The sequence below is a fragment of the Daucus carota genome, chromosome 1, assembly GCF_001625215.2.
Source record: "Daucus carota subsp. sativus chromosome 1, DH1 v3.0, whole genome shotgun sequence".
Lineage (NCBI taxonomy): Eukaryota > Viridiplantae > Streptophyta > Magnoliopsida > Apiales > Apiaceae > Daucus > Daucus carota.
The window spans coordinates 39359835-39431923 of NC_030381.2; the positions used below are offsets into that span (position 1 = coordinate 39359835).

At 36.1% G+C, this 72089-nt stretch overlaps 7 protein-coding genes across 8 annotated transcripts; 5 read left to right on the plus strand and 2 right to left on the minus strand.

Moving 5' to 3' along the window:
• The first annotated feature begins 7261 nt into the window (after positions 1–7261).
• Positions 7262–9186, plus strand: LOC135148400 (tetrahydroberberine oxidase-like). Its single transcript, XM_064083535.1, has one exon. It carries the CDS (start codon positions 7337–7339, stop codon positions 8930–8932), a length of 1596 nt encoding a protein of 531 aa, XP_063939605.1. The 5' UTR covers positions 7262–7336; the 3' UTR covers positions 8933–9186.
• A 4137-nt stretch (positions 9187–13323) lies between these two features.
• Positions 13324–16035, minus strand: LOC135150243 (uncharacterized). Its single transcript, XM_064086395.1, has one exon. The coding sequence runs from the start codon at positions 16033–16035 to the stop codon at positions 13324–13326; it is 2712 nt and encodes a 903-aa protein (XP_063942465.1).
• Positions 16036–21683: 5648 nt separating this feature from the next.
• Positions 21684–23279, plus strand: LOC108209668 (tetrahydroberberine oxidase). The gene has a single exon (XM_017380708.2). The coding sequence runs from the start codon at positions 21684–21686 to the stop codon at positions 23277–23279; it is 1596 nt and encodes a 531-aa protein (XP_017236197.1).
• A 2120-nt stretch (positions 23280–25399) lies between these two features.
• Positions 25400–26995, plus strand: LOC108222493 (tetrahydroberberine oxidase). Its single transcript, XM_017396414.1, has one exon. The coding sequence runs from the start codon at positions 25400–25402 to the stop codon at positions 26993–26995; it is 1596 nt and encodes a 531-aa protein (XP_017251903.1).
• A 1910-nt stretch (positions 26996–28905) lies between these two features.
• LOC108204505 (DUF724 domain-containing protein 7) lies at positions 28906–38915 on the minus strand. 2 transcript variants are annotated; one of them, XM_064083538.1, is made up of 10 exons: positions 38483–38584; positions 35633–35709; positions 34400–34811; positions 33629–34069; positions 31888–32005; positions 31698–31799; positions 31391–31599; positions 30696–31146; positions 29980–30129; positions 28906–29906 (listed from the first exon to the last, which is right to left on the minus strand). In XM_064083538.1, exons 1-10 carry the CDS (start codon positions 38483–38485, stop codon positions 29236–29238), a joined length of 2634 nt encoding a protein of 877 aa, XP_063939608.1. In that variant the 5' UTR covers positions 38486–38584; the 3' UTR covers positions 28906–29235. The 2 variants fall into 2 exon arrangements, with proteins under 2 accessions (XP_063939608.1, XP_017229469.1); XM_017373980.2 differs by lacking the exon at positions 35633–35709 and having other exon boundaries at positions 38483–38915.
• Positions 38916–39506: 591 nt separating this feature from the next.
• On the plus strand, positions 39507–45657 carry LOC108205382 (nifU-like protein 1, chloroplastic). The gene is made up of 3 exons (XM_017375325.2): positions 39507–39883; positions 43896–44032; positions 45293–45657. Exons 1-3 carry the CDS (start codon positions 39559–39561, stop codon positions 45479–45481), a joined length of 651 nt encoding a protein of 216 aa, XP_017230814.1. The 5' UTR covers positions 39507–39558; the 3' UTR covers positions 45482–45657.
• Positions 45658–47345: 1688 nt separating this feature from the next.
• On the plus strand, positions 47346–49569 carry LOC108195451 (gibberellin 2-beta-dioxygenase 2). The gene is made up of 3 exons (XM_064083543.1): positions 47346–47824; positions 48834–49170; positions 49238–49569. Exons 1-3 carry the CDS (start codon positions 47445–47447, stop codon positions 49481–49483), a joined length of 963 nt encoding a protein of 320 aa, XP_063939613.1. The 5' UTR covers positions 47346–47444; the 3' UTR covers positions 49484–49569.
• The last annotated feature ends 22520 nt before the right edge of the window (positions 49570–72089 follow it).

A 72089-nucleotide genomic window follows, 5' to 3' on the forward strand; every position in this document is an offset into this window, starting at 1 on the left:
CAGGTTTTTTTTATAATTTATATATGTTATTGAACTCAGAATTCAACATATAATTAATATATATATATATATATATATATATATTTTAGTGATGTAACCAAAATTTCGGAAAATAATAATTTTATATGGTTTGCTATTTTAACAGTCAAGTAGAAGGTTAACTACTACCGCTAACTAGTGTTTAATCCTAATTTAGTGTTTCAATATTTTAAAAAATATTTCTCACCGATCCAATCGTATGGATGTTAACATATATACATTTCAGTGATATAAACAAAGTTTCAAAAAAAATTAAAATTATTTGGTTAGCTATTTTAAGAGTTAACTAGCGGTTTGTCCTTATTTTTTTCTGGCTCGGCTCGACTCGACTCGACTCGGCTCGGCTTGTATTTGTTCGCGAACAAGCTCGTGTTCGGCTCGTTAGTTAACGAGCCGAGCTTGAACACAATTTTTGTTCGATAAAAAAGCTCGGCCCGGCTCGGCTCGTCAGAAAAAAAATTAAAGCTCGGCTCGGTTCGGTCAAAACTCGGCTCGGCTCGGTTCGTGAACAGCCCTAGCTGAAAGATTTGACAAATGCATCTAGAGTCAAGACTTTATTTCATTTTTTTAGCGAAATAATCGTTTAGAACAAATTTGATCTGTCAATTTCTGGCTTTTATTATGATTTCCATGTTTTTAACGAATAATTTTTAACAATTATTCGTCTGAAGTATGTTGCAGAGATTTATTAAAACTCATGTGTGTTTCGCACATGGGCTCGATCAAATTCTAAAATCAGACCATTTTGATTTTAGCATGAAACCATAGACTTTGGGCAACATGGATTTGCACGTACGTACTGCTTCATACTACTTTTTTACCATGCAAGTATGCAACTACTCAATTATATAGACACGTGAACCCGACTGAAATAATTTTTTTTAAATTATAATTTAATCCGATTAATCATAATTAAATTTCAGTTTGATTCGATTTTAAATAAAAAATCAATATGAACCGCATTGAACAAATTATGTATATTATTTATTTATATTAAGAATGTCTCTACGGTCTAAAGCTACCGTCGGAAATATAAATTTTAATGGAACTGATCTTGAACCATCATTCAAGTATGAATATTTTTGTTTAATAGTTCTCTCATACAAATATCTTAAGTAACGAAGTCATGTAATCTTATATTTTTGATAATCAAACAATATGTATATTAACATTTAATAATTTTATTGATATATGAAAATTATTAATTGTTTATAACCTATCATCCGAAAAAAATTTATAACCCCATCTTAGAAATCTTCTAAAAATACATAACATTTGGGAATGTATTTGAAATAATTATTTATATAATATAATAAGTATCTGAATACAAAGAGCCAAAAGAAATGTGTATGGGAGCACTTGGATTTTGAAATGCAATATTCGTATTTGGTTGGAGTTGACAGAATTTTTTTTTGTAAACAAAACAATATAAATTGCAAATGTGTATTAAATTTGAATAAAAAACATTATTTCTTCAATATATCGAATTTATCTAAACTTTTAAGAAGCTTTTGTTTTTTTAAATTTGAACATTCTCCCTTCCCATAAGAAATTTTTATTAACAAATTAAAACAAAATTGAATATTGTAATATCCTTTTTTTTAGTGCAAATATTGTAATATCCTAATATTTTTAGTGACAATTTTAAAAGTATGGATTAATATAACATCACCAATATTTGACAAAAAGTATATTTATAACGAGATATCCGGAATAAAGTTTCATACTCACTCGATTAACATTTAACACAAACACACTGACGCTGTATTTTGGGATAAGCTTGATCCAACCCTTATCCAAATAATTTTTTTTGGCCCATTCTAGATAGGCCCATTCAAATTAGAACTTAAATATATGGCACATGATGGGCTATTCATTTGGACCGAATAAAACCAGATGGTAAGAATAATAGAATTTTAACATTTGTTTGGTGGAGAAAACAAAGTAAAATTTAAACTAATTAGAATTAGAATTTACATGTTTCTTAAAAAATTTCATTTTTCTTATCATTTTTTTAAATACTCATCATAAATTTTAGAATCTCTCATTTGTTTATTATTTATAATTCTCATTTTATATTTTCACCTGCTGCATTCTCAGCACATGAAGTGGAATTCCTCTTAAAAAAAGAAAGAAAAATTGAGCAAGATGACGTTAATAGATAGCGATCGTATATACACAGCTTCGTAAGGTCGGTCTGGCCGAAATTTTCGAACTCCGCATTAAGGTATTTTACTTCATGCCCGTATAGCAGCATATTATTTCCTCATTTCAATTTAAATGAGTTATTTGCTCATTTCACACAAATCAAAATTGTAAATTTTGATCCATAAGAAATCACATTTAAAAGAATGGATTTGATTTGGTTTCTAATATCACATTTCTCACAAAATATGGATGTAATTATATCTGTGCCTCACTTTTAAGATTTTTTTATTACTCTTCACCAGTGTTGTAAAAAGCGGGAATCGGACTTAGTCGGTGAGTGCACCGTCCAGCGATTAATCGGATAATCGGAGATTAATCGGAGTGATTAATCGGATCATTAATCGTAATCAATTTAATATTATTTTTAAATTATATATATATATATTTATAAAATTATATATAGTATAAATTTATAATCATATAAAATCAAAAGAGTAATGATTTTTTATAACCCAAAACATGCCTTTATATACATATACAAACCTAGTCATCTCATATATTTGATTCAATCTGCTAAGAAATATATATTGCAAATTTAAGTAATTAGAGTTTGGAAGTTAATATTAAAAGAGTGAAACGTAATAAAAACAAATTTAAAATTTATGTGTTTTGTCTTTCTGTGCCTTTTATTTTATTTAAAATTAAATTTAAAATTTTAAAAAATTTTCAATTTTTTTAAATTCACCGATTTTTGACCGATTTTTTCCGATTAATCCCGACTTTTGACCGATTAATCCCGATTTTCAGAAAAAACGATTTTTTCACCGATTAACGCTTAATCGAGACGGTGGCCGACCGAACAGCGATTAATCGGCGATTAATCCCGATTAATCGCCGACTTTTAGAACACTGCTCTTCACACACTATTATATTCTTTTTGTTTTCTTTGGAACTTATGCCTTTAAAGAAGCCAAGAGCTTCAACCATGTATCAACTCACACCCACCCAAACACTATTATTGTTATATTTACTATTTATTATATTGTTGGTATTAATTTTTGTTCATTATATAATACTTATTTCTACTTATAAAACTAGTTTAATTCAAACTAAACTCATAACCACATTTATTAATATATGGTTTGGAAATGGTTTTGGTTCATTTATCGAAACCAAATCTATTTTATGATAATCAAAATCAAACCAATCACATTTTACCACGTCTAATTGGAATGATAAATAAAAAGGATAAAAATAAAAAATTGTTGATAAATGTGTATTGGAAAAAGAGAAACTCAACTATTATTTTCAAAAAAAAAAGAAAAGAACTCAATTATTTTAGGATAAATTTTTTTCTCAAAACTATCATATAATCTGGGATGAGAAGTAAAACATCTGCACACACATTTTATAACTTCCTACGATAAAAATGAATACTAAAATCTCTAAGTTTTGATTTCACGAAAATCCGCTTGACTGATTCATATAGTCCGATAACATAAGTTTTCTGTCCCACCAGTTCTTTGAAATATAGGGAAAAAACTTTCTTTGAAATATAAAAAGCCAAAATTCCCACGTCTTTGACTCTGAAAACTTTTTTGTGTTTATAATATAATTTTTCCAATATTGCCTTTTTATGAGAAAAAGTTTTTCATCAGAGAACAATGTGAACAGTGACCTTATTCCTCCAGCAGAATATGAAAAAAAAAAAAAAAATGCCGATTAGGAAAATTTATGTTGGCGCTTGTGTCTAATTTCACCCAAAATAAAATATCGATTTTTCTAAAAATACGGGAAAGAATTAACGAAGAATGTGTATGAAGACATGGCATGTAGCACACGCAACAAAAGAGTGGCTCGTAGTCTTCCACTTCCCCATTTCGAGTTTTGTGATTACCAGCGCACAATACGTTGAATCCTAATTTAAACTCGACTACTGAATCATTTCCAGGAAACTTACCCAATAATTGGCCAGTGAGGAAGACCTGCTCAAAGTGCAAGAATGATGGTGATTTTACCTTTTATGTCAACGTCAGGCCGTGTTGTTAGAAGAAAATATTTATACTGTTGGTGCTTTATAATTTTATACTAAGACGTAATAATTAAGTTATAAAAAAGACATGCTTCTACGTTTTATTTTTCAGTTTTTTATCTGAAAATAAAAATATAGATGTTAAATTTTTATTTAAAATGAATTGAAAAATAATATGTTGAAATATTTTTTTTTACACCTCAAATTAAGTTAAAAAGTCAAAAAGACTCGGGAAAGAGGGAATATTGCACAAACATTTTATATGTTTTTTCTGAACAAAAGTTTTAGTTATTTTTCTTTAAACAAATGTTGTAGAATTGGTTAAAAACAAAACTTGCATTACAGTGCTATTTTTTTTTTTTATATTATACTAATGGTTCGTCCGGTCTTCAAATTTAATAAGCATTATATTTCTTTTATGTATCTACATTGTACTTACAAGAATCATATTTTTGTAATTACATATTTGTTATATTTTATTATACTAATATAATTCTAGTTGGAAAAAAGAATTGTAATTATTTCACGAATATTTTGTTTTTTATAAAATACTAATTTTTAGGTTTGTGAAAATAATTCTATTCCTTTTACGGTCGGCCAACTCCAACTAGAGATCCAAATTTCGATCACCAAATGATTCAAATTTAGGACGAGATCCAAATCCTATTCCAACTTTGTGATCAAATATAGATCCAAATTCCATCCTCATTATATTCATATACTTTGATTTTAAATATTTTAGAAAATGATTAACTAATTTCATCATTAATTATAATAATACAATTAACGACTAGACAACGATAAATATTATAAAATGATTCGAAAAAATTGAAATGGTACATAAAAATAAATTAAAAGTATTAAAATATTATATTAAAATACTAATTCTCAGAATTAGTATATTTTTCCCACAAATGTCCAATTAGTACATTTCGAAATTCAAGATGGACAATATTTATCTTTGATTTTTCTGCAGTGATTGATAAATGGTTGAAATTTTAATTTATAATTAATCGTTGTTTTAATTATATTCAAATCTTAATTAATCTATCTGTAATAACATTAACAAAATCATCAAATAATAAAAGTAATAATATTTTAATGTTAAAAGATTTGGATCAGTAAATAGTATTGATCCAAATTTGGACCAGTACTATTCACTGATCCAAATTTGGATCAATTGGTTTGGGGTAGAACTGCCCTAAATTTGGATTTTTGGATCACGGTTGGAGATGTCCTAATAGCAGCTGAAAATAGGAATTATTTTTCTTTTATGATTCTTATTTTTAAATACTAATTATATTGTACTCAAAACTTTAATTTATTTAAGTATATTAATTTCATAAAAACAAAAGAAGAAAAAGGAATCTTTCAAATTTTATTTTCTAAGTTTTGATTCTATCAAATACACTAATTGGACAAATGAATCACAACAATAATGTACGTTTAAACTTGTTAAATAAAAATACTTTATTATTAACCAATCTTTTGAACTGTAACAAATATATTCCTAAGGTTTTTGAATCAATAAGTCTTTTGTGTTTATAACACTTTTGTGTTTTCCTTAAATATTTATAAGATATTTCATTTATAAAAAATAGTTTTTCAGGCATATTTGGAATAAGAATTTTGTTTCTCTTAGAAAATATAAAAAATATAAAAAATTACCCAATAATGTTCACACTTCAAAAATGTGTGTGTGATTCTCCGATGGAGTACTTTGTCTCAGTGTATCTGATTTTTGTTAAAATTAATATGACAAGAATTAAAGAAAATGTGCAGGAAGACATGGCCTGTAAGTTTGTAACACACGTAACAAAAAGTTGCTCAAGTCACCCAATAATTTTGAGTTTTGTGATCACCGATTCGCAATGTGTTGAATCCTGCTTTCAACTTTATCCAGTTACTCAATTATTTTTTCAAGAAACGTGCCCAATATTCGGCCAGCTACGAGACTTGCTCAAAGTCTAACAATATTAATGATATTATCACCTTTGATGTCAACTATAGTTCTTAAAAAACATATTATTAAACATTTTTCTAATAGCAGGACATATAGCCTTTTCTTTGTTAAGCAGCAAATACTCTTCTTATATATATAAAGGAGACATTTTATATTAAAAAAAGACGTTATTTACTGGTGAGAATTAAACTAGTTATGACACCGGACAAGTATATTTAAAATAGGGCGGAAACTTTCATGATATGATATGTAGAAAAGAAAGGCATAAATGAAATAGAGAATTCTTTTAATTATATTTTACAAGAAATCTATTGTTAAAATATTTGCCTAGTCGTTCATGGTACATGCTGTTTTCACCGGACATCTTGAAATCTATATTAACAATACGGTTTTTAACTGAGAAACACGTATTTCTGGCATGCACAATGTTTTCTAGATAGATTTGTGATGACTTTTTAAAAATTCATGGATCAAAATATTTCACACAATATATGAACTATAATACTTAGCAAAAAAAATATATGAACTATAATATCTGTCATCGTATGATATACAATTTTAAATGGATTTATAATTAAGTTAAAATTCTGGACATGATTGAAGTCATGGGACAGTCTAATAAATTAGCGTGTGCAGTGTAAAGAAAAAGTGATACTCCCTCCCTCCGTCCCAAATTAGATGAGTTTGTTGATTTCGGACATGCATTTTAAAGTTCATTGACCGCATAGTTACATTACTTGTTTTTGAAATTTTATTTTTATAAATAAATATTTAAATATGAAATTTTTATTTACAAAAAAAAAATTAAAAAAATAAATTTCAAAATAATACGATCAATGCATCTTAAGTTACGTGACCAAAGTCAACTAGCTCATCAGATGGAGGGAGTAGTTTGGTTTTGCAAGAAACTGTTGCTTGACCTAGCAAAGTAAAACACAAACAAACTGTTGCATGACCTTTTCAAAACTCAAAGATTTATGCAATATTCAATGTCGAAGCTGTCAACGGTCTCCCATTTGTGTATTATTAGTACCACTAGGGCTGAATGAAGCCTATAAATACCATGCAATCTTCATTATTCTATCCATATCCAACACTATCAACATTCAATACCATCAAATTCTTTACAAAGTACACAACCAATATCCAAGATTATGAAGATAGCTGCAATTACTACTTGTTTTCCTTACATTCTACTTTTCTTGTCATTTTCATCAACATTTACATCAGCTCAAGATCCTACACACAACTTCCTTCAGTGCCTTAATCATCACTCTCATGACATCTCCGAATCCGTCTACACCCGAAAGAACACTAATTTCTCCGAAACACTGCTCTACTCCATTAATAATTTGCGTTTTGCAAAGCCTGATACGCCCAAACCTCTGGTCATTATCAGGGCAGTGAGTGAATCCCAGATCCAATCCGTGATTTACTGCTCCAAGAAGCATCATTTGGACATGAGAATTCGGAGCGGTGGCCACAGTTTCGAGGGTCTTTCTTATGTGTCCCCACTCCCATTCGTCATACTTGATCTCGTCAACTTCAAATCATTCAGTGCCGATACTAAAACCAACACTGCATGGATTGGCTCCGGTCTCACCAACGGGGAGCTTTATTACAAGATTGGCGAGACGAGTGGCACACTTGGATTTCCATCTGGTTTATTTGCAAATGTGGGTGTTGGAGGCATTCTAAGCGGAGGGGGTTACGGCATGATGATGCGAAAGCACGGCCTGGCTGCTGACCACGTGATCGATGCTCGCCTCATCGACTCAAACGGAAGAATTCTCGATAGAAAAGCCATGGGAGAAGATTGGTTCTGGGCTATTAGAGGAGGTGGTGGTGGAAGCTTTGGAGTTGTTATTTCCTGGAAAGTTAGATTACTTCCTGTGCCTAAGAAGGTGACCGTTTACAAAGTCTACAGAACAATTGAACAAAATCTCACTAGCATTTTTCATCGCTACCAATCTGTTGTACCCAAGTTCCCGAAAGAGCTTATGATCAAGGCCGATGGACAGAGCATTGTGAGCAATTTGAGTCGTCGAGCGGATAAGAGAACAATGCAATTCTTATTCGAGGCCTTATACCTAGGCAGCGCGGATAAGATGCTCTCCGTGATGCAAGGCCAGTTCCCTGAGCTTGGCGTGGTACGGGAGGACTGTTTTGAAGTCAGCTGGCTCCAGGCCATGGTGTACTTTTCAGGTTTCGACTTGTTTACGCCTCCTGAAATATTGCTCAACCTCACTGTTTTGCCTCGGCCTGCTTTCAAATCAAATAATGACTACACTGAAGTGCCTATTCCGGTACAAGGGCTAGAAGGTCTGTGGGATCTCATGTACAAACTTCCTCCAACAAAAGCAACTTTACAGTTTACACCTTATGGAGGAAGAATGGATGAAATTTCGGAATCTGCACTTCCGTTCCCTTATAGAGCTGGAACCTTGCTAAAGTTCAACAGGTTCGCAGAAACGGATACAGATGAAGCTGAACGCATGGAATGGATCAAGACCTTAGCAAAATATTTGACTCCTTATGTTACAAAGAATCCGAGAAGTGCATATGTTAATTATGTGGACTTGACTATGGGGAGTAATAATCTCAAAGGTGCCACAAGCTACCAGCAGGCGAGTAGATGGGGGAAACGATACTTCAAGAATAATTTTGACAGATTGGTTAAAATCAAATCGGCTGTGGATCCTGATAACTTCTTCAGACATGAACAAAGTATTCCTCCCATCTCGATTTGAAAATATAAGAACTAGCTTGTTAGAATCAACCACAACATGTATGTATTATCTCATTTATTCATTTTTCTGGAGCTCTCATTAATAGAGACAGTGATATGACTATAGCGAAATGTTGACATCCTACACTGTGGTAACCGGTAATTGTTTTAATTTGAAATAATAAGAGATATCATATCTTCATTCCTCTGTATCATATCTCTGATACTGATGTAAATGTTTTAATTTATACTAATTTTTGAATTTTTTTAATTAAATTCTAAATAGAATCTTAATTCACAGTTACTTTTTTATTTCAGAATATATCATGTCATCAAATAAATGATTTAAAATAAGATATACATTTGAAACAAATTTTATTACTCGTCTAATCTCATAAACTACCAAGAAAGTTTAAAATAATTACATACTAATAAGAGAGTAATTTGATTTTGCAAAGATACCGATCAAATAATATAGGTGGAAACCCCCTGATGAGGGATGTCTTAAAGTTAATGTGGATGCCTCGGTGCACCCTGGAGCTTCTTCTTTTACAATTGGTATGTGTTGGAGCCAAAGTTCTGCCGGATGCCGAAGCCTGAAAGTGACCTGAAATATAGAAGAATGCGAGGGATTGTCCCCCCGATTCACCTCCGGCGTGAGAATAAGTTAGTGGCTCTAGGAAGGGGTTTATGGAACTGCAAGCGTAAGTGTGTATGTATGAGAGTGTATGTGAATGTGTTTTACCCCTGGTTTACCTCCTTTATATAGGGGGACGAGGATCCCTGTTGTGTAACGTCCCCGCCCGATGCGGGAGGGAAGTGATGGCGAGTTAATGAGGCGGGATCTCCGCCCTTCGACCGTTGTGGACTAGGAGCGTTGATGGATGTTCAAATAATGGGCTGGGCCTTTCTTGGGCCTTGGCGTATTGGGCCGAGGCTCATACTCCAACATGTCCCCAGGCTTCGGTCGGGTTGTAAACGCGGCCGAAGTCTGAGTTTGCTTCGACTGACCGACCGGAGGAGGCGTTAGGCTGGGAGATCGACAGGTGCTTCGGTGTGATTTCAAAGTGTCTGACCCGAATGGTGCAAGGGGTCGTGTGAGTGGGTTTTGCCTTGATGACGTTACCTCGAGATTCGTGTTGGATCTGGGCCGTGCATTCCAAAGGGTGCCATAAATGAGGCGCGCCTTTTCATAATTTTGTTTATAAATACAAATCATTACTCGGTTTCTTTTCATAGTTCCAACATCTCTTCATTTTCCTTGCAACTCCCCGCTCTCTCAAACTCTTACTCTCCCAGCAACCGGCGGCAGTCCCAGTTCCGGCGTATCTCCACCACCTCTTTCCGTTCTTTCTCCAACAAGTAAGTTCCTCTTCCTTCCTCGTTGATTTCTTTTACTGTCTTTGTAGAATGCTGCTAGATATCGTCGATTCTTTGTATTGTATTTTCCGGTGAAAGTTTTTCGCCGGTTCGTAAATATTTGTCGATCGCCGGTGGTTTTCTTTTGCTGTTTTGTTCATATTGTAATGCTATCTTGTTGAGTTGTCGTAGATTAGAATTGTGGTTGGGGTATTCTGGCGGTTCTCGAGTTTTCAACTCGGGCATTGCCGTTGTCTTTTCCCCCCGCTTGTTGCTTTCTTTGCGTGTTGTCTTGTCGCTTGGGTTGGTTTTCTAGGGTTAGGTTTTGTCTAAGCCCCGTCGGCCCGACCCGATTCGGCCCTCTGTACTCGGGCTCGCCTCTTTTTCATTTCTTCTTTCTTTCCGAGTACATGGCTTATGTTTGCCTTCTCTCGTTTGCAGGCAAATGGATCGGTCGGGTGACGTTGTGGGGACCTCTTACTCGGCTGCGGACCACTTCAGCGATGCGCTGAAGTTTCCAATGGCCAACTTTCCTTCCCTACTGACCGAAGCGGATCTGAAGACGTTTCGGATAAAATATCAGATTCATCGGTCGTGGGATATTTACCCGGCCATAGCGAACGACTGCATATACCAAACTCCTGAGTCGGAGGACGGTCATAAGTGCGTGGGCATCTCCGAGAATGCCTTCAAGTGCGGCTTTCGGCTTCCGATGCTTCCCCTGCTGAAGAAACTCCTGAAGCAGACGGGGATCGCCCTAGGCCAGTTGGACCCGAACGGATTCACGTACATTAACGTTTTCCAGCATCGGTGTCTGATGGCTGGCGTGTCTCCTCGGCCAGCCCTTTTCTGGAATCACCACGATTTTAAGAAAAATGCCAAGAGCAATGGCTTCTACACCATCGGCCGCAAGACCGGCCGACCGAATTGGTGTGAAACCAATTCGAGCAACAAAGGGACCCACGAACGATGGTTCTATCTAGGGGGCCACTCGATCCATAAGTTTTCCACGTGGAGGGAGGTCGACCCCTCAATCATCACCACTCCCCTTCTGGTCGGCAAGGACCTAGAGGACTTTGAGAAATTAAGCAAAGTCCAGGAGCCGAACCGGATCTTGCTATCGACGAGCCGGGAGAAGGAGTGCCTCTTTACTCTTTGGGGTAGTGACGGTAGTCTCCCTGTTTCTCCTAGGCATTTCCTTCGTTATTCAACTGTTTCGTTTATATTTGTGAATTGCTCTGACACTTGTTCTTTTGTGCAGTGTCTTCTCGGACCGAAGCCCTAAAGCGGAAGACGGCGAAGGCCATGGCGGCCAAGAAGGAGGCCGAAGCAAAGGCCCGTGGCGAAACAACAGTTGGTGCCATAGTCCAGGCGGATGTGGCTAGGGAGAAGGCTCCGGAGGTTGGTCGTACGGATGGGGCGACCGAGAAAACCTCCGAGGTCGTGGAGGTTCCGGCCACCGAAGCTTCCAGGAAGAGGAATAGGTCGGACGACTCGTCTGAAGTCCGGCCGTATGTTCCGGAGTGGTCGGTTCTAGTGACCGATTCCATTGCGATCCTGGCTCCGGATCGGATCAAGGATGTCGCAGGCGATCTGTGCCGATCGCAAGTTCTCCCGGCCGACCGGGGGACTTATGATTCAGCCACTGCTCTCCAGGCGTGCGAGCAACTGATGTGCTTCCTCTCCTTGGTAAGTGTCTTCGTTCTTCACTTTTTCGTTTTATAAACCCTGAATGCATCTTTTAACTTGTCTAATTTTGTGCAGGCTTCTCCCTGGGCGGCGGCGGTGACCGATAAGGTCCAGGATATGCAGAAGCAGATGGCTGGGGTCAACGCCCTTACTATCCGAGCCAATCTCGCCGAAGATACCCTGGCGGCCCTAAAGACGGAGCTGGATGCCGCTCATCAGGAGGTGAAGGACCTTCGGGAATCCGAAGGTCGTCTAAAGGGGCAGGTCGACACTCTGAGCAAGAGGGTTCAGCGTCGCAACTTGGCGTTGAAAGCCGCCCGGAAGAAGGAGAAAAAGGCGAAGAAGCTTCTGGAGAAGACCGAAGATCGGTTTCTGGATATAGGCTATGATGAGGCCGTTCGCCGGGCCCACAAGGAAGGGTTGGATCACAAGCTTCTTCTTGACGAAGGGGCTTCGGATCCAGTCGGCCGTGAGGACCCGGACGACCCTATTGTAGTCTCATCCGATCCAGATTCCGATTATTCGGAGTAGTGTAGTTTCAGTAGTTTGTTTGCCTTCGGGCTTGTATAAATATTTTGCCTTCGGGCTTTTAATTAATTTTGCCTTCGGGCTTGCTTTCAATACTTGGTTTATCTCCATACATGTGTCTTTTTCCGATGTACGTCTTCGATAATGTTAATGCATGTCTTTGACTAAATTGTCTCGATGCGAGTTATAAGTGTCGTATGGCGTAGGCCGAGCGATCGGTCTCGACACAGTTTTAGAGTTTATGCATGTCTCCGACCGAAGAGTCTCGATACATGTTTATTTTGAGTTCAAGTTAATGTTATGTATGTCTCCGACCGAAGAGTCTCGATACAAGTTAATGTTATGTATGTCTCCGACCGAAGAGTCTCGATACAAGTTAATGTTATGTATGTCTCCGACCGAAGAGTCTCGATACAAGTTAATGTTATGTATGTCTCCGACCGAAGAGTCTCGATACAAGTTAATGTTATGTATGTCTCCGACCGAAGAGTCTCGATACATGTTATCATAATTTTCAAGTTGTACATCTTTAGCCTCGAAATCGGCTTCAGCACAATGCCTCTGGATTCCCCCAATATTTGGAGATTGTTACTATCTGTAAGTTAGGAATTCGATCGGCCCCATTTAGAGATAGAAACAATCGTGCAAATATTTAGGTTAATCATGGCCACCTCTTTCGGTCCCGTATCTTAATCAGGTTGCCCCGAGTTACGGGATCGAATGGAGTGCTAAACAAGTTATAACTATCCAACATTTGAAATAGGAACTTTTATTCATCATAAGGGAAGGAATTACATAACTGGAACTTTAAAAAGGAAAATATTCGGGCGGGAGGCCTTACTGATAGTATTTCCGGAGTTGGGAAGCATGCCAAGTATTCTTAATGGGGCTTCCATCCAAAGCTGCTAGTTTGTAGGTTCCCGGCCGAATGATCTCGACAACAGTGTAAGGTCCTTCCCAGTTTGGCATAAGCTTGCCTTGCTTTGTTGGCATAGAAGTTGCCAGATCCCGGAGAACCATGTCCCCAACTCTGAAGGAACGCTTTCGGATACCCGAATCATAATACTGAGATGCTTGCTGTTGGTATCGGACATTCCTCTGATGGGCGGCTTCTCTTTCTTCTTCTAGGAGATCCAGGTTGCCTCGGAGGCCATATTCATTAGTATCGGGGTTGAAGACCTGGGTTCGGTAAGATTCCAGGCCAACCTCAACTGGAACAAGTGAGTCGGTCCCATAAGCTAGCCGAAACGGCGTTTCTCCTGTCGAAGAGCGAGGAGTGGTTCGGTATGCCCACAGGACCCAAGGGAGCTCTTCGGCCCACAGTCCCTTAGCTTCTCCAAGGCGCTTCTTGATTCCGTGAAAGATGATCTTGTTAGCTGCCTCGATCGCCCCGTTTCCTTGGGGATGACCGACCGAGCTGAACCTTTGTTGAATGCCGAAGCTGGCCAGGAATTCTTTGAACTTTCTCCCAACAAACTGAGTGCCATTGTCGGAGACACACACCATCGGTATGCCGAACCTCACGATTATTTGCTCCAGGAAGAATTTCTTGGCGGCCTGTTCGGTGATAACTGAGAGTGGTCGGGCTTCGACCCACTTTGTCATGTAGTCAATGGCCACTATGCAGTATTTGGCCTGCCTGGTGCTGGTCGGTAGGATTCCCACTATGTCGATGGCCCACATGGAAAATGGTATTGGGCTGAGGACCGAAGTCATTTCTTCTGGGGGTTGCTTCGGAACATTGCTATGGATTTGACACTGCCGGCATTTCTTTGAATAGTTGGCTGCATCTTCCCTAAGGGTCGGCCAGAAGAAACCCTGTCGGAGTATCTTTAGGGCTAGGGATCTGCCGGCCAGGTGTTCGCCGCAGATTCCTTCATGAACCGTCTCCAGGGCTAGAAGCTGTTCCTCCGGATCCAAGCATCGGAGCAGGGGCTGAGAGACTGATCGTCTAAAGAGTCGGCCCCCGATCAGTGTGTAGCTAGCTGCTCGGTACTTTATCTTTTGAGCTTCCTTCTTCTCTAAAGGCAAGAACCCCTTCTCCAAGTAGGCTCTGATGGGAGTCATCCAATTTATGCCTTGATGAATCTCCAGGCAAGCTTTCTTGTCGACCGAAGGCGCTTTTACCTCCGTCAAGTAGATTGATCCCGTCAAATTTTGTGTTTCGGCCGAGGCCAAGCGAGAGAGAGCATCGGCCCGGCCATTGTCCTCCCGACCGATGGCGCTTAATTCAAATGTTTCAAAGAACTGAGTCTGTTCCCGTACCTTGGCGGCGTAAGCCTTCGTTCGAGGCTCTTTCTGTTCATATTCTCCGGAAAAATGTTTGACGACAAGCATGGAGTCACTAAAAGCCCTCAAATGCCTTACTTCCAGATTTTTTGCCAAACCCATTCCTGCCAGGAGGGCTTCGTATTCAGCCTCATTGTTGGTCAAAGGGAAAGTGAATCGGATGGCTTGACAAATCTCAAATCCATCGGGACTGGAAAGGATCAGTCCGGCTCCACACTTTGACCCGGCCACCGACCCATCTACAAACAGTTTCCACTTTCCTGGAATTCGTATGAGCTGTTCTTTCGGCTCCAAATCCTTCGGCCCCGAAAAAATGCACTCCACCATGAAGTCAACCAAGGCTTGGGCTTTTATGGCTGTTCGGGGAACATATTCTAAGTCATATTCCCCCAATTCTATAGACCAGGCGACGACTCTGCCCGAAGCCTCCGGTCGGCTGAAGATCTTCTTCAAAGGTTGGTCGGTGACCACTTGTATCGTTCGCCCTTGGAAATAGTGTCGCAATTTTCGGGAGGCCATGACCAGCCCATATGCGAACTTCTCGGCATTCGGGTATCGGGTTTCGGCGTCCCTCAACATATGAGACACATAGAAGACCGGATGTTGGTTCTTCTCGTGTTCCTTCACTAAGACCGCACCAAGGGTTCGGTCACTTACTGCCAAGTACAGCTGGAGGGTCTCCTTCGGATCGGGCCTCAGCAGTAGGGGGGCTTTAACCAGATATTCTTTTATTTCTTCGAAGGCCTTTATGCAGTTCGGCCCCCACTCAAAATTTTTTGCTCCTTTCAGAACTTCGAAAAAAGGGAGCGCCTTTTCTGCCGACCGAGAGATGAACCTTCGGAGGGCTGCCAGTCGGCCAGTTAACTTCTGAATGTCCCGAATGGTCTTCGGGGCTTCCATTTCTAACACTGCCTTTATCTTTTCAGGATTTGCTTCGATCCCCCTTGCACTGACCATGTACCCTAGGAACTTGCCACTACAAACCTCGAAGGTGCACTTGGCGGGGTTGATCTTCATGTTGTTCCGTCTTAGGGTCTCAAAGCATTCTTTGAGATCATCGGCATGATCCCGAAACAAGGATTTTACTATCATATCATCGACGTAGCATTCCATGTTTCGGCCTATCTGATCGGCGAAAACTTTGTTCACCATCCTTTGAAAAGTGGCCCCCGCATTTTTCAGACCGAAGGGCATCTTGATGTAAGCATAGGTTCCCTTCGGGGTGATGAATGCTGTCTTGGGAATATCCTCGGCATCCATGGCGATCTGATGATAGCCTGAAAACGCGTCCAAAAAGCTGAGTATTTGATAGCCAGAGGTGGCATCTATCAGCTGATCGGCAGAGGGTAATGATCCTTCGGGCAATTTTTGTTGAGGTCGGTATAATCGACACACATTCTCCATTTGTTGTTTGACTTTTTGACCACCACCACATTTGCCAACCACTCGGGATACTCAATTTCTTCAATAAACTTGGCCTCCAGTAACTTCTCCACTTCGGCCTCAATCACCTTCTGCCTTTCCACAGCGAAGTTCCTCTTTTTCTGCTTAACGGGCACAGCCTGTGGATGAACATTTAGCCTGTGCCGAGCGATCGACTCATCCAACCCCGGCATATCTTCGGGCCCCCAGGCAAAAACATCATGGTACCGACGGACCACATTAATCACCTTTTCCTTCAGTTCTGGTTCCATATCTTTACCGATCCGAACCATTTTTCCCGAGCACCCTGCATATAGTTCCACCTCTTCGGTCTCAGTGCCTGGTTCGGCTATCGGGTTTGAGAGATCATTTCCAAACTTCTCCAATTCAATATGTAGGGCATGGCCGCTGCCCCCAGGACCATCTTTGGGTCGGCGCCGTTTGTTTCCTTCGGCGCCGCCTAGATCCTTGTCCTTCTCCAAGTCTTCCAGCATAATGATCCTAGCAGCCTTCTGATCACCTCTCATCTCTCCCACCCCTTTCTCGGTCGGGAACTTCAACTTGAGATGGGGGATAGAGGCAATGGCTTCGAAAGTAGTGAGAACGGGTCTCCCCAAGATGGCATTGAAAGGACTCTCGACTCGGACCACATAGAATTTGAGCTGTTTTTCCACAGTATAAGGGGATTCACCGAGCAACAAGGGCAAGTGGATCGTACCTTCGATCGGGACGGGCTGATTGCCGAACCCATAGAGAGGTGCCTCATAGCAGGTATCGATCTGCTTGCCTTCCAGGTTCATCTTCTGGTAGGTGTTGTAGTAGAGGACGTTAACAGAACTTCCTCCATCGACCAGGACCTTCCAGATCTTGTTCTGACCGATCACGGGATTAATGACCAATGGATCCTCGTGCGGCAGCATAACGTCTTCATAGTCTTCTTGTGAGAACATTATAGGGTACGACTGTTTGGTGGAGTTGATGCTATAGAGGTTGTAGACCTGTCGGGCGTACCTCTTCTTGGCTGTCTTGCTACTCCGGTCCAGAATTGTTCCTCCAAATATCGTTCGGACCTCGCCTCTGTACCTCTCACCTTCTTCGGGCGCTTTCCCTTTATCTTCTTTGGGACCCAACCGATCCCTCAGATCTTTAACATACTGGTTCAAATCACCAGCCTTGACCATCCTTTCTATCAACCTCTTCAAGTGGTAGCATTCATCGGTATTATGACCGTTGTCCCGATGATAGTCGCAATACTTATCAGAGTTTTTCTTATAATCTGGGATCTTCATCTTCGGTGGCCGAACGAATCCTGGTTTCCCCTTAATCTCGTTCAGAATCTTGGAGACAGATGTATTCAGAGGAGTGAACACAGTGCTGTCTCTATCTCTCCTTCGTTCGGCCCCTCTGTCCAGCTTCTCATCCTTTTCATCTCTTCTGCTTCGGTAGCCATCATTTCTTTTTCCTTTGCCGTCCGAACGGGAACTGTACCGATCATCTTTCCGGTCATTCTTATGTCCCCCGATGGACTCCATTTTCCTTCTGATGCTCTCCCCCCGCAAGTAAATGTCGTTCAACGACTTGGGAGGTATATCGTACAAGGACGACCGGAGCTTCTTACCCTTCACCGGATCCAGACCAGCCGTCAGGAACCCTGCAGCCTTCACCTTATCCAGGTTAGTGACCATCCCAGCTTCTTCCTTGAACCTAGCCAAGTAATCCCCTAGCTCCTCATTAGGCCTCTGTCTGCAATGAATAAGGGCTTCTGTATCCTTCTCTCTTCGGCACAAGTGAGAGTAGTGCCTCAAGAACTTGCGTTTCAGTTGATCATAAGAGCTGACCGACCTTGGCCGCAAGGATCGGTACCACATCGTAGCAGATCCCTTTAGGTAGGTCTTGAACATCTTGCATAGCATGATGTCACAATGCCCCATTCCGGTCATAAGGGATTCGTACTTGTCGCAGTGATCGATCGGGTCACCCTTCCTGTTAAATTCATTCATTTTCGGGAACTGCCACCCTGGGGGTGGTCGATATTGCTCGATCTCTTCGACTATTACTGGCTCATGGGTCAACGTTTTGTCCCCAAACATGGCCTTCTCCATTCGGCGGAGTCGGTCCCTAACGTGGGGGCCTTCCTCCCCTTCGGAATCCGAAGGTGTGACATGCCTGTGACGAGGCCCTCGGGAGTGCGACTCGGAGTCCGAAGACCCGTCTTGGTCTTCCCGATTTCTCTTCTTATTTCCTTCGCCTTCTGGCGCTCGATCTCCTTCGGCCTCCAAGGCCTCTCGGAGGGCTCTCTCTTGGAGCTCAATTTCTTCCCTTTGTAGCTGGAGGGCCTTCAGCCGTAGTTCATCGGCTTCCCTCTTCTTGGCTAATCGGGCAGCTTCTTGCTCTTTGGTCTTGGAAGATTGGGCTTTAGCAGCCTGCTCTTCTCGCCATTTCAACAGCATCTGCTGTTGCTCTTCGGGAGTGGGCAACAGCCCTTCGGGACTGTTGCCAAAGTCAAAACCGGGGTTTGGGTTGGAGGTGTTTCCAGTGGTTTGTTCGGTTGTGTTTGTCATGGTGTTGTTTTACAAGAAATTCTACTTGCAGTTCCCACAGACGGCGCCAATGTTGGAGCCAAAGTTCTGCCGGATGCCGAAGCCTGAAAGTGACCTGAAATAGAGAAGAATGCGAGGGATTGTCCCCCCGATTCATCTCCGGCGTGAGAATAAGTTAGTGGCTCTAGGAAGGGGTTTATGGAACTGCAAGCGTAAGTGTGTATGTATGAGAATGTATGTGAATGTGTTTTACCCCTGGTTTACCTCCTTTATATAGGGGGACGAGGATCCCTGTTGTGTAACGTCCCCGCCCGATGCGGGAGGGAAGTGATGGCGAGTTAATGAGGCGGGATCTCCGCCCTTCGACCGTTGTGGACTAGGAGCGTTGATGGATGTTCAAATAATGGGCTGGGCCTTTCTTGGGCCTTGGCGTATTGGGCCGAGGCTCATACTCCAACAGTATGATTCAACGAGATCATAATGGCTCTTTCATTCAAGGGAAAAATATGTGTTTGCCTAACCCAGGTACTGACCTAGAAGCTGAAGGCTGAAGCTATTGGTATTCAAGAAGCCTTAGCATGGATAAAGAATAGTGAGGCCCAGAGCATAATCATGCACTGAGTCTGACTCCTTGCTGGCGGTTAAAGCTATTCAGGGGAATGTGCACTATCAGATTGAGGTAGGTGATGTTCTGGAAACTTGTCGCAATAGTTTACATGCTAAGTGCGGAACTTCCATTCATTTTGTTCGAAAGCAAGCGAATAATTAAGGTGGCTCATGAAATAGCTAGATTACCTTGTTCATTAGATTGCTTTAATATTTTTACGTCTCCTCCTGTTGCGGTGGAGACCATCTTGTATGACATTTCAAGTTAATGAAACCATTTTCTTTCAAAAATAAATAAATAATAATATATCAGAATGATCACATATCTTATTTAATTTAAATATTTCTTCAAGCACTAACATATATATAATGCAAGTATTGGCATATATATATATATATAAGCACATTTAAAACACATTTTCAAAATTCGGAATAACATAATTTTCATAAACACGTTTTGCAATCTTAATGCAAAAATACTTATTACAATAAGATATATTAATTCGTTTTCACCATGATTAGTTTAAACTGATGAAAATAATTTTAAACTGCTCTACATATAATAATTTCCCGCAAGTCTAAAAATGAAACAAGATTTAACGTAACTAGACCTTTCTGCTATCATCTCTATTGATCAGTCCATTATTGATATTTACATAAAAAAGAAAGTTCATTTATTTATTTGGGATATGTGATATAAATTCCTCAAAAGATTAACAATGAAAACTGAATCAGAATGTGCATGAAGACATAGGTGGTGTTTGGCTACGGCTTTTAAGCCGACTTCTGGGCTTATAAGTTAGAAGCACTTATTTCGTACTGTTTGTGTAATAAGTCAAGAAGCACCTATAAAAAGCTAGGAATGCTAGCTTTTGTTTCAGGACTTCTGCTTATTTGCCAAACACTTTAATCACTTATAAGTCTTGTATGGCTTCTAACTTCTACTCCACTTATTTATTTTAAGCAATAAGCATTTATTTTAAGCTCAGCCAAACGGCCCCATTGTCTGTACCACACGTAACAAAAGAGTTGCTCAAGTCACCCAATTTTGAGTTTTGTGATCACCGGTGCATAATGTGTTGAATCCTGCTTTTAACTTTTTCCAGTTACTCAATTATTTTCAAGAAATGTTCCAATAATCAGCCAGCTACGGACTTGCTCAAAGTCTAACAATAATGATATTATCTTATATGTCAACTATTGCTCTTGAAAAACATATATATTATTATATATTTTTCCTAATAACGGGGAATATAGTCGTTTTCTTAACGAGCATATACTCTTTTATACTCCATTGAAGAAGACATTTGGATGTATTTACGAGGGAGAATGGAACTAGAAACCACGAAGGACAAATAAATACAAAGAATAGTGTGAATAAATGTGCTGAAACGTCTATAATGATGATCTGTAGAAAAGAATTACATAAATAATATAGAGAATTCTTTTGGTTATATTTTGCAAGAAATCTATTGCTAAAAGATATTTGCCTAGTCTTTCGCCGTACATACTGTTTATACCGGGCATCTTCAAATCTTTATAATTAACAATGCTGCTTTTAACTAACACACACATATTTTTGGCTTACCCAATTTCACATATATAAGTTTTTCTGAATAAATTTGTGATGACCTTTGTAAATTCATGGATCAAAATATTTTCTTATAATATATATATATATATATATATATATATATATATATATATATATATGAACTATTATATGTTCCATCTCCTGAGTTGACCTATCATGGAAAATGATATGATATACTCTTTCCGTTTCACTCATTTTTCTACGATTTTTTTACTGATCAACACGTATTTTAATGATCTTAGAAAGTATAATTTGATATTTGATTTTTAGTTTTTTTAAATAAAAATTTAATAGTTAAATTTTTATTAAAAAATTTTAAAAATAAATTATAAAACTATATTTTAGTGAAATATTAATAATTAAGTGCGTGTCGCATCTCAAACTTATTTAATTGAGGTGAACAGTGAAAGTCTAATTATGTTAAAATTTTGGACATAGATTGAAAACATGGTATCTAATAAGTTAGCGTGTGCAGTCTAAAGAAAAGAAATGATAGTTTGGTTTTGCAAGACCTAGCAAAGTAAAACACAAACAAACTGTTGCATGACCTTTTCAAAACTCAAAGATTTATGCAATATTCAATGTCGAAGCTGTCAACGGTCTCCCATTTGTGTATTATTAGTACCACTAGGGCTGAATGAAGCCTATAAATACCATGCAATCTTCATTATTCTATCCATATCCAACACTATCAACATTCAATACCATCAAATTCTTTACAAAGTACACAACCAATATCCAAGATTATGAAGATAGCTGCAATTACTACTTGTTTTCCTTACATTCTACTTTTCTTGTCATTTTCATCAACATTTACATCAGCTCAAGATCCTACACACAACTTCCTTCAGTGCCTTAATCATCACTCTCATGACATCTCCGAATCCGTCTACACCCGAAAGAACACTAATTTCTCCGAAACACTGCTCTACTCCATTAATAATTTGCGTTTTGCAAAGCCTGATACGCCCAAACCTCTGGTCATTATCAGGGCAGTGAGTGAATCCCAGATCCAATCCGTGATTTACTGCTCCAAGAAGCATCATTTGGACATGAGAATTCGGAGCGGTGGCCACAGTTTCGAGGGTCTTTCTTATGTGTCCCCACTCCCATTCGTCATACTTGATCTCGTCAACTTCAAATCATTCAGTGCCGATACTAAAACCAACACTGCATGGATTGGCTCCGGTCTCACCAACGGGGAGCTTTATTACAAGATTGGCGAGACGAGTGGCACACTTGGATTTCCATCTGGTTTATTTGCAAATGTGGGTGTTGGAGGCATTCTAAGCGGAGGGGGTTACGGCATGATGATGCGAAAGCACGGCCTGGCTGCTGACCACGTGATCGATGCTCGCCTCATCGACTCAAACGGAAGAATTCTCGATAGAAAAGCCATGGGAGAAGATTGGTTCTGGGCTATTAGAGGAGGTGGTGGTGGAAGCTTTGGAGTTGTTATTTCCTGGAAAGTTAGATTACTTCCTGTGCCTAAAAAAGTGACCGTTTACAAAGTCTACAGAACAATTGAACAAAATCTCACCAGCATTTTCCATCGCTACCAATCGGTTGCACCCAAGTTCCCGAAAGAGCTCATGATCAAGGCCGATGGACAAAGCATTGTCAGCAACATCAGTCGTCGAGCGGATAAGAGGACAATAATATTCTTGTTCGAGGCCTTATACCTAGGCAGCGCAGATAAGATGCTCTCCGTGATGCAAGGCCAATTCCCTGAGCTTGGCGTGGTAAGAGAGGACTGTTTTGAAGTGAGCTGGCTCCAGGCCATGGTGTACTTCTCAGGTTTCGACTTGTTCACGCCTCCTGAAATATTGCTGAACCTCACTGTGTTGCCTCGGCCGGCTTTCAAATCAAATAATGACTACACTGAAGTGCCTATTCCGGTACAAGGGCTAGAAGGTCTGTGGGATCTGATGTACAAACTTCCTCCAACGAAAGCGACTTTACAGTTTACACCTTATGGCGGAAGAATGGATGAAATTTCAGAATCTGCACTCCCGTTCCCTTATAGAGCTGGAACCTTGCTTAAGTTCAACAGGTACGCAGAAACGGATACAGATGAAGCTGAACGCATGGAATGGATCAAGACTTTAGCAAGATTTTTGACTCCTTATGTTACCAAGAATCCGAGAAGTGCATATGTTAATTATGTGGACTTGACGATGGGGAGTAATAATCTCAAAGGTGCCACAAGCTACCAGCAGGCGAGTAGATGGGGGAAACGATACTTCAAGAATAATTTTGACAGATTGGTTAAAATTAAATCGGCTGTGGATCCTGATAACTTCTTCAGACATGAGCAAAGTATTCCTCCCATCTCGGTTTGAAAATATAAGAACTAGTTAGAATCAACCACAACATGTATGTATGATTTTGTTTTTCTGTAACTTGCATTAATTAAAAAGCAATTATTTTGATGTTATATGTCTCTAATATGACTGCAGCGCGCGAAATTGAAATCTTTTTATGAAATTAAAAAGATTGTGAAATTATGTGAGGGCAATCAGAAGATTGAGACCGACAAAGGGTGACGTTGTTGTCCTCCAAATATATTTTAATTATGTATAGTCAATACTCCTTCCGTCAATTTATGGGTCCCTTTTGAAAAAAACTCGCATATTAAGAAAATAGTTGGTTAAATATAATTTTATCTCATGTATCAATAATTAGTACTATATTGATAAAGGAGAATAGAGTTGAGTTCCAAAAAAATCACAAAAAATATAGAGATTTAGTGCATTGAGAAATGAGAATAATGTTGAGTTTCAAAAAACTCATAATTAATATAGAGAAAATTTGTATTGAAAAAAGAGTGGGACAAGTATTTTGAGACAAATTTTTTTTCTTCAAAAAGGACATATAAATTGAGACGGAGAGAGTAGACTCCAATTTCTGCTACTCAATTGACCTTAATGATGAAAATAGGATAAAAAATCTATTTTAACCTGATGCACGGTCTAGAGCAGCATATAAAGAGTTTGGAGATGTTAAAAGCCTGCCCAAAACAAGAGAAGAATATACTGTAATACTATCGCATTTCAAATGTGTGTTAATTCTCCAAGGACTTTGTCTCAGTGTTTTTGATTTTGTTAAAAAATATGACAAGAATTAAAGGAGAATGTGCATGAAGATGAAGACATGACCTGTACCACACGTAACAAAAGAGTTGCTCAAGTCACTCAGTTTTGAGTTTTGTGATCACCCGTTCACAATGTGTTGAATCGCAGTTACTCAATTATTTTGAAGAAACGCCCAATAATCGGCCAGCTAGCCACAAGAGTCGAGACTTGCTCAAAGTCTAACAATTGATAATGATATTATTACCTTTTATGTCAACGATCGTTCTTGAAAAACATATTCTCATGTCTCTTTCTAATAATTGGGCATATAGCGTCTTTCTTTCACTCTTATATATATAGAAGAGACCATTTATATTTAAAATAGATGCTAGTTACCACGAAGGACAAATATATAAATAAAATAGTTCAGAAACTTTTGATGATGTTTAGAAAAGAAGGGCATAAATAAAATTGATAATTCTTTTTTTTGAAGAAAAATTGATAATTCTTTTGATTACATTTTATAAGAACTCTATTGCTAAAAGATATTTGCCTGGTCTTTCTCGTCGTACATACATTTTTAACAAAACATTTTCAGATTTGTATTAACAACGCTGTTTTTAACTAACAAACACGTATTTTTGGCTTACAAAATTTCATTACAATTTTTTCTAGATAAATTTCTGATGACTTCTCAAAAATCATGAATCAAATTATTTTATTATCATGTGCCTGTTTGGCAAGGCGGGAGAAACATTTCTTTTTCAAAGAAGTTGGCTTCGGCTTTTTGTGACCCCTTGGTGTAAAAACGTATAAGCACTTTTTAGAATTTGCAAATGATAGCTTTTGTCTGAGAGGTTCAATTCTTTTCCAGACAGTTTAATCATTTATAAGCCTTAACTTGTTTTTTAAATTTTACTTCATTTTTTTATATTAATCAAGAAAAATTTATTTTAATCTCATTCAGACGGTCTCAGTATATAAACTATAATTTGTTCAATCACCTGACTTGATCTATCATCGTAGGATATACAATTTTAAATAGATATATAATTAAGTTAAAATTTTGGACATAATTGAAGACATGCTACAGTCTAACAAATTAGCGTGTGCAGTCTGAAGAAAGAAATGATAGTTTGGTTTTGCAAGAAACTGTTGCTTGACCTAGCAAATTAAAAAACAAACAAATTGTTGCATGACCTTTTCAAAACTCAAAGATTTATTATGCATTCAATGTCGAAGCTGTCAACGGTCTCCCATTTGTGTATTATTAGTACCACTAGGGCCGAATGAAGCCTATAAATATCATGCAATCTCATCATTCTATCCATATCCAACACTATCAACATTCAATACCATCAAATTCTTTACAAACAATATCCAAGATTATGAAGATAGCTGAAATCACTACTTGTTTTTCTTACATTCTACTTTTCTTATCATTTTCATCGACTTTTTCATCAGCTCAAGATCCTACACAGAGCTTCCTTCAGTGCCTTAATCATCATTCTCGTGACATCTCCGAGTTTTCCTACACCCTAAAGAATACTAATTTCTCCCAAACACTGCTCTACTCCATTAACAATTTGCGTTTTGCAAAGCCTGATACGCCTAAACCTCTGGTCATCATCAGGGCAGTGAGTGAATCCCACATTCAGTCTGTGATTTACTGCTCCAAGAAGCATAATCTGGACATGAGAATTCGGAGCGGGGGTCACAGTTTCGAGGGTCTTTCTTACGTTTCCCCACTCCCATTCGTCATACTTGATCTCGTCAACTTCAAATCATTCATTGCCGATACTAAAACCAACACTGCATGGATTGGCTCCGGCCTCACCAACGGGGAGCTTTATTACAAGATTGGCGAGACGAGTGGCACTCTTGGATTTCCATCCGGTTTATTCGCAAATGTGGGCGTTGGAGGAATTCTAAGCGGAGGGGGTTACGGCATGATGATGCGAAAACACGGCCTGGCTGCTGATCACGTCATCGATGCTCGCCTCATCGATTCAAACGGAAGAATTCTTGACAGGAAAGCCATGGGAGAAGATTGGTTCTGGGCTATTAGAGGAGGCGGTGGTGGAAGCTTCGGAGTTGTTATATCCTGGAAAGTAAGATTACTTCCAGTTCCTAAGAAAGTGACCGTTTACAAAGTCTACAGAACAATTGAACAAAATCTCACTAGCATTTTCCATCGCTACCAATCGGTTGCACCCAAGTTCCCGAAAGAGCTCATGATCAAGGCCGATGGACAAAGCATTGTCAGCAACATCAGTCGTCGAGCGGATAAGAGGACAATAATATTCTTGTTCGAGGCCTTATACCTAGGCAGCGCGGATAAGATGCTCTCCGTGATGCAAGGCCAATTCCCTGAGCTTGGCGTGGTAAGAGAGGACTGTTTTGAAGTGAGCTGGCTCCAGGCCATGGTGTACTTCTCAGGTTTCGACTTGTTCACGCCTCCTGAAATATTGCTGAACCTCACTGTTTTGCCTCGGCCTGCTTTCAAATCAAATAATGACTACACTGAAGTGCCGATTCCGGTACAAGGGCTAGAAGGTCTGTGGGATCTCATGTACAAACTTCCTCCAACGAAAGCGACTTTACAGTTTACACCTTATGGTGGAAGAATGGATGAGATTTCGGAATCTGCACTCCCGTTCCCTTATAGAGCTGGAACCTTGCTAAAGTTCAACAGGTACGCAGAAACGGATACAGATGAAGCGGAACGCATGGAATGGATCAAGACTTTAGCAAGATTTTTGACTCCTTATGTTACCAAGAATCCAAGAAGTGCATATGTTAATTATGTGGACTTGACTATGGGGAGTAATAATCTCAAAGGTACCACAAGCTATCAGCAGGCAAGTAGATGGGGGAAACGCTACTTCAAGAACAATTTTGACAGGTTGGTTAAAATCAAATCGGCTGTGGATCCTGATAACTTCTTTAGACATGAGCAAAGTATCCCTCCCATCTCGGCTTGAAAATATAAGAACTAGTTAGAATCAACCACAAGATGTATGTATTATTTCATTTATTCATTCTTCTCTGACTTGCATCAATAAAAAAGTAATTATTGTGATGTTATATGTCTCTGATATGACTCTAGCGAGATTTGAAAAGCCTAGACTGTGGTAACCGTTAAATGTTTTAATTCGAAATAGTTATAGATATCATATCTTCGTTACTCTTTGCGGATCATTTATACTAATTTAAATGTTTTAATTTATACTAATTTTTGAACTTCTGAAATTCTAAACAAAATCTTAATTCACAATTACTTCTTCATTTCGGAATAGATCATGTCATCAAATAAATAATTTAGATAAAATTCTTGTTTAAAATAAAATTTATTATTCATATAATCTCATAAACCACATACAAAAATTAAAACAAATTACATACTAACAGAGTTAATTATCATCTGGATCACTTATCATCTGGATCACTTATTCCAGTCCAATATATCATCCGCATCACTGCGAAATTTTTGATCTCACATAAACCACTCATCATACTAGTGGTTGCATGTCGTTAAATCGAATCAAAATATATGTTAAAATTAATTTTTTTTGTTAAGTTCAAGTTAACCATGAAATTTAACATTACTCATTTGCTTGTTCTTTCGAAACCTAAGCATATATGCTTGTCTTTAAATTTTGCAGCTCTTGATTCTTTCAATTCCAGTAAAACTAGAAAGTAAGTAAATCAAATACAAAAAAAAAAGAGATTTTCTATTAATAAAACTAGAAAGTAAATAATTATATACAAAAAAATATGACAAAAGATTTTATATTAATAACACTAGAAAGTAGTATTAAGCTTTTAATTCCAGTACAAGTCTAAAACGCCGGATACACACACTTATATTTACTGGGGAATGAAGTGAAGTGGAATACATAGTTAGCAAAAATAGCTATTATTTTTTCACCTCGGCTGCTACCGTTAGCTTTTTTAATTTGATTTACCGGAATGCAACCGTTAGTTTGATGAGTGGTTTTTATGAGATCAAAAATTTCGCAGTGACGCGGATGATACATTGGGCCAGAATAAGTGATCCAGTTGATAATTAATCCCGTACTAATATAAGTAATATCATGTATCATATGAAAAAGGGATTTGACTTTGCTAAAATAACAATCAATATCTGAATGATTGCATACCCTATTTAATTCAAATATCTCTATAAATACTAACGTATATATAATCATGTTTAAAACACATCTCCGAGATTCATAATAACATAATTATCATAAACACGTTTTGGAATCTTAATGCAAGAATACTTATTACAATAAAAACATATTAATTCGTGAAAACGAAAATTAGTCTAAACAGCTAAATATCATTCACTGTCATTTCTCCAGTCAAGCTAAAGAAACTATGATAAATACTATTTTAAAGGACTACTCTAAATATAAAATTACAATGAAACAAGTTAACGTAATTCAGCGGCTCATTCGATAGCAAGGGTAGCTAGTTCTATGACTGATCGTGAGGAGTGGTTCCAAATTCCCTCCTTTCTTATCGATGTACTGGATCAAGACTTGAGTTATTAATAATATTTGTTTGTTGATTTCAAAAAAAAAAAAAAAAAAAAAACTACACCCTTCTTCTATCATCTCTATTTTAATCCATTATTTATATTTACATTTGATAGTGAATTAAAAGGAAATATCTATTAAAATATATAGAAAAGATAGTTCATTGATTTATTTGGGATATGTGATATAAATCCCCAAAGATTAACAATAAAAGTTGAATCACTAGTACAAAATTAGTTCATAAATTGCAAGTCAAGTCATTAATTTGTTACACAAAATATTCACCATGTACTGGTGTTTATCACTATTTGCAGTCATGATTCTGATTGTTTTTAACTGAAAGAATCCTCTGTAACAAACTTACCAGACAGCACTGTTTTAGCAAAACTGAAATATCCTTCACAGTTTCATTAACTAAGTTGACATACACTAACATGTACGCTGTGAATATTAATCATAATAACATTGCAGGCCTAAATCTGCAGAAATTAATCACCCACACTTGGGGATTAAAAATTAAAGAGAAAGGTCATGATAGAAAAGACGAGACATTCATTGCAGAGATGGGTGCACCTTGGACCAGTAGCTCCCGGTAACTAGAGCAACACACTGACCAGCTTTCACATCACAGCGTAGGTCGACAAGATTCCATTCAAGCTTGCTTTGTAAGCACAATCACTTCATGCCCCTGGCAAAGGGACAGCTACCAAGGCTTCAAACTCCAGGCTCGCATTCTTGATGCTGCTACTTAATTCATTAGATTTTACTTCCAAAGCAGCTATACTTGAATCCTTTTCCCCCTTGGTCGACAAAACCAATGCACGTTCTTCTTGTAGTAAACGTATCTGATTATCTATCTCTTCAATTCTTTCATCAATTTTAATTTTGTCCTGGTTTATCTCCTTGATTTTATCTGTAGTTTCCTTTGAGTTGGCCTGAAGCTCTTCCTGCTTATCCTTGATTAATAACAACCTGAGAAGACGATCCCGTACTACCTTGACATCAAAACCATTTTTTTCCAATTCTGTAAGAGTTTCCAGTTTGTCCTCTATGGTGCTTCTAGGATCATCAATTTTCAAGGTGGATGTCTTCTCAACCACACCAGCAAAGTTGACCATTAATGCTATGGCCAATCCTTCACGAGAACTCTCCTTTCTGGAGCACAAAGATTGAAAATGCGGCCTCTGTGGCAGCTGGAGGAAGACTTCCATAGACTCAATGGACTTCCAAAGTGAGCTGCTCTTTACAAAAGGTAGACTATCATCATCGTTAGATTGAGAGGATAGCATAGCAATATCTTTAGGGCTCCTCTTTGAAGTACCTGGCTCCATATTCATTCCCTGAGAGGCACCTGAAAAGACAGAATTCAATCAAAAACTTGCTTATCCACGTTAACAAGTACAAGCAATATGACACTAGCTTACACGTGGCACTAGTAGCTTTCGAAGATCCCATCCACATTGATAGAGGCTGATCATCAGACAAATTAAAGGTCAATGATGTTTCTGCTTCTTTAATCAACCCATCTTTTGCATTAGCTTCTGCTATTTTTCCTGAACTTGCATCTTTGGGATCTGTAGGAGGCATGGACAAAACGAATAATTGAAAAAATCGTAACAAGCGATCTGTTAAAATTGATTGGTAATTCAGAAAGTTATAATCTGCTGTCATATTTAGTTTGATAGAATTTATGTAGAAATTTTACAGAAAATGTGAAGGTGGTAACAATGATGATCATATTAACAAATTGATGGGATTGAACTACACTTCATATTTCATAACTAAATGGACAAATGTCATGCATCAATAGTTATAAATGTAGTTAAAATTTGTACCTCTCTTATTATTCTGTTCCATTCAACCAAACACACCCAATTTTTTTTTTGAATATTCTAGAAACACAAGTCCAAAGGCTCATAAAACAAACAAAAAGATCCACATGACATCAAAATTCTCAACCCAAGATAATTTCTACTCACATTTGTTTCTGGAAATGAGTTTTTCAAAAAGAAAGATATAAGCTGATAGTTGCAAGTTAAAGTCATATATGAAAGTAAAATAAACCTATAGTTAGGCAAACAGAAGCAAAATGATCCAAGCATATGATCCTTGTCAGTTCTTGAACAGAGAGTTGGTGTACCTTGATTCAGATATTTAGCATTTATGCGTGTAGATCGCCGTGTTGCTCCCTTTGATGAATCCATTTCATGATGTTCCACTTTTTCCAGAGGAGAGACTTCTATATTCGTGATTAATTTGCTTTCCTGATGTGCTGAACCAGTTACGATCTTTTTATCAACACCACGCCTTCCCTTTTTAGATACAGAACCATGCACCTGTGCTGCTTTCAGTCCCACCACTACAGGCAACACTTCTGAAGCCGTGTCTGCTGCAACAACACCCCCACTCTGTCGACTAATTTCAGGGCTTTTTGCCAACTTCTTGCCTGTATGCTGACTAACTTCCGGGCTTTTTGCCAGCTTGTCTACATTCTCCTGACTAACTTCAAGGTTTATTGTAAACTTCCTGGGACGCCTTCCCCTTTTTCTTTTCCCAGTACTTTCTTTGTGCCCTTCTAGTTCGTCAGCCTCCTAAGAGTGTACAAGTCATCAAGGTATTCAAAAAACAATCAACATAACAAAGACAAAAGTCAAAAGTGAACAGGGTACTAAATTCTGCAGGGGTATGGCTGACAAATGGAGCCGATACAACACTACTGAATCTTCCTGCCATTACTCATAAGGCTAACATGACTAATAAGACACAGAGGAAAAATGCCAAGCTTGCACGGAACACGAGAATGGAAATCGTATCCCCCACTTTTAATCATCTTACCTTGGTCGCATTCACTGCTGGATCATGGTATTGCTGCTCCCGGTGTCCAGAAGGTTCTACCATTTCTTCAGGGGGAGTCGGCGGAAGTTTGTCAGACTGGCTGGCTTCTATTACTTCACACTCCAAATTACAAGTCACAGGAACCTCTGTAACACACTCGCGTTCAACAAAATTTTCTTTAGTACATCTAACATCATCATGTGTTTTATCTGCAGGAACATCAACAATTGTCAGCGGGAAAGCTAACCCAATATTTTAGAAGTGCTGAGTGCATGAATCATAGTATTATACTGATTCAGTTAAATACCTTCTAAAATTTTTCTGCCATTTAATTGGGCTATAGGCAGCATTTCGTTGTTCTTCACTAATGGCTCTAGTGAAAGATTGCCTAATTCACCAACAATTTTCTCTGCAAAGATAAGGCATTAAAAATTCATTTGTTAAGAAAATTGTACATATATGATTTGAAGTGTCTGTAAATTACATCAATGAAATACCTCCAGCCAAAGCCTGTGTCTCACTTGTTGGCGATTCTAGTAGTCTTCCCTCATATATTCTCAGAGAATATGTAGTACTTTTTGATTCAACAGGTTTGTAACGTTTAACTTTACTCCTCTGCACAAGTATAAAAAGAAAAACAAATCAGGACAAGTACAAATCAGTTTCCAAAAAAAACAGATGACCATTTCAAGCGAGCATGTGATTCAGAAAAAAGATAATTTAATGTCTATTTGTATCGGATAACATAAAATGTGACCACTAATAATAGCCTTCTGAATCTACAAAGGTACATCAACCAGACAACCACTTAGATGAAACTTTCAGTTAAGCACAACTTTAGGGCTTACAATATTAAGCTATAAGATTCTAGACTTATAGTTCACTACAAACAACTCTAAATGTTAAGTTATATAGCTTGGACTCCTAAGCTATAAGATTCTAGAGTAAAATCTGCCGACTCCATAACTTTAAGGAGACGAGATATATAATGCGTTCTTTTTCGGAAAGAATTTCAGTTCACTATATAGGAACAAGTTCAATGAACATGTCAATGCTTAGACCATCTGGCCTTTATATCAACCATAATCATGTAAAATAATAATACTAACTGCTCAATTTTTCTAGCAGGGACCAAGAAAACATCAAGAGGGAAGAAGCACTAAGATATATCTTTACCCCCTACCGAGGTTATCAATAGAAAGAAGCGACAAAGTAATTGGTTAGTTGGGGCAGACTATGAAAATAGATCAAGGAGTGCATGGTTCATTAACTGACTACTATTGGCTTGATAGTTATAAGATGCACACGTTCATTTTCATCTGTAAGAAGCTGACAAGTACTAGTAAGAGAACAGCTAGAACCTTGACTATTTGCTGAACTTGGTAAAAACAACCAGTAAGAGTTAGAAGTGACAAAAATCAACAAGAAACCTAACAACAAAAAAAAAACGAATTTGGGTCGGAGGCTTTAGTTTGGTGTTTGGGTAACCGTCTTAAAATTAGGAGGGAAAAAAAACAAATCATTTTTGGGTCTACCCAAAATTCTCAAACCCAACCCAAATATCATAATATTATATATGTGACAACACTCTACTCGTAATAATGTAACCACTACTACAGGAGTACAGACCATGAGAGTAAACTGCATCTATAACGTACTAATACTGTTAAAGACCCTCTCTCTTTTTTTTCCAGCCTCATGATCATACATATCTCCACCTCACTCACTAATCTGCCATCACTCAGCCCTTTATTTTCATCCTCACATAATGTTTTCTTCTTAAATTCTCTCCCTCTTCCCCTCCCTTTCATCACCAAGATCAAAAATCGCTACTGGAAATAAGGAATGGAACACATAAAGGCCCACTCTCCTGATTACTTTGCAATGCGGTGGCACAATGATATGTGTTTGATCTCATTTCTCTGGGATTTGATGGATTATTATGCTTCATTTCTTTAATTTTTTTGAAAAGTTCTGTATCACATCAAAAATACAATGAATATGCATGCATGTATGTGTATAGATTTAACTTAAGGGTTTTGTGGAAGATGGTTAACCTCTGTGCATTCTGGTTGTGTTGGGTTATAAAAATTTTCAACAGGATAAAGCTCCGATTTTACATTTTAACACATTCGGAAGTAGTGTTTATTCCAGTTCACCCATATTTGGAACCTTAGTCTTATTATTATGATAATCAAAGTACAAAATATAAAAATTCAATGTACATATTTGACTTACAGCTCTCTTTCTTCGAGTTGTTCGAGAAATTTTATCTGACAGCTGGTCACCCATAGATTGTTCTAAGTTAGTGGTTTTAGCACCCCCATCAGTTCCGGTGGCCCAACCAAAATGTATTTCTTCATCACGGTTACCTACTGAAGATGGCGTCAAATGATTTGTTGACATATGTGAAAGATCAGCCATGTCTGCCTGTTTCATCATTTTATTCTGCTCATCTGTATTAGGACCAAGCAGCTTTGTTTTTTTCCTCTGCGAAAGCGTAGATGGTTCAATATTCGAAGGAGCTAACCACTCATTTCGTATGTCCAGTAAGTTAAAGAAACTAGTTGCTCCCTGTGCAGCATTTTCCTTGAGTGTGGTCAAGCCACCTGGTACAACTAATGCAGTCTGATGGGGATTCTTTGCTGATCCTTGATGATCTGGTGACTGTAAGAGTTCCTAAAATACGACAACACAGACACCATTGGAATAACTAGCTAAGATCTCCAAAAAAAACAGTAGTTCCTACTATATCTTTAATCTATTACTTGAATATTGATGGGTCCCACAATTTACTCACTTTATTCTCGTTTATTAACCTCTGTGCCCAGTCCCATTGTAAACAATCTGACGGGGCGAGGGAGTATAACTTAAAAAAAAAATAAGAAAAAATCACCACCACAACAAAAAACCATCAATCGCACTCCTGACCAATGATACATAATGGGGGACCCAACTCAATTCATAAATGCTCAGCTACAACTTTTAGTGATGAAGTGAACAGTCTACCTGGGATGCACTAAACCAATTCCCCTCTTTCCATTCCATGTGTGCTCTTATTTCTGACTGATTGACTATCCTCTGTTTCTTGGTTTGCTTGAAGAAAATAAGATACTTACTATCAGGTAGTTCTTTGGTTATCACTCCACTCCACCAGCCGAAATCAAGGTAAGCATCTACCTTCTCCAACAGATCATAATTTTTCACAAACTGAGGCGGTGAAGGTCGAATATGAAGAAAATCAACTTTCACTCTTAAAGACTCAGGAACCCCATTTTTCCCAATGCACTGATACTCTACCAGGAAACAGTTGTTCCCAGTCTCTTCTTCTACAACTGCCGGGAACCAAACTTCACAATTCTCTACTTTCTCAAGAGATACTTCTACCCTTTTTCCTTTGCTAAATAGCAAGCTTGTCATTCTCTTTTAAGATATAACAGAAAGAAGAATATCATAACCAGAGTTGAAGTACATTGACTGCACAATGCATATTGACCGGACATAATTCATCTAAACAACATCAATCAAGAAACCTTAAAGGTTGCATTTTCTTTATATATAAAGTACAAACATAAACCAGATTTTTACAAGTTATGACTAAGTAGACATGGAATCAGTATTTTACCTGCACAGAAAATATTAAAAAAAAACAAAATAGAACTGACATTCAGCGAAAAAACAGCTAACAATAAAGCAACATATAAATAGGTCTGACTAAGTGTCCACATATATGTGCCAAAGTTTGCATTTTAAAGGTTTTTCTAATATTCTCTCTGCTTTTATTTACTTTTGTATGTTATTCTCCAGGAAAGAAAATAAAATATTAAACAAAAACAATAGATTATGCCAAGATGAAAGTTCCCAGCTAGCAAAAGCAAAAGCTTTAAACGGTTATTGATTATTCATGAACATAACAAACTCCCATCGTCACATAACAGAATATAAAGATAACAAGCTTGTTGAGATCACTGAACCCTAAACACCATCACTGATTATATCCAATATAATATAAAATATATAATAAGTGTAACATGGAAATTCCCCATCAATATATTAGTTGTTGCCTTGTATTATAAAAGGTCTAGATTTCGATACTTGACAATGATAGGCCAGTTGGAGATTGGTTATTGATGTAGATTGTTAGAGCATCTCCAACCATGTAGAACCCTTAGCTAAAAATCATTAATATATACTATAAATATAAACTTATAAACTTCAGAGAATATGTAAAAAAAACTCAACTCCAATGGTACATTCTCCTTGATTATAAATATAGCCAACCTCCTGATGTTGGCTATATTTGTCGAACCTCTACAGACCTGTGAGAAATTTGTAAGAAGATTTCACATAATTTATTACAATACTGAAGTGATATATTCTATTTATAACAACCTAAAATATTAATATCATACTATTTTTAAAATATATCCAACCAATATAGTCAATACCATCAAAGCACAATGTCGTTCAACAAATTTTACAAAATGTCCTACAGGTCCAATTTAGCCAATCCCGTTGGGTATGCTCTTATTGCTACAAAACTACTATGGCAAGTGATTTATTTAAAAAAATGAAGCATAAATCCAAAGGTCGTTAAAAGCATATACATAACTACTTATAACCGTTAGTTGATAAATTTCAGAAGTGCTTATTATAGGCATATTGATATTTACAATTGTTGTTAAGAAAAAATGTGGTAATAGTACCAAAGCTTTATTGGAAATAACTATATATTAAATAATAGTTTTAAGTAGCATTACTAAAATTTGGTAAATTATATAGTCTACTATAAGATAATTATCTACATGTACAATACCTACTAAATTTATATATATACTATATAGAAGTGCTAAATTTATAATAAAACATTTATGTACTTGGTTCAAATTAAATTTTATATTTATTTATTTTGAAAATGATATCAAGTGACTGAAAAAAAAAAAATTAGTATGCATTACCGAAAAAATGATAAGCAAAATAAAATACAACATAACAAAAAAATTATAAACAAGTCAAATACATATAAATAAGGACACAAAATACTAATACTTAAGTAGTTTTAAGGGAAAAAGGTCCCTAGCTAATAATCTTAACAAAATGAATTACTAAGGGTTTAATAAAGACACTAGACATCACATATAATATATTCAATATGCTAATGTAAACCATTAACAAAAATTATTTTGAAAGTTAATGCCTTCAAAGAACTAAATTGAAAATGGACAAATATACAATTAATAATAGTCGATCCGAAAAAACAAATGGTAAAAAATTGTGTCATATGATATGCTAGTTTTAAAAAAAATCTTTTCAATTTTGAAAAAACAAATAAAGAGTCATATTAAAATTACTTTACCAAATATAATAGTTGAACTCCACCGGTGAAAGAATAATCACTACCTGCTTAAACCAAATACTCATGAATGCATGATATCTAATTCAGTGCTTAAAAAACGCCGGGGACAAAGATAAACAAAATTTTTAAAATGTATCACCATAAAACAAATAAAGGCACTGCCCACACAAAAAAAAAATCACAAAAGTTGAGTTCATTTATTTTATAATTCCTTGTATTGGGTTACGTTTCATGGTTTTACTCCACCCTCTATAAGGAGATTTGCTCTTGTATTACTTTTTAGAAATTATTTGAGATCATTCATCTTTTCTCCTTGATGTAGTTTGAAATTCTAAAGGTACCGACGATGCAGTTAATAACCCTAGTTTTTGCTAGAGCTACCGACTATGCAGTTAATAACCCTAGTTTTTCCTAGAGGTACCGACTATGCAGTTAATAACCCCAGATTTTGTGATGGAGTAATGCTTTCTTTACGGTTTATCCACCTATGCTAAATCCTTTATGTTGTTTGCTTTAATTATTATCTTTTGTCCTACATTTTCATCAATTGCCTAATGCATAGATCTGACAATAACAGGATTCATCGCATCTACCTATGACGTTTTTGACATTATTTCTCAAATGCACATTTTTGCTTGGAAGAGTTTCACACTTGTACACTAAACCAGTTGCAGTGCTATTTAAAATTAAAAGATACATACAGGGTCACTTACACTACAAATCACCCATTTGCAATAATACATATTACTCCCTCCATCCCATTTTAAGTGTCCACTTTGCCAAAAAAAAAATTCCCAAAATATGTGTCATACTCTTTAACCCATGCAATTTTTTACTAGTTCCAATATAGTATTAAATACAACCAACTTTCCAATATGAAGAAAGGTCAAATACACAATAGGAGTGGTGCTATATGTGATTAATATTTATAAAAACCAAGGTGAATAGGTGTGTGAAGATAATGATAAAAACATTACATTAATTGTTTTTTAAGATAGTGTGAAATTTGCAAAGTGGACACTTAAAATGGGATGGAGGGAGTATCATGTAGTCTGAAGAACAATTTTACTTGGTTGAAACAAAACACGACAAAACTCGAGTGGCTTGATCTACAAATTTAAAATTATGGGGTTCCTTCAATTCTTCGGTTTTCGTACACACATACAACGTGCCTTATGAAATCAAAAACCTAGTTAATAAGACCAAATAGTCATATTCCCAAATAAAAATACTCATCTAATAATTTTTAAAAGTATTGCTGTTTTAAAATATGTGAAAGTTATTCATTGCATTAATTACCAATCTAATTTACATTAAATTGCAGTGAACAATGTAGATTATATTCTTCCTAGCATGGTAAAATCATTATAGAAGAAATATTACTATCTTGGTGTTCATACTATAGTAATTCGTTCTTCTCTTTGGGGCTTGGGCATATATACTTCATGTATATATTAACATACTTCAGTGAAAGCAATCAGATTATTTCCTGCACGAGGTTTAGGATTTGTAGGGGCAGCGTTTTCCACGCCAACATCAATCCTAAACTTGTTCATTCTCCTTAACAAGAAATTCCAACCGCAGCCATTTTATCTAGTCCTGGGTATATAAATTAAAAACAAGGCCAGTTGTGAAATTTCTGTACATGTCGAAAAATTCACATTACCGGCATTTTCAACAAAACCATATAATCATCAATATATGCAAATAAACATAAAGACACATTAAATTATTACCATGCCAAGCAAGGATGTCAGCAGCCAAGACCAGTAATCAGAACCTCCTTCTTGGGTCTGATCCACATCACTCTGACCCAATTTCAGAAAAAACCCACAAAATCAATCAAACACCTTAGCAATCACACCTTAAGAGACATTCACAACTTAATCAAGCATGAAGACTGAATCTTTATGAGTTCTTGATGAAAAAGATTGAAACTTTCAATAGAAAAATGATGGGGGTTTTGTTTGTTTCGAGAAAGATTAAAGATTTCTATGCAAGAAGACCCTTTCGACAAGGGAAGAAACTAAAGGGGTTGTTCCGAAATTCAAAACTTGAAGAGTTTTTTTTTTTTTTGATAAATCAAAACTTGAAGAGTGGTCAAGTAGTAATAATAGGAATCATCTGTGTATACATGAACCACCCATTCACTGCCCCCCACTTTGCTTTTAGCATTTCATTCCAAAAAATCTAAACGCAAGACCATTTCTTTTCTTTTCTTTTTTATTATTTACTTTTTGATAATTTAGACTTACAGTTAACATTAAGAAAAGTAATTACAATTTACAAACCGTGAATATGAAATTTCATGACTTAGAAAAAAAATTCCGATCTTATTTATGCTAATTTAAAATATGTATAATTTTAAGTGTTAAATTTATATAATTTTTAATAAATTTATTGTTGTGAAAATTAAATTTTTGATATTGACCTTTTTTGATTATATTTAAACTCCATAACAAAATTCTTCAGATATTTTATCATAAAATTTATGTTCACTCGACATGTTTGACCTGTCAATTCGGAATTATTAAAAGTAATTGATAATTTCTATAAGTTTTAATCACTAAAGTATAACCAATAAATTACAAATATTTTTTAAAATTTAATTAAAAAATTAATCAGATATTTTTGATATTATGTTCAGACCACCGCCACTTTGGATGAAGTCTGATTACAAAACTTATAACTAACTTAAAATAATTTTATTTTATTTATTATTAAAAGAGTGAATAGCTCACCAACATAGAAAAATATCTTTGTTAAAATAATCCCACTCTTTTTATATTTTTTTCATGACACATCTCCAGCCATGGCATCAACAAGCTCTCTTTTCTCCCAATTCACCCCTCAATCTTTTACCAAAATTCCAACCAAACCCCAAATCACCCCATCTCTCGTCTCTTCAAAACAACCTTGGAACACCATCAAATGGGCCCCTCTTCGGACACCAACCCCGATAAAATCGGCGGCCGGAAATGGGTCATCGGCCGGACTTTACTCGGCCCAAGAACTCGAGCTCAATCCCCAAAACGTTGACACAGTTCTCGAGGAAGTCAGGCCTTACCTCATTGCTGATGGTGGAAATGTCGATGTTGTGTCTGTTGAAGATGGCGTTGTCTCTCTCAAACTTCAAGGTGCTCATCTCGTGCTTTCAAGTTATTTTAAATAGTTTCGGCGTGTGAACATGTGAGAATTATTTTAATTTGTGATTTTGCAATCTTTGCCTAGAATATATTTTTTTAAAGTTTTTTTTTATTATTGAGAATTAATTAGCTTTCGGATAGTGTAGAGTGAATTTAGTAATTGAGAATGGTGTTCTGTAAGGGCAGGATTTTTGCCATCTTTTTCGGTTTCATGTTGGAATTATAGAGGTTACCAGTGTTTTACAGAGGACCTTATACAGAAGATTATATGCAGAACATATTGCACGACATATATTTTTATAATATGTTATGTGCCAGACATATGGGTCTCTCGTTAGTATTCAATGTGCTTCATTGAACTTTTGCCTATTGATGATATGTCTGTATTTGTATTTATGTGATCAGTGTAGACTATTATATAAGCAGGAGGCATAGTCTTGCCGAGATGTATATTTGCAGTAAGCACTAAGCACAGTGTAGTCGAGATGTACATATGCGGTGTGAACAGTCTCTCTGGGAGAGTGTTTCTGCTATTAAGATTGTTGCTGGATTCTTTTTCTCGTATGATTATTTCATATTGTTGCAATGTGTAAGAGATGCTAATATATTTTACCAAGTCTATTTGTAAGCAGTTATTCACTCTTTGCCATTGGGTAAAAGACATCCTTCTTTGCATTGATTACTATTCTTTCTCCTTGAGTTCGTTGTTTTACTCTGAACAAAGTTCATCCTCAGTCATTTTCTGTCACCAATCTTCTTATCTACACTCGATATCTTCTCTAAATCTTTTCTCAACTCTTTATTATAGTTTAACTTGTGGAATCCTTCTCGAAAGAGGGAAAACTAGAAGGCTTTTCAGGCCAGTCTATTACTGTTAAAGGATCATATCATTTATTAGGTTATATATCTAGGAAAACCGAGTACTTTCTCCAAACAGGGCACCTCTTCAGATGAAATATTGGACAAATTTTCACGTTTTGTCTATAAATGAACTTTCTTGTGTGAGAAATTCGACAAGTAAACCATATTTTTCTTAAAAAGTTTGAGCTCAAAATATTAGAACAGTCTTTCAGGATAGAGGCAAGTTCTTTATATGACCTTACCAAGAGTTTCTTCTACTTCACAGAGGTTAAGTGGAAGGCTTTTTTTTATTTATTTATTTACTTCAGCATTTGATAACTAGTTGCCTATTTTACATACTTTTCTTGATGTAAGGGAAACTTCACATTTACAATATCACGGTGTGACACCCTACTAGTAGTAATCTGCATAGTTATGCTTTAATTTGATGGTAAGAAATTTCTTGTACAATCTCACGGTGTGTACTCCCTTCTTCTACTACATATCAGGGGAATAAAAGCTCACCATCATTTCCACAAAATGTGTGGAAAATGTCAAAATTTTGTTATACTTCTTTATATAGAGCAAAATAAACAATATTTAATGCTTAAAGATCATTATAACTAATGGAAGTCGCTTAATGAGCTCCTAATTTGAGTCTGCCTTCTAGAATTATATTTTTGCTTCTGCATAAGAACTAACTACTAAGAAGCTATAGTTGGAGAGCAATTTCACACCGAAGAGCAGTAGAAGCAAGAGGATTATGTAAAGTACTGAAAACAGAACGGGTTAATGCTCTGTTTCGTCACTCTACTGGGCCAAAACTTTCAGTTGGCCTACCGAGTCAAAAAAGTTTTCAATTGAATAATAAAGCATCTAAAAACTTTCAATCACGAGATTAAGTATAAAAAACATTTCAACGCCGTTAACCATACCTTTGACTTTAACGGATGATGTTAAAATTAACGGAATGACATGTTTTTGCATTTGTTTGTGTTTTTATATATATAAATATATTTGTGTGTATGGTTGTGCTCCCTGTGCACTCTATCTTTCTCCCTCTCTTCACTCAGCCTTGATCCCTCTCCGTCTCTCCATCTTGCCTAGCCTTCTCTCTTCCTTCCTCCCTCATTCTAACCTCTCTCTCTTTTTATCTCACCTTCCCTCGCCTTCACTGCCACTCTCCTTGTACATACTACCACCCACCTATGTTTGCCACCAATTCCCAGTAGCGGGGCTCCCTTCCTTGTATAAGTACAAATCTAACAAATCAATGCCAAACTTCCTTAGCACGTTCTAACCTCCATCCAATCATCAAAACTTTAATAATCAAAATCCTATTATTCAACTTTTCTGAAGAATACAAAATAACATATAAATCATATGATCCAATACTTAAAACAATAAAACATGGATGATCAAAGGTGGGTTTTATCAGATATCATATCCTTCACCAAGCTAAAAAAAAAATAGTTGTCTCGGAATGTTATCTTGTTTTTGTCATTGCCAAGATCTCATGCAAACCTCGGTGACATTGTCTTTGCATTCAAAATCGGATCAAAATCCGAGTAAATATTGGGATCGGGATTACTGTGTGTTGTGGTCTGTGTGTTCAATGGAAGAAATGAAGATGAGAGTGCATATGAAATCTGTGATAATATGGCGGAGTACGGTTTTTTAAGCCCAGTTGCCAGGTCTACTATGCTCTTACAAGTGGGTTCATTAAGAAAAATATGATTCAGAATGCTCCTCATTACCTTGATAGAATGTTGGCAGATGGTTTTTTGCCAAACATTATGCTTTATACCTATGCATTTTACTTCTTCTGCTGGGGAGGGAAGAAAGGAAATGGTGAAGGATCAGGAGCCTGATTACTTGTAAACTGTCCTCTACTCAGTAGGTAGATTGAAAATTTTGATCGAAATTAGTGATGAAATAGAACATTAACACGTAAAGTTTTTAACGGAGACTAACGGAATGACTTTTCTGCAAGTTTTAAAGGGTACAATTAGTTGACTGAAAGCTTTTTTCACTCGGTAGGCTAACTGAAAGTTTTGATTGAGTACAGTGATGAAATAGAGCATTAACCCAAAACAGAACTAAGATTCATTGAGAGTTATGATTGGTAGTGTATCTGGAGCAGCCTACTTCTGTAAGAATTGTGTTTGTTAGTGTATTACTGGCAGTGCTTGGCTCAAGCTTTTTTTTTTTCTTTTAAGGTGAGTTTGTAATGAAATGAAGTGGCTATGTGTTGAGGTTATGGCTTCCGATTGGAATAAGAATAATATTCAGTATTAGGATAAAATATGAGATTGACTGTGAAATGTAAGATTGCAGAAAATTTGGCTAGACAAGGCTTCCGAATTCCGAGTATATATCAATTTTTTAGAATTATAGCTTCACCCGCTTGTTAGTTTCTTTTCCATTTAGTAATTATGAATGCCAAACCTTGTGAAACAAGGGACTAATTTAATAAGGGAACACCCTCCATAAAAAGCAGCTGGGAAATGTAATAAGCATCAGCCTGTGTGAGATAGACCTTAGGGAGTAGAAACAAGATTTGATTCTGTGACCCTGTGCTTATCGTATTTTGGGGAAGTGCATGCAAGGTTCAACAGTTCAAACAAATAGTGCAGCTTATTGAATTATGTTTAGTTTGAAGTTGAATTTTGAAAGAGGTTCCAATTCTTTGCTAGTGAAATACCCCAACACCTCCCGAAAAGATTTAAAAAAAAATAAAAATTTGGGGTTTTGCCACTGTGCACAACCTAACAACAATATCATTTAACTTTAAACTTTAAAGTGCTGTGGAATCCCAGGCCTGCAGATTATCTTCCTCACTTGTGTTTAAAGGTACTCTCTTTGTCCCCCTCAATTGTTTACATTGGGGGACGGGGGCTCGGCACGCATTCTAATGCTCTCATAAAATATTATTTAATAAATTATTTTGAACTTATTTTTCTTTTGAATAAAAATTTATTATCTAAACTTTTATACAAAAAAGAAAAATTCCAAAAAAAAGTTATAAAACTATGTTTTAAATGCGCCTTAAAATGCGTGTCGAGCAATGCAAAAAAAGTGTAAAGAAATTAGAGGGACAGAAGGAGTAATATTCACATACCTAAATCCATCTAACTCTTTGTTTTCTTCAATGGATTAACAGGTGCGTGCGGAACTTGTCCCAGCTCAACTACAACTATGAAAATGGGAATTGAAAGAGTACTGAAAGAGAAATTTGGTAATGCTGTTAAGGATATTCGCCAAGTATATGATGAAGAAGCAGGGGAGACAACTGTTGAGGTAAGTTATACTAACAAGATATATGTTAAGGTAGTGATTAATGAAAGAACAATATCACATGGATTGGGGGAACATAAAGCAATTTGATTCATAAAAGTAAATCTGTGAAGACCAAACTGTAAAATTGCATTAAATGAAAGAAAATATTATGTGCGACTGCTACTATTATCAACTACTAAGCTACAATTTAATATTATGACTATCAGTCTTTCCGAATGAGTGATTAATTTGGAATGAGATAGAAGAAGTATACACATGAGACAAAAATAATGTGGTTCATGCAACATGACCTACATTCACAAGAGGAGAATAATATATCCATTATTCTACACCTGTCTCTTAAATTAGGGTAACCAGAGAATATGCATAGGCGAAGTAGGCTTAGTAAATACTCAAAAGGATTATCACAAAGCTCTTTGCATAATCGACTTTACCACCCAACAACTGCAAACTCTATAAGATAAACCAAATGGCCCACAAACATGCATGATAAAGATCTACTACATTGTTACTGAAAACAGATTATACATTTAAATGCACTTTTGTTTGACTAATTATCTTTATACAGGTTGCTACATCTTTCGGCTATAAATTTTCATATGATATCAATGACTTCTAACGTCATAGTGTAATAGATTAGCTCAACAAACCACTGCAATTAACAGTATAAGAAGATAAACAACTGATTCAGATGTAAGAGACTAAACTTGGCTTAACTAAAGTAAGAGAACAAAAATATCAGTATTTGTAGAAAGTAACTTTGGATAATATAATAACCTGGAACTTTATAAAAGAAATACAATATTTTGGATAACTCTTCTAAGTAAGACAACAGAAGTGTTGATATTGATTAATAGGAAGTAACTTTGGATAATTCAAGGCTTTCGAGGGGCCATGATCTCTGTTCACTCCTGGAACTAAAGAAAAGATATACAATATTCTGGATAACTATCATACCCTCACTTCTCTTCACCTTATACCCCTTAACATGTTTTTCTCGTGTAACTGATACTGTCACCTCAGTGGTGCTTATAAATTTCCCTGACCTTTAGTCCCACGTCTGTTATAAGTAATTAAAACTAGATAAGTACCAGCATGGGTCATGATACAATAAAAAAACGGGGGTAAGACGAGAGTAGTAGTTGCCGCTAGAAACTTTTATGTTTTTTTTTATTACCCTGTATTTATGGAAGGATGTCAATCTGAGAAATATTGATTGGCTATGGTTTATTACTAAATATTGAGATATTGCAATTGCAGGCTGTAAACAATCATCTTGACATTTTAAGGCCCGCTATTAAAAATTTTGGCGGGAGTGTGGATGTTTTATCTGTTGCAGGTGGAGATTGCCTTGTTAAGTATGAAGGGCCAGAGTCCATTGGATCAGGAGTCAAAGCAGCCATCAAGGAGAAGTTCCCAGACATTGTCAATGTTGTTTTTAGCACTTAAACTGCTACTGCAGAAGATTTAGAAACTCTGTTACAGACAATCTCTTGTTGCGGAGATTTCATAGCATTACAATGATCTTATATATACAAGGGAGTCCAAAATTGTTGCAGAATATTCTTACTTATAATTTTTGTATAACATGGTATTAGATCAAAATGAATTCCCTTCTTCTCTTACCCACACTGGTTATTTATTTCTTTCAAGTGAAATAAGCTGTATGTTCAAAATCCCCAGAACTTCCATTGTACTTCAAATTTCTCAAAATGATTTTATTCTTCTTCTCCAGAGTTGTAAGTCGCAGCCGTGTCGTAAAAAATGAAAATCAGACTTAATCGGTGAAGACACGGAACAAGGATCAATCGAAGTGTTAATTGGATTGATCAAGAGTTAGACGGATGATTAATTAAATAATTATATATTTAATTAGTTTGGCGAGTTATGGTAATTGGTTACTAATCGCGATTAATCACAGAGAGTAATAACATGAAAGTACACACTTCATACCTAGATATTTGTTAAAGATTTTTCTTTTTCGTTCACCAAAACACACAATGTCTCTGTTAAGAGGCTAACAGATTAAACCTCTCAGCAAATTTAAAATGATACAAAAAGAAAAAAAAGATCACTTGCTAGGTTGGATTGAAGGTTATGGCCCTCTCAATAAGTTTAAAATGGTACACTTGGTTGATTAATTTGTTTCTTCACTTGACAGGACACAACGAAAGTTGTGACCGAGTAGAGTGATGAAGTAGAACATTAATCTTTGGTTAAGGACTTAAGGTGTCTACCGAAGAGGTATCCTGGCGCAGGCAATACAGTAAGTAGATAGCCCTTGTTCAACCTTTCACAACTGCGATAGCAGCGAGAATCTAAATTAAAGTCGTGCCCAGATGTTAAAATGCTTTCCAGAAAGGTTGAACAGTAATGTATCACAAAAGTTACCAACATGTACAGGACTCATATAAGTCATATAAACATCAATAAAATTATCTTAGTAGGATATTTTCGATTCCAGATGTTTCATTTTCGTAGCTCTGAATTGCGGACTATAAAAAAATGTAAAAATAAAAAATGAGAAAGCTAAATAGTAAGCTGAAGTATACAAAGCTAGTGAGGTCTCATCTGAGCATATGTGTAGGTGACTGAATGACTCCATATCTGGTCCTGGACCACATATTATAGACCACAACTATTTTTTGCACCTTAATCTACATCCACGTATTCACAGATATGATTATTACGGATCTAATCCACATTAAAAGTTTTGTGTACGAATAGGAAACGCCAAATCACTTTAACATGCGTGAATAAGGATATCATCATGGTCATCACCAAAAAATCAATAGGATGTCAAAAAAAAATTCAAAGAAAAATCGATAGGATTTGTATGGATCAAAGATTCTGTTTGGGACTGTCAAATACCACTGTTCGAAAAAAAATGATATTATAAAATCAGATAAATTTTCAATAAATCTTGTGATTTTACACATTTTAAATTGAAATATAGAAAATTAATATTTTTGATGAGTTTCGATCTGAAATTTATAACGGTTTCAGACATAAGCTGAAAAAAGTGTTTACAAAAATTACGAAGACTGTTTCTCCTAAAAGTAGAGTTTGATCAAAATTTTCTATTTGCAAAAGCTACTTTCAGATTTAATAAACAAAGTTTCATCTACTTTTGAGCAAAAAATTATTATTGTATTCAGTTTGAACCTAAAAGGCAATAGTTTTTCTGTTTATGTAAACTTAGGCAAGTGGTAAGAAAATTTTTATTAAATATGTTTTTGTTTTATTTTTTGTGTGTTTTTTATTCAATTAAATGAACCCCCGCCCGTTGCCTTTTTAAAGAGGTGAGCACCATCATTTCTTTTGCCAAACTTGCAAGTAGCACAATAATTCTTCTTCCTCTAGCTCTTATTCACAATTTACACATCTTTATTTTCCAGTCTTAAAGTTCACAATGCTTGCTCCTTCTCCAGCCCATTTTTCCACTAGAAAATCCCCAGCATTTCGTATTCCAACAATTGATATGTCTCTTGACAGATATTTAGTCTGTCATGAAATTGTACAAGCTTGTGAAGAGTACGGTTTCTTCAAGCTTGTGAATCATGGAATTCCTGATCATGTCATATCAAGCATGGAGGAGGAGAGCTACGGTTTCTTCTCAAAGCCGGCTCGCGAGAAGCAAGAAGCAGGACCTCCATCTCCATTCGGATATGGATGCAAATCAATCGGCTTGAAGGGTGATATGGGGGAACTAGAGTACATTCTTCTGGAAGCCAAACCTGCCTCTATTTCGCGAAGATCAACAACCATGTCCACTGACCCGAATAAATTCAGGTAAAATTTGTTAAGCCTTTTCCATTCTGCATTAAAGTTAAACATGTGAGGGCATGCAACAATGTGATTGTGCACAAGGTAATTCTGTGAACCTTCCGCGAAGCCCCTCTAGGGAAAACCTTAAGATGTTCGAAGAAGACACGGATAATAAGTTAAATAGTTCGTGGATATAATCCAAGACTTCTGGCTGTTACTTGAGTTTAAAGTTGGCCTATTCTATGAGTAGCACATAATAGACAAGTATTGCACCTCTGGCGGATGAATCGGTAGGAGGTTGCTATGGAAAGCATAATAGATAGTGACATTATATTTCCCTCAGAGAATAATTTCTCATCAGTTACTTGCACTTTTTCATCTTCTTGGTGTATAAAGTCTCATGAGTTTATTATGTTCATAGAGAGTGTTGGATTATAATACGATCCTGGTAAGCATTTCGAATGTAAAAAATGCATATCTTCTTCGAGTTTTAATTTATAGTGTATTCTAACCAAACAATCTGACCAATTTTGTGAACAGTTGTTGTGAACCAAACAAGCACATACAGATAGTATCTGTAATTACCGACCTCAAGACCTCAACAATAGTCTACTAGACAATCAACTGCAAAAAAGATACAATTAGAAAGATGGAATCCACTTTCTATTTTGACCAAAAATTACTGGATCTATTATGTCGAAGCGTCGTCGTCAATGTAGAATTCTCTGACGAGAATAGTACAATGGCAAAGGTGGAAACCTAGTAGGGTACACCTAAACCGAACCCACCAAAAACGGACTGTAAGACAATGACATGCACAGTCAGTTGGAAATTCATGTTGTTAAACTTAGCAGTACTGTTATACATTTACACACAGTTGCTATATATAGACACCGTTCAAAAGTGGACATGGACATGTAAATTGAAACGGAGAATGAATCTGTTAGGTACGACTAGGCCTTAATCGGCAGTTATCCCTCTAAGCAAGGAATGTGCTAATTTGGTGTTTGCATTCTGTCATGTTGTATTTCAGTAATGTTGTGAGTGAGTACGTCCAAACTGTGAAGGACCTCAGCTGCGAGGTCCTTGATCTTATGGCTCAAGGCTTACAGCTAACTGACAAGTCTTTGAGTTGCCTGATAAAAGACGATGACAATGATTCATGTTTTCGAGTGAATCATTATCCTCCACTTGAAAGAACTACTAGTTGTCCTGTCGTCGGATTTGGAGAGCATTGTGATCCGCAGATATTAACCGTCTTGAGATCCAACCATGTGGGCGGCCTACAAATATGTTCCAAAGATAATCGTTGGATTTCTGTACCTCCACATCCAGCCGAATTCTGTGTGCTCGTTGGAGACGTCTTGCAGGTAATTATAAGCCGTTTAATTTTATCTGTTGTTCTTAATCCGGTTTAATGATTCAATATGTTCGCAGGTTCTGACAAACAAAAGATTTAACAGTGTCAGACACAGAGTTCTCGCGAACTCTAACCAGCAGTCCCGAATCTCCATGATGTACTTTGGCGCGCCATCGCCCACAGCATCGTTATCTCCGTTGCAACATACGGTTTCTCCCCATCGGCCAAGAATTTACAGGACTTTTACTTGGGGAGAATACAAGAAGGCTGTGTATTCTGGACGCTTAGGGGACCGACGACTTGAGTTTTTGGAGTTAGCATAGATGTGTAAATTATTATTACTAGCTTATAACCCGTGCCTTGCCCGGGAGCTTTTTAATTATTTATAAATTTTTTAAATATATTGTAAGTGGTGCGAAAGAATTTAATTTATAAATAATAAATTAAAATTTTTAATTAAATAAAATTTGAAATTATGATTTGTTTGTAAGTCAGAACTATTGTAAAAATATATAGTATCTATTTTTCAGACTTGTTTCTGTAAAAAAAAAAAACTGGTTACACATGTTGGATCATCCGACAGTGGTGATGCCGTATAAAATACACTGTCACAGTCATTAATGGTTTCAAATAAACTATTGTAATCAAGCCATTCCTTTTCTCTCATGTATCATGCCAAAATATTAATTTTTTCTATCAAATTTTAATATATATTGAGTAGAATATGTGACGTCAACTTCCATTAGATTTTATTTATAAATGTATTTTATATTAAAATTATTATAATATGATTTAAATTTGGCTTACTAATTTTAAAATATATTAGATAAAAATAATTTTGTGACAGTGCGATTTATATGATTCTACAATTAAAACTGGTAGGAAATATTTATTTTGGATTAAAATATCTGGCTTATTAATTTTAAAATATATTAGATAAAAATAATTTTGTGACGGTGCGATTTATATGATTCCACAATTAAAGCTGGTAGGATATATTTATTTCGGATTAAAAAAATCATAAACATGTGAAAGACAGAATTTGTTTTGAATTCAGAAAAGGAATTATAAAGATGCAAGTAGATATCAATTGCCTTATTTAATTAGAAGTTAATTTTGTTCTAATCTATCGGTACTTATTTGCTCAATATACGATCCAACGGATAATAAATTTTTGGACCATGTGACCATGCGACCAAGCGACCAAATTATCTCCCTTACGCTTATTATATATAAGTATATAATTTATCACATCAACATAGCACAATTTTGATCAAGCTGCACCAAAAATAAGAATGTGAAAATGTGTTCCTGCTCGGAACTGAGAGTCGTTGGGGACAAAGAATCGAGTTTTTTTCGTATCATAACAATCCCTACTCTAGGAGCATCTTCAATTACGTTGTTTATAATCGTCGGTTAAATTGGACCTACAAAACATTATGTATAATTTGCTTAACGTGTAAGACATTGTGCTTCAATGATATTGACTATATTGATTGACTATAATTTAAAAATAGCATGTTATTAATATTTTAGGTTGTTAAAATAGAATATATTAATTCAATATATAATAAATGATGTGCAATCTTGCTATAGATTTCTTACGAACTGTTTTTTAATTGTGGTATGCCAACTCACATTCTAGCTAAAAACTTCCAATTGGTTGGAGATTCTCTGAAGTTGTTGACTAAGTTCGAGTTGAAGCGCAATCAAAATATGGTTTTTGGGTGGAATTTGTGGCGTCTAACCTATAGGGTTTAGGGAAATATTATATCCAGAGCAGATTTTTTATATCTAGAGCAGAAGAGGCAGGAAAAGATGAAATTAGCCTCATATTACTTTTTTCTTTTGTTGTTATTATATATGCACGATGTCAGTCTTGTCTTTTTATCCTTTATCAGCTCTGGATATAAAAAACCAGCTCTCGATATAGCATTTCCCTAAAATTTATCATTTTTCTAATTTCGCCCTTAGCCTTTGGTATCTGATTACTCCATATATTTCAGTCTCAGAATATCTTCTCTCTGGTCCAACCAATTTCAGGCGATAGGGTAATAAGTGCGTAATGATATATATTCAAAATGACGTCTTATCACAATTATGCGGGAGGTCGGCTGTTCGTGACTAACAGTATCCCTGTCACACAGGCGTGCGGAAGCGCGACCTGATGCCAATTTTTCGCCTGCGTGATTCCCACCAAAACCCCTTGGTGCCCACCAAAACCCTTGGTGCCTTTTGCCCCGTGGATGTCAAGAACCCTGCAAGATGATTAGTAGCACAATATACTTCTATGGAAAGAGACACAACGATTTACGGGGAAACCCCCAACCTTTTATTACCTCAAAAGGACCCTAGCAACTTAGGCCTGATGCCTTACAATGTTTGGCTATCTACCTTCTAGCTACTAGCTCTTACCACGAAGAGTGCTACAGAAAACCTCACTACAATAGCTCTCTCTCTCAAGACTATTTAGTGACCTCCCTCTCTGATGCTCTCCTTGTGAATGCTCTCTGCTGAGATGACTGAATCAATGAGAATGAAGTTGCTCCTCCTTTTATAGGTGGAACCACGGGCCTTTGGATGGCCTAAGGCCCATCCAATCTTCTCCTTTAATGCTGAGATCCTCCGAGATATGCTGACTCATCCACGATTCTTTCCCTTAATAAGAGATATGCCTGATATCTTTCCCTTTACAAGAGATACGCCCGATATCCTTTCCCTTAATAAGAGATACCCCGAATCATTTATGATCCTCCTCTTGATCTTCTCCAGCATTCTAAAAGATTCTCTTATACCATATCTCTTATGACATGTCATATCTCCTCCTTCCATATTCGGAGATATTCCATTCATACACGATATGTATAAGCGTATCGTACATCGAACCTAGTCATCCTTGCATCGGGCTTCAACTATGACCCCTCCCATGGACTCCTCAACCCAAGCCCATATTGTTGATCCATTATCCAGCAAAGCCCACCATGTCTGACCCAATAAGGACTCTTCTCCCATGTCGCCTCTGTGTCATAGAAGACTCTTGGTGTTTGTAGACTCTCCCTTGGGCCAACCCGGCCCCTGTTCGAGTTACACCCAAGCCTGCCTCTCTTACCCTTGCGCCATGCAGCCTGACCCCCATAAGTTCGGTGTGCCTCTAGAACTCATGAACCCAACTCGATCTCTGTTGATCTGCCCATGCTTAGACTTGCTCAACTGTACTCCAGTGTCCAACTTCATCTCCCCGCCCTAAGTCTGCCACTTAGTACCATGCCAAGCCCGAACGCCTGGCCCATACTTGTGCTAGGACCCAACTCTAGTGAACCTCCAACCGAGTTCACAGCCTCGGCCCTTAGCCCAAGTCCTAGACTCCACTTAAGGGTCTAACAAACCACCCCCACTTGAAGAGCTTGATGTCCTCATCAAGTGCATCCCGCTTCCAAATACCCAACGACTAGCAGCCCTTTCGGTTTGCTCCCTTGCATCTCGTGACATACGCCCGGTGCTCCATGCCAACACTCACGTTCCTCACCCTATGCCTTGCATGAATCCGTATGTGCCCTCGTACCCTGTGCTTGTGACTAGCACCCCCTTGTACTTTGCACCATACCCCCTTGTCGTTGCCATTTGAATGCCCCTGACCAATATAGCTTGGTGACCCGCTTTTGGTTGTATCGATCCCTGGCCCTTGTCACAACGCCCCTGATCCAACCCCTTGCCATCAAGAACAAGCACCCTTGTTGCCCCTTCCTTGCAACCCCGTCACCCATGAGGCTTATGGATGACCCGTGTAGACGCCCGGCGCCTACACGCCCGCCACATGATCAATGTTCCCCACTGCGAGGCCTTTTTCCCGGGCCCGAACGTGACTCTCCTGGAGGTTTACCCTTCCTCCCTTTGGCTAACCCTTTCCTTGGACTCCCCACTCCCAATAGCACCTTGAGATTAGGTTTAGCACCGTCCATCCCTTGGTTCGCCCCTTCTTCATCATCGTTCGTCACTTGCAATGCATTAATCATGCGCAAAGGAGATAGTCTTGCCACTTCGTCCTTTGGTTCATCATTCACCACCAGCGCATTCACCTTCTACTTCCTATTCGGGCATTCCCTCTTGAAGTGCGGCCCTCCACAGATGAAACAACCTTTTCCATCACCGGTCTTCCCACCCTTCTCGAGCTTCCTTTGGCTTCCTTCAGACTTTTTCCTGTTTCTCCTTTTCTCTTCCCGGACCCTGCTCTTCTTCTCCTTCGGACTATCATCCTCGTCCTCAGATGAAGAACCATCAGCCTTGTAGTCACTCAAGCTATCCGCTACAGCAATGGCCATTGTCAAGTCCTTGACATTCCTCCTGCGAAGCTCCGCTTGTGCGTCCACCTTGAGTCAAGAGACAAAGTTAAACAGCTTGTCTGCCTCAGCCATATCCCGAATATCCAGCAACAGAGATGTGAATTTCTTCACATATTCCCTCACAGGTGCCGTCTGCCTCAAGTGCCTCAGATCTTCCCTTGCAATCCAGCTCGCATTGTTGGGCAAGAACTGATCCTTGAGCTCCTTCTTCAAGACATCCCATGACTCAATTCCTGGTTTTCCCGATTCCTTATCACCAACCATACGAGTTCTCCTCCACAACTTGGCGTCACCCGTAAGATACATGCTGGCCACAGTTACCTTCTCCCCCGGTTGCACACAAGCAGCCTTGAAGTATTGCTCCACATCCCATAAGAAATTCTCCAAAGCCTTTGCATCCCGGCTTCCCTCGAACTCCTTAGGACTTGGGATCTTGAGCTTCCTGTGAATCTCATCCTTGCTGTTGCCCCCGGCAGCCACCGCCTTTCTTAGAATAGTCACCTCTTCCTGCAGCTCCTGAGCCTTAGTCTCCCAATTAGTAGCAACTGTCTCCAACTGGGTTATCCGCTCCTCAGCTTCAACAAGATGATTCTCTAAGACCCTCCTGATGTGATCCATATCAGACCTCATCTTCGCAACTTGGTCTGATAGTGATGCCCCATCTGGCGACTCCAAGTCTCCAACTAGCGCCTCTAACTTTGAGATTCGATCCCCCTGTGTTCCGCCAACCATGTTGATGAACCTTCCTGAATCAAACCCCCTTGAATCGCAAACCCACTAAATAGCAAGCGAACCTGCTGAATAGCAAACCTGGCTCTGATGCCAACTGTCACACAGGCGTGCGGAAGCGCGACCTAATGCCAATTTTTCGCCTGCGTGATTCCCACCAAAACCCCTTGGTGCCCACCAAAACCCTTGGTGCCTTTTGCCCCGTGGATGTCAAGAACCCTGCAAGATGATTAGTAGCACAATATACTTCTATGGAAAGAGACACAACTATTTACGGGGAAACCCCCAACCTTTTATTACCTCAAAAGGACCCTAGCAACTTAGGCCTGATGCCTTACAATGTTTGGCTATCTACCTTCTAGATACTAGCTCTTACCACGAAGAGTGCTACAGAAAACCTCACTACAATAGCTCTCTCTCTCAAGACTATTTACTGAATCAATGAGAATGAAGTTGCTCCTCCTTTTATAGGTGGAACCACGGGCCTTTGGATGGCCTAAGGCCCATCCAATCTTCTCCTTTAATGTTGAGATCCTCCGAGATATGCTGACTCATCCACGATTCTTTCCCTTAATAATAGATATGCCTGATATCTTTCCCTTTACAAGAGATACGCCCGATATCCTTTCCCTTAATAAGAGATACCCCGAATCATTTATGATCCTCCTCTTGATCTTCTCCAGCATTCTAGAAGATTCCCTTATACCATATCTCTTATGACATGTCATATCTCCTCCTTCCATATTCGGAGATATTCCATTCATACACGATATGTATAAGCGTATCGTACATCGAACCTAGTCATCCTTGCATCGGGCTTCAACTCTGACCCCTCCCATGGACTCCTCAACCCAAGCCCATATTGTTGATCCATTATCCAGCAAAGCCCACCATGTCTGACCCAATAAGGACTCTTCTCCCATGTCGCCTCTGTGTCATAGAAGACTCTTGGTGTTTGTAGACTCTCCCTTGGGCCAACCCGGCCCCTGTTCGAGTTACACCTAAGCCTGCCTCTCTTACCCTTGCGCCATGCAGCCTGACCCCCATAAGTTCGGTGTGCCTCTAGAACTCATGAACCCAACTCGATCTCTGTTGATCTGCCCATGCTTAGACTTGCTCCACTGTACTCCAGTGTCCAACTTCATCTCCCCGCCCTAAGTCTGCCACTTAGTACCATGCCAAGCCCGAACGCCTGGCCCATACTTGTGCTAGGACCCAACTCTAGTGAACCTCCAACCGAGTTCACAGCCCCGGCCCTTAGCCCAAGTCCTAGACTCCACTTAAGGGTCTAACAATCCCCAACATAGAAATCTCTTACTATTTGATGTACGAACATGGTTAACTAATACTTCCTCCGTCTCTGTAGGATCTATACGTTTGGAATGGATACAGAGAATAAAAAAAGTGTATAAAATAGTGTAAAATAATGCAAAAGAGAAAAAAAAGTAGGTAAAGTAGTGGGACCATGCATATTTAATTGATAGATTTGAAAACGTAGATGAAAGTAGTGGGTGGGTGAGATTTTTATATTATAAAAGTTTACTATTTTGAGAAAGTTTTAAAATGTATAGAATTGAATGGGACATCTTGGAAAAGAAAGTGTATAAAAATAAGAGGGACGGAGGGACTATTGAAATTGAAATATGCTTAAAGCTTTTCAGTAAAATCTTAAGAAATTAGTAGCTTGATTTTCTTATTTTTAAACACTCTTAGTCGTCTTTTATATCAGTTTTATAAATATATATTAGGGCTTTTTTATAAATAACAAAGTAGAATATTTGTAAATAAGATCCAAAAAATAGTACTATAGTACTTGGTTTTAATGGAGTAATTTTTTTCCTTTTTATTAAATTTAATATTACAATATGAATGATGAATATATATAAAAAGTGTCGTTGCAATTTGAAATCTTATATCGTCCTACAATAAGAGGATACTAATTATTGAATAATATTTATAAGAAAATAGTTTAAGCCAGAAAGCAGTAATATTTTATTTTTAATATGTTAGTCAGTTTTATATTTGCGAGAGTAAGTTACATATATAATATTCCCTCCGTCTCATAATACATGTGATTTTTAAAAAAAATTACACATATTAAGAAAACATTAATTAGATAAAAAATTCTCACTTGTACCCCCTAATAAATGCATAAATGTAAACTATTACTCAACCCTTATTAATTATTATACAACTTTTAAGAAGGGTAATTTTAGAATAGTGTCAGTATATTTGCATTGAGAATTAAAAGTGGGCAGGTATTATGGGACAATTTTTTTTTCCAAAAAAGACATATATTGTGAGACAAATTTATTTTCGAAAGAGACATATATTGTGGAACGAAGGAAGTATATCGAAAATATATCTTTTACATTAATTAATATATTAAGGCATGGTTATAAATCTAATCCTCCAGATGCTTTCCAGCTGATACACGAGCGGCTGACGAGTACGAATATCTGTTGTAGTATATATAAACACTAGAGTCAATTCACAATAAATCTATATTATTATATATTAAAGTCGAAACATTAAAAGTTTGGTAGTTCGGTGTTTGGGTCAAGTTTGGTCGGTCGTTGCTTGAGCCAAAATATGAGCCTATGCATATAACCAGTTATTCACTTGGGCTAAAACACATGCCTATCTAGTATCTATATAACCAATTATTCTTTCTAAATAAAATATATTATTTTTTTTCAAATTTCTAACTAAAAAAATTCAATTTTCTAAAATAACATCGAGTAACATAGTAATTACATTTTTAACTAAAACACATTATCTTTTTCAGATTTCCAAAATAAAAAATCGATTTTCAACAATTAACACAGGCAACATATGTATAAAAACATAATATTTATTACATATAGTTATTAATAAATAACCGGTGATATTTTTCAACCAAAATCAATTAACATTATTTTTAAATACTCTAACGGTCTCACTTTAAAAGTGATATTATAAATCTTATTATACTGTATATTATTATATTGTTGAAGCCGAAAGCCGAAAAATGAGTAGTTCAATTGGTTAGTTGGTCGGTCGATCAGTCGAGTTTGGTGAGACGGTTATTATTCAACCCACGGACCCATTAATTTATAATATGTTATAATATTTTTTTTATTATCTATTAAATTAAAACATTAAAAATTAGGTCTGTATGATGGATTGATATTTGGTTTTATACGTTTCTTTAACTTATAATATGTTTTATACTATATTATTAATTATTACTAATGAAATATTATAAAATTGATTGGTTGATTTATATATGAGTTTATAAATTTCCTTAAATTATAACATGCAAACAAATATATTTAACATTCTCATCAAAATATATGTTCGACCTAATTTTTAATTAGTCATTTGACGGACTTAACTATTAAGAATTTATTCAGCTGTTAAATAAAAATCTATTTGACTTATTCTATCATAATTTTATTTTTACAATAAAATTAGTTAAATTTAAACTACATATGATAAAATAACATAACAAATATTATAACTGTCCGTGCATTGCACCAGTTATAAGCTAGTATTATTAATGTTCGCAAATACAAATCACAATAAATTGCACATTGATGACGTATTATTTACAATTTGTACTTTTTTGATCAATTTTATAAACTCAGTATCTATGTGGTCAAATAAATATTTTTAAAGTGAAGAAGGAGCTCCACCTCAGCACAATTAGAAAAATAAAATATCTTACCCTTTTTTAGGGTATAATCGTTTTGAGCAAAGAAAGAGTATATACATTTTTAAGGACTTCTTTTTTTTCTTTCTTTTTTGACATATTTTTAAGGATTTCTTAAAAACGTTCATACTTACAAATCTAGTTTTATTATAAGAAATAAAAGTACAGTTGCATTAAAAGTAGGAAAAGGCAGAAGAAATAAAGAGAAAAGAGGGATTTCTCTGAGACCGTCGAGGGGAAGGAAAATAAGAAGTGCGGAAAAGGGAGAATTGACGTGTGTATGTATGTAATCAAATTATTATCAATTTAATTTAAAATCAAAAAAGGGAATAGAATGGTATTTTGGCTATTACTTAATCACACTTAAGTAATAAATTTTGATAAAATTTCATATTCCTAGAGCGAAAATTGTAAGACTACTCTTTTCAAGAAGTTAATGTATATTATTGTCAAAACTCAAAAGATTAATTTTTATGCTCAAACATATTTTTAAATCAATTTTCTCCTAAACTATAAATCAAATAAAACTCTAACTTATAAATTCGAAGTAGTGTACGACATAGCGCAACTAGCTAGGACTCAGAAACCGAATTCAGTAAATTAAAAATGCAAAGTGATCAGATGTCGTCTCTCTATTCAATTCTCAGCTTCTGAGTTCTGGCTCGATCATGCAAAGCAAGGCATGCAAAGCAAGAGCATTGACAAAAGAACTATTACTACAAAGCGAGAAAAGTAAAGTATTAAAAGATACTCCCTCCTTCCGTTTCTATTTACTTTTTGTTGTTTCAAATGTCGGTACTGTTGATGAAATGAGACAAAGTATTAATTTACGTCTAATCTATAAGACTTAATATATTCATGAATGATCATGTTGGATTCGTATTTGTGAGTACTTTAATACAATGAAATTTTTATATTTAATACTAATATGAAATTAAAGATATTAACGATCAAAAATGTGTGTTGGCAAGCGTGACAAAGGCAAACAGAAAAAGTATTAAGAGATGGGGTGAGTAACAAGTATTATTTTTTTCAATTTCAAACGAAAATTTCTGTCAGTATGGGAAATATTTTTAATTTACTACTTCAATAGTTCAATATCTTTTAATTTTAATATTTTCTCTCAGAAAATAAGGAGCGTGGAGCATGAGGGCCAAGAATTGCTGCAATAACAGGCACAGCGCACACCTACGGTGAAAGAGCTGCAAGGAAACGAGAACAAGAGTCAAATTTTTGGCTTCTTATGCAAATTATTGAAAATGCAAAACATTACTGAAAATGGCAAATAAAGCAAGTGAAGAATCTAGAAACAAACATAAAGCAGATGCCCCAATTATTAGTACCAACATTTAATTAAGATGTAGGGGCGTAGCGAGGGTTGAGGGGTCGGTGCGAAAGATTCGTTTAAACAATATAAGGAGCCTGTTCACCTCGGTTTTAATCCCCGGATTTAGATGAATTACGACTTTAAACTGAAAAATTTTTGTTTATGTAATAAATCAAAAATCGCTATAAATAAGTCAGAAACCGACTTAAAATCAGAAATTGAGATTTTTTTTTTGATTGATTTAATATTTTTGAAAATTATTGATAAAATGACCCTTAAATCATAAGTTATCCATAAGTTATTTTTATTTTTGTCATTATATATTCGATAACCTAGCTATATGTTATTAATAAGTTAAAATTATCCAAACACATATTTTAAACTTCTAGCTTATCACATAAGTCACATTAAGGTATAAGTTATAAGCTCAGCCAGACGGACCGTAGAAATATTAGTTATAACAATGCTTGACATTCATAAATAATACTTATAATAAATATATAAAAGCATTATATGCATTATATGCTAAAATAATGTCTGAGCTAAAACTGTTATCACCTTCGTTATATCAAATTTCTCCATCATATTAAAATCATATAAGATATATAATTTATAATAATTTTGTTATAAAATAATATATTAAGTGATTGCCAAAATCTTAGTCAAGAAGACTCGCAAATCTTATCAAGTAAATTTGGTGAAACTTACTAAGGAAGACTCGCAAAACTTATCAAGGAAGTCTGACGAAACTTACTAAGGAAGACTCGCATAGCTTATCGAGGAAGACTTACGATACTTACTCGAGAAAAATCGTAATACTTAACCTAGAAGTATTGCAAATCTTAGTTAGGAAGATTCATCAACCAACCTCTATAAATAGCTGGTTCAGTTGAAATGAATTCTATTCTGAAATATTCCGAAATACAACTACTTTCTCTCTCCATCTTCTATTCTCTTATACTTTCCAGGATAGTTTCCTTTATATCCTTGTGTAGTTTAATAGTATACTTTACAAGATTTACAACACGTTATCAGCACAAGACTCTGCCGAACTGAGATAAGTCAAAAAAGGACTCTGTCAAACTGAGAGAAGCCAAACAAGGTACATCATAAACAGGTACAATCTAACCAACTCTAAAATTGCGACTTTCACAGAAATAAGGTACGATCTATCTCTACTCACTTTACAATTATTACTATCGGTATTGCTTATGAATTTACGATTGCTTGATTTGTTAATGGCGGCAATGCTGTTAAAATCTTTTAGTTATATCATACTGTATAAATATTATATTGTTTGTGTATTAACTTGAAATATTGATATGTCATGTTTTATATATTTGTTTTACATTCAGAATGACGAACCTTGTAAAATTAGAGTTTGTTGCCTTGGATGTTTCCAAGAATAATTATCTGTCTTGGTTCCTTGATATGATATTACACCTTAGTGCTAACAGCCTAAAAGACACTATTGACTTAGAAAATAATCCCCTCACCCTTTGAAATAATCTCAAGGATAGATTTGATCACCAGAAACCTATTCACTTACCATCTGCCCGTTCTGACTGGTTGATTTGAGGTTACAAGATTTCAAATATGTAGCTGAATATAATTTTGCTCTTTTCAAGATAAGCTCAAATTAATTTTGTGTGGTGAAAATAATATTGATGCTGAAATAATTAAAAAGACCCTATCGACTTTTCACCAAAATATTATGATTCTGGCACAACGATATGGAGAGCGTAGTTTCCAAAAAATATGGTGCGCTGGTATCTCTCCTTCTTGTGGCTGAAAAGAATAATGAGTTGTTATTGAAAAACCATCAGATACGTCCCATAAGCTCTGCCCAGTTACCTAAAGTACATAACACGTCATTCCTGAAGAATGAACGTGGGAAAGGGCATAGAGGAGGACGAGGTTATGGACGGAACCATGTACGTGGAAATTTCCGTAGTCGGTTTCGAAATATATATCATTGTGGCCAACTGAAGTGGCAACGTGATGGTTACAACTCAGGCCACTAGAAATGGCACCGTGAAGTGCCAAAAGAAAGGCACCCCAAGAAGGAGAGAACCGATGCATATGTTATTGGTGTGGATCTGAGGGACATTGGCAATGTACCTATCGCACACCTAACATCTTGTTGATCTTTATGAGTTATCCAAATGGAATAATGGAAAGAAAATGGAAACAAACTTTGTTAATTATAATCTAGTTGATGAACCAATAAGGTCTCAAATGAAATAGATACTGGTGCTAACCTTTATTATGGTTGAGAAGAGTAGACTTTATATGTATTGTCTTGCTTTACTTATTTCCTTTATGTTTTACATTTTTTCTTTATCTGCTTGTTTCATGTTGTTATTTAATATACGCGGTGTGTTTTTAAAAGATGTTTTTCATTTATATATGTAAAGAGGTGGAAGATATATGCATCATTGTTTGCACAACCACACACACTATTTTACAAAGTTAGAAATACTTTCATAGTTGACTAATAAAACCAACTCACATGTCTGGACGGTATCAGGTACATCATATATAATAGAGGGTTTTGAGAAAGCTAGTTTTATTCTGCCAAATAAGACGCACATAAGATGCTCTATACTCTATAAAGGCAACTAGAAACCTACTAAGGTTTAAAGATACTTGTTTGTAATGGTTTCACGTTGAAACTACTGATGAGAATGAAAAAGAATATCTTCTTATCACCTCAAACATCGTTTGACAATAAAAAAAGGTCCCAGAAAAATTTCACTCAATTTCTTCAGGATTATATGTTACAAGAATAAGTGTTATTTGAATCTCATAATGTCAACATTCCCAAAGTCACAAAACCAAAACTACTTTTCCCTTGGCACGAAAGTCTTGGTCATCTAGGAATATCTATGATGCATCATATTATTGAAGATTCTAGAGGACATCCTTTTAAAACTCAAAAGGTAATACCCCAAGATGAACTTCCTTGTTCAGTATGTTCCTTAAAAAAATTTGATTGTCTGATCATCCTTAGTTAAGCTTCAAACTGAATCTTCGAAATTCTTAGAAAGAATTCAAGGTGACATTTGTGGTCCTATTCATCCATCTTCTGGCATATTTGAATACTTTATTGATGCGTCAACTCGATAGTCCCTTATATGCCTTTACCAAATTACTTGCCTAAATAATCAATAGCGTAAAGAGCTATGTGACCTACAATTATTTAGTATCTTGTCAAATAGTACTTCATTAATAAAATAAAATCGAATCATGTGATTGTCATATCTTTTGGTTGACTGGTCATTAAAAGGATTTTAGAGATACTAGTGGTGGACTTTTGATAATTGAAGAATGTGCCCTTATTGCATTGTCACAAAGAACTACATTGAGGCACAATTAGTATATATGTTGGTTTTCATTCTCCGTTTAATATAAGGTATCTACAACTAGGCATGAGCATGGTTCGGTTTGGTGCGGTTTTGACTAAAAATCGCACCGTAACCATATTAATTCGGTTTCTAAAATAAAAAATCAAAACCGAACCATATATAAATGGTGCGGTTCGGTTTTTTTAATTAGGTTTTGGTGTTAAATGGTGCGGTTTTGGTTTCAAAACAGAATCTATAAAATACTTTTTTGTTGTATTTATTTATCTAATTTTAGTAAGACTAGCACTAATATTGCAATTAACATCAGTAAATATTGACATAAAAATATGCAGAGGAAGTGACTACACAACTCTTGCCAGACATGCTGTGATTGAATGTAATTTGATTCCTAATGGAAAAATCACAAGAACACATCTTATGTAACCTTGTACAATATACAGAATTGAATGGCTAGTGCCACATATGCATATAAACAATTACAGAAGTCCAGGGAATAGATGAGCACCTGATACTTATAAAATAGAATGCAGAGAATAATATTACAAAAAGAGTAGAATTAATATATAAATACATACAAAATTATATATAAATATATATATATATATACACACACACACACACACACACACACACACACACACACATATATATATATATATATATATATATATATATATAGTGAGGTTCCAGAGAAAACCCAAGTATCAAGAAAACCGAGAAAACCCGTATTAATTATGTACATTACACGGTATTCCTTTTTTAATTGCAATCATAAATATCACGGTAATCTTGGACATAATCTTGTGAATAATTAGATATCTTCTATTTATGGTGTTCCAATAATTCAATATCTGTATCAATTAATATGAATTACATTTCCAAAATTCAATCAATTAATTTGATTTTGCACATATCTTATAAAATATATATACTTCTAATAAAACACTTAGCGGAATCAACTAAATAATAAATTTAAGAAAAACAAATTTTACTGAACGTCATGGTAATAAAATACATTAAGATTTCTACTACATTAAGATTTCTACTAAGTAATTCACTAATGACATTAGATTTCTACTATTTTAATATTTGATATATTTATTTAAATACATAATAAACTTCTAGCAGAATCTTAGTTTATTTATGAAATAAGTTTAATAATTAAATTAAATTTAATCATAAAACTAATAAAATTAGCTAAAATTTATATTAAATTATAGGTAAAACACTTAATAGAATCTTAATATTATTAATATATATAGAAGATTCTCTAAAATATTTTATTTATTTCTAATAATAATGTGAAAGATTTTTTTGGAATATTTAATTTTTCTTGTATAAATTATTCACCGTATTATATTCTTTTGACTCTACAAATATTTTCAAATTAATATTATTTTGAAGAATTTCAAACTAATTAATATTAAAGAATCCTAATTTAAAAATTATATTAATTCTTAAAAGAATACTTCAAGAATCCTTCAAGAACACTTCAAGAATCCTTCAAATGTTAAAAGTTAAAAGTTAAAATCTTAGTTTATTTTGTTAAATAAGTTTATTTAGCATAATCTTAGTTTATTTTGTTAAATAAGTTTGATAATAAAATTAAATTTAATTATAAAACTGATAATATTAGCTAAAATTTTTATTGCGTTATAGGTGAATCACTTAATAGAATCCTAATATTATTAATACATATAAAAGATTCTCTAAAATAATAATAATATTTAAAAGAACACTTCAAGAAACACAAATGTTAAAAGTTATAGGTGAAACACTTAATAGAATCTTAATATCGTTAATATATATAGAAGTTATTCTAAAATATTTTATTATTTCTAGTAATAAATATTTGTATCGTGCAAGATTCTTTTAGAATATTTAATTTTTCTTGTATAAATTATACACCCTTTAATATTCTTCTGACTCTTCAAATATTTTTAAATTAAATTTTATTTTTTGAAGAATTTCAAAAATAATTAATATTAAAGAATCCTAATTTAAAAATTATAAAAATATTTAAAAGAATATTCCAAGAATCCTTCAAATGGTAAAAGCTATAGGTGAAACACTTAATAGAATCTTAATATTATTAATATATATAGGAGTTTCTCTAAAATATTTTATTAACATATAAAGAAGATTCTCTAGAATATATATATAAGATTCTCTAAGATATTTAATTATAAATATTATATGTTAAATGTAAAATGTAAAATTTTAAATGGTATTTTTAAATCTTTTCAATATGGATCTTTTAAATTTGAATTTAAAATTCAAATTGAATATGCATTAAATGATTAAATGATTGATCGGAGAATCTATTTGAACATGGTATTAATGTCTGATTGATTTGGTTATATTTATGTAACAAAATTACCATATACGCTATATTTGATTGACATAATTAAATATTAGAATACAGTATATTATTAAACAAGAATACGTGATCCACGGTGATGAGACGGGTTCCTCAGTTTTCTTGATAAGCTGAGTTTTCTTAGGATCTTCCCCATATATATATATATATATATATATATATATATATATATAATTCTATTCGGTTCGGTTTGTATTCGGTTTAGAAAAATCTAAAACCAAACCGCAACCATATTATTGGTTCGGTTTTTATTCGGTTTGGTTATTAGTTGGTTCGGTTTTTAATGGTGCGGTTTCGTTCGGTTTTTTATGGTTTCGGTTCCGGTTTCGGTTTTTGGTTCGGTTTTGCTCATCCCTATCTACAACCATTAACTGGTGATATTTTTTTCTGCTCAGTATGCTGATTGTCATTTTGGTGAATCTATATTCCCTAAATCAGGGGGAGAAAATATTTTGCATAAATTATGTGATATCTTCGAATGCATCAGTTTTAAATTATATTGATCTACTAAAAATATGGGTCATAACTTCAAAGAGTTATTTATATGCAAAATATTGATAATCAAATGCCGAATTCTTTTAGTGATTTTTAGACATATTATTACACATACATGCTATTAATGCTTTGGTAAGGATTGACATCCTGATTTATAAATCAATTTTTGAAGAATTGGTTAGAGTATAATAAGCACGCCGGAAGCGTGGGAAATCTATTCGTACATAGGATATTGTACTGTGAAATTACAAATTGATTGTACTTGCCCCAGAAGCGGCAAGCTTTTTGATATATACCCTAAAAGCGGTATTACCCCTTGTAGAGGTTATTGTATTATGCAACGGAAATTAATTAGACTTGCCAAGAAGTGGCAACCATTCCATAAAATACCCCAGAAGTGGTATTACCTCCTGAAGAGGTTTGAGCCCCTGAAGTGGCTGAAACAAAATCCTTAGAAATGGGATTTTCTTTGAAAGATGATATTGTCCCAGAAGTGACAAATACATACCCCAGAAGTGGTATTGCCTCCTGAAGAGGTTCAAGCCCCTGAAGTGGCTGTAACAAATCCTCATGAAGAAGAAATTGCCCCAGAAGTGGCACATGCCCCAGAAGTGGCAAATGCCCCAGAAGTGGCAAATGCTTCCATAAAAGCAAAGGTACCTGAAAATTATGAGATCTCAATGAGTTATGTACATAGAGGAAAATTAGTGGATCGTGAGAGTACTCAGATTGATGATGTGTATGTTTTTCCGTGATATGTGATATTATTATAAACTCTGATCCTAAACCACAGTGTGGAGAAGTGTCGACAATGAGATGATTGAATCGTGGGAGTATTGAGATTGATGATATGTATGTGATATTATTATGAACTCCGATCCTGAACCACAAAGTGTGGAAGAGTGTCGACAATGATATGATTGGCCAAAATGAAAATTTGCAATCGAGGAAGAATTGCAATCCTTGCGCAAGGGAAATATATATGGACCTATAATTTAAACACCAGCTGGTGGCGTCCCTATTGGGAATAGATGAGTATTTGTATGAAAATGAAATGAGAGAAATGAAATTGTGAGATATAAAGCTTGGCTGATAGCCCAAGGATCCTCTCAGAGACCTGGATTTGATTATCAGGAAACATACTCTCCTATAAGGGATAGAGTCACTTTTGTTTCTTAATGGGTATAACTTTAATCACCAGGAAATATACTCTCCTGTAATGGATGAAGTTACTTTTCATTTTCTAATGAGTATGGCTTTGGAAACACGTCTGATGGACGTTGTGATAGCATACTTTTATGGATCACTTGATAGTGATATTTTATAAAAATCCCTGAAAGGCATATGTTCAGCCTATTTGTAATTAAAGAGGTACCAACTCAACTCTGATAAGAAAGCAAGGTAAATAGCAAGTACTGTTGAAGGAATCCGTACGAAGAACGTCAAGTGAATTATTGAAATTATATGTCTGAGGAATTTCAGGATGCTGCTGCACACCACTGGAAGAAGTTCATTAATATGTTCAAGCCTCAGTGTACAAATAATCCTTTGTAGCACGTCCAGAAGTCCAGAAGGTATAAAGTTTTAATACTTTATATATTCAGAAGATTCCATACTATTGTTACTAATGAAGAAGAACTACGAAGACAATGAATCGACGAACAAGCCACATCTCAAGTGTCTATTTGATAAAGAATATTTAATTCAGCTAGATACAGATGAACCAGACAGTACATTTGTGTGTCAGCTACTCTAATTAAGTATTCTGCATCAACTACAAGTGGCCGTTCAATCTTGACAAAGATCTACAACATTCATCAAAGCCTGGAGTCCCTGTTGTTGAAGAAATATAATTTAATAAATATTTCTTTAATTATTTCACTTATCAAAATAATTAAATTAGTTGTATAATTTATTTATTAAATTAATTCACCTTCGAATTAATTTAATTTATGAATTTATATAATTAATATAATTAAGTGAGTGATTATTGAGTATTTATTCAATTAAATATAAAGGTTTTATTGAGTAAATGACTCGGCATGACATTCTCAGAGAATGTCATACCGTGTCATTGTTTTAGACTTTCTCAGCATGACTTCATGAAGTCATACCGTGTCTGTGCTACAGACATTGTCCGTATGGCTTTAACAAGTCATACCGTTTGCTTGCTTTAGGCTTTGTCTGATATGACTTATTAAGTCATACCGTGTCATCCATTCAGACATTGGCAGTTGTGTGTATGACTTGCGTTATCATGACATATAAATGTCATACCGAAGTGTTCTACATGGCTTTTGATGTGTAAGTCATACCGAATGACTTAATGACCAAGTTTAAAATGTCATACCGTGCCTATGCAGTATGACATTGCTTGTTTATGTCATTCCTTCTTCTTGTTTGGCATGGCTTTGTTGTTTTAAGTCATTCCTAATCTAGAAAGTCATTCCTTTCAATGTCATACCTAGATCTAAGTGGTTTGCCTATAAATATGGCCTCACTTCTTCATTTCCAAGTGTTCAAGCATTGTAAAAGCTTTCAAGTTGTTTGTAACTTGCAATTGTTATATCCACAGTTTTCTGTGCTTTGATCACTCGGTTGTTTTAATCACTAAACTAGAATACATCCTGTCGAATTTATTCTACGAACTTTAGTGGACATTAAAACGAACCTTATTAATTATATAACGACTTAAAACATTGTTATATTAATTAATTAAAATCTGATTAACAAGTTTAATTCAAATCAGATTATTCCGCCGCGATTTTTAGTGACGATTGTATTCAACCCCCCCTTCTACAATCGTTTCAGGACCTAACAATTGGCATCAGAGCGGTTGATACCATTTTTCCGTATCAGATCCTATACACACTCTGTAACGTCCAAATATTTTTTATTCGAATTAATTTTATTCCAAAAATTAATTCTGATTTAAAATATTTTTCTTTCAAAAATCCAAATCTCATCCAAACACTATTCACTTCAAATCCTTAAATATGAGTACACAAAAAATCAGTAGCATCAAAATCCCACCGTTCAGCCAGGAACACTTTGGCCTATGGAAGAGGCACATGTTCCTATTCCTCCGCACCGCGAACAGAAAATACATTGGGATTTTAGACAAGGGTGTTACTACTCCGATGAAGGTCATATTAGCACACGAAGAGGATGGTGTGTTGATACCTCATCAGGTCATTCCGAAAGAACTTTCTGAGTACACAGATGAAGAGAGTGATCAGATGAACTTAGATGATGCTCTTCAACTAATCTTGGTTGAATCTCTAAATCCAGTAATGTACAATGCTGTTGTAAATTGTACGAACGCCAAGCAAATCTGGGATACATTAGAGATTATCAATGAAGGCTCAGAGGAAGTTAGGGAAAACAAGAAAGAGATACTGATGGCTCAGTATGAACAGTTTGGTTCCCATCCCGGTGAAGGGATTTCAGAAGTATTTATCAGACTTAATAATTTGATAAATAATTTAAATCTGAATGGGAAATTCTACGACAAGAAAGAGGTCAACATGAAGTTTCTCTTAACCCTTCCTGAACATCTGGAACACAGAATCACTGCCATCAGGGAAAGCAGAGATCTGAATGAGATTTCTCTGGAAAGACTCTACGGAGTTTTGAAAACTTATGAACTGGAGCAAGTTCAGAGTAAACAGAGATATGGCTGGGGTAAAACACAGAACCAGTCAAGGGCTCTAGTTGTTGAGTCACCTATACCGGAAGAAAAGAAGGATGTTGTTGTTCCTTCTAAAACCACTCAGGAGTTTGTTGTACCTGAGATGGGTCAGACTGCTTCTTCCAGTGGTGACGAAGAGTTCTATACAATGGAAGAGCTGGAACTGTTAGAAGATCAATCTCTATCCCTGTTTGCCAAGAAGTTTGGAAACATGAGATTCCGGAAGAACCCTTCTTATAAATACAAACCTACTGTTAGTAAGTTTCAGAAGGGAGGCTATTCATCTTCAACAAGCAAAGGAGGATACAAGACTGGGATGGTGGACAGAAGTAAATTTAAATGTTTCAACTGTGGTGAACCTGGACACTTTGCAACTGAGTGCAAGCAGCCCAAGGTTCAAGGAAAGAGAAAGGATTCGTATGATGAGCTGAAGCAGAAGTATGATGCACTGGTTAGAAAGCATCATGGTACTTCTGGAAGTCAAAGCTTCAAGAGCAAATCATATCTGGCAGAAGGCAAAAGCTGGGATGATACAGATAGTGATGAAGAGGAGCAGCTAGGGAATGTTGCTTTCATGGCTACTACTGGATCATCTTCACCTCCTCCTGCTGGAAGCTTTCAGGTAGATCCTACATGCCCTAAACTTTTTATGCAATTAGGACTTGAAAGAGATGATGCTATTAAAAGATTGAAAGCTGCCAATCTTAAAATTGATACTTTAGTCTTAGATATTCATGCTTATAAAATGAATGAGATGAAAGTATTAAAACCTAAAATAGAACAATTGACTATGGATTTAGGATTTCAATGTGCTAAAGTCAAAGTTCTAGAGAAAGGTGAGATTGCTTTAAGACTTCAGCTAGACGAAGAGAAAGTGAAATGTAAAGCCTTTAAGGATGCCTCCATGATAGTCAAAGAACTTAATGATAAACAAGAAATCAAGAGAACTGTTGGAATAGGCTTTGACTATAACAAATCTGTAGGTAAGGCTAGCAACATTACTCCTTTTAAGAAGAGTGCTGAAGAGAGAGGGATTCCTTTTGTTTTGAAAGATTCCCTTAAACCTTTGTTTAAAACCTCAGAAGCTGAACCTCTTTTAGAGACTCCTGTTGTCATTAGATATGAACTAAAACAGGAAGACCTTAAAATGAAAGAGAGTAATGAAATGAGAGATGAGATTCTGACAAACCTGAAACCAATTAAAGTAAAAGGCAATGTTAGGTTGCCTAAAGCTGGTTTAGGTGTCAACTCTGAGAGAACTAAATTCAACAAGCCCAATAATTTTGTGAATAGTAAGAACAAGAACAATAGATGTCATTCTACTGAGAACTTTAAATCTAATAACAGAGTTAGAGTAGAATCTGTTGACGTTCCTACTGTGATGACTGATATTCCTATTGCTCCTACTTTTGATGCATGTCATAAATACTGTGGTGTTGATAATTGTATGACTTGTGCTTTCAATTTGATGTCTGCATATTTTAAAAATTTGCATGCTAAAAATGAAAACACATCACCTAGACAACACACAAACAACAAGCATGCTAGATCAAAGACTGCTAGTCCTTCTCACAAGAGAAAGGAGACTTATGTTCCAAAGCCTAAAACTAAGGTTTATAAGGCTGTTGTTAAGGAAGTAAGTTCAGTCAAGTCTGAACCAAGTATCAGTCCAAGGGGCTCTGTTGTATTACCTGATAGAAATCAATTCTTTAAGTTTGCTGGACCCAATCAAGTGTGGGTCCCAAAGAATGTTTAATCAAGCTGTCTTTTGCAGGGTGCCAGTGGAATTGTTCGTGTTACCTGGGTGCTTGACAGTGGAGCGTCAATGCACATGACTGGCAATAAATCCCTGCTGGAGGACATAAGAGAAGGAGCTGGCCCTACAGTCAGTTTTGCTGATAATAGCAAAGGTCGTACTGTGGGATATGGCAAGTACAAAATTGGAAGGATCATCATAGAAGATATTGCAATAGTTGAAGGACTTCAACATAATCTCCTGAGTGTCAGTCAATTCTGTGACAAAGGATATTATGTTCATTTTGAAAAGGAGATATGTATCATTAAACATATCAAGGATAAGCGTCCTTCACTATGTGGCATAAGGAAAGGCAATATATTCGTAGCTGATTTATCTTCAGGACCAGGAAACGAAGTTCACTGTTTCTACGCCAAAGCGTCTGCTGAAGATAGTTGGTTATGGCATAAGAAGCTCTCACACCTCAACTTCAAAACCATGAACTCTCTAGTCAAGAGAGATCTTGTGAGAGGTTTGCCTTCCCTGGAATTCTCATCTGATGATCTTTGTGAAGCTTGTCAGAAAGGAAAAGCGAAGAGAGCATCTCACAAAGGCAAAACCATCAATACCATTACAGATCCACTTCATTTGTTGCATATGGATCTGTTTGGCCCTGTGAATGTTGCATCCATTGATGGAGGAAGATATGCCTTGGTTATTGTGGATGACTTCTCAAAATTTACTTGGGTTTACTTCCTGGCTTCTAAGGATGAAACCCCGTTGACAGTGATTGATCATATAAAGTTAGTTGAATTGGATAGAGGTGTGCCAGTCAAAGCTGTAAGGTCAGACAATGGCACAGAATTCAAGAATCAAACTCTAATCAACTTTTACTCTGAAAAGGGAATTAGAAGGCAGTATTCAGCACCAAGGACTCCTCAGCAGAATGGAGTCGTCGAAAGAAAGAATCGTACACTGATTGAAGCTGCAAGGACTATGATTGCTGAATCAAAGCTTCCACTGTACTTTTGGGCTGAAGCTGTGTCTACTGCCTGCTATACCCAAAATAGAACTTTGATCAACAAGGATCATATGAAAACTCCATTTCATCTGTATAACAACAAGAAACCTTATGTCAAACATCTTCATGTCTTTGGAGCCAAGTGTTAT

Coding starts and splice junctions, on each gene's coding strand:
- LOC135148400 (XM_064083535.1), top strand. CDS start 7,337: ATGAAGATAGCTGCAATTACTACTTGTTTTCCTTACATTCTACTTTTC.
- LOC135150243 (XM_064086395.1), bottom strand. CDS start 16,035: ATGGATGCCGAGGATATTCCCAAGACAGCATTCATCACCCCGAAGGGA.
- LOC108209668 (XM_017380708.2), top strand. CDS start 21,684: ATGAAGATAGCTGCAATTACTACTTGTTTTCCTTACATTCTACTTTTC.
- LOC108222493 (XM_017396414.1), top strand. CDS start 25,400: ATGAAGATAGCTGAAATCACTACTTGTTTTTCTTACATTCTACTTTTC.
- LOC108204505 (XM_064083538.1), bottom strand. Junction 34,070..34,399: donor ATTGGTTTAGTGCATCCCAG/GTAGACTGTTCA, acceptor GTCGTATTTTAG/GAACTCTTACAGTCACCAGA. Junction 32,006..33,628: donor CAACTCGAAGAAAGAGAGCT/GTAAGTCAAATA, acceptor ATACTTGTGCAG/AGGAGTAAAGTTAAACGTTA.
- LOC108205382 (XM_017375325.2), top strand. CDS start 39,559: ATGGCATCAACAAGCTCTCTTTTCTCCCAATTCACCCCTCAATCTTTT. Junction 39,884..43,895: donor TGTCTCTCTCAAACTTCAAG/GTGCTCATCTCG, acceptor ATGGATTAACAG/GTGCGTGCGGAACTTGTCCC. Junction 44,033..45,292: donor CAGGGGAGACAACTGTTGAG/GTAAGTTATACT, acceptor TTGCAATTGCAG/GCTGTAAACAATCATCTTGA.
- LOC108195451 (XM_064083543.1), top strand. CDS start 47,445: ATGCTTGCTCCTTCTCCAGCCCATTTTTCCACTAGAAAATCCCCAGCA. Junction 47,825..48,833: donor ACTGACCCGAATAAATTCAG/GTAAAATTTGTT, acceptor GTTGTATTTCAG/TAATGTTGTGAGTGAGTACG. Junction 49,171..49,237: donor TCGTTGGAGACGTCTTGCAG/GTAATTATAAGC, acceptor ATATGTTCGCAG/GTTCTGACAAACAAAAGATT.